This window comes from Medicago sativa, chromosome 5, assembly GCF_051527215.1.
Source record: "Medicago sativa cultivar Bolivia chromosome 5, Bolivia_mono, whole genome shotgun sequence".
Lineage (NCBI taxonomy): Eukaryota > Viridiplantae > Streptophyta > Magnoliopsida > Fabales > Fabaceae > Medicago > Medicago sativa.
The window spans coordinates 28834589-28906677 of record NC_140753.1 but is presented as its reverse complement, the minus strand read 5'-3'; the positions used below and the strand labels follow the sequence as shown (position 1 = coordinate 28906677).

The 72089-nt window shown below is 34.3% G+C and overlaps 5 protein-coding genes and 1 long non-coding RNA gene across 9 annotated transcripts in view; 3 read left to right on the top strand and 3 right to left on the bottom strand.

Annotated features, from left to right (window-relative positions):
* The window catches only part of LOC146921578 (Arabinanase/levansucrase/invertase), a 1759-nt gene extending 1626 nt beyond the window's left edge, over window positions 1-133 (top strand). The window contains exon 1 of the mRNA XM_085714945.1: window positions 1-133. This exon is cut by the window's left edge and continues 1626 nt beyond it. Within this exon, the coding sequence (XP_085571071.1) occupies window positions 1-18 (18 nt within the window). The 3' untranslated portion in view covers window positions 19-133.
* Window positions 134-3033: 2900 nt separating this feature from the next.
* Window positions 3034-5137, top strand: LOC146921577 ((+)-neomenthol dehydrogenase-like). Its single transcript, XM_085711338.1, has 7 exons — window positions 3034-3052; window positions 3165-3421; window positions 4274-4287; window positions 4379-4460; window positions 4556-4645; window positions 4733-4844; window positions 5000-5137. The coding sequence occupies exons 1-6, from the start codon at window positions 3034-3036 to the stop codon at window positions 4838-4840; spliced, it is 570 nt and encodes a 189-aa protein (XP_085567464.1). The 3' UTR covers window positions 4841-4844; window positions 5000-5137.
* A 20512-nt stretch (window positions 5138-25649) lies between these two features.
* Window positions 25650-29259, bottom strand: LOC146921576 (uncharacterized). The gene is made up of 3 exons (XM_085711337.1): window positions 27404-29259; window positions 26112-26451; window positions 25650-25835 (listed from the first exon to the last, which is right to left on the bottom strand). The coding sequence occupies exons 1-3, from the start codon at window positions 29257-29259 to the stop codon at window positions 25650-25652; spliced, it is 2382 nt and encodes a 793-aa protein (XP_085567463.1).
* A 20277-nt stretch (window positions 29260-49536) lies between these two features.
* On the bottom strand, window positions 49537-51441 carry LOC146921575 (transcription factor MYB16-like). The gene is made up of 3 exons (XM_085710780.1): window positions 51314-51441; window positions 51077-51217; window positions 49537-50110 (listed from the first exon to the last, which is right to left on the bottom strand). The coding sequence occupies exons 1-3, from the start codon at window positions 51439-51441 to the stop codon at window positions 49537-49539; spliced, it is 843 nt and encodes a 280-aa protein (XP_085566906.1).
* Window positions 51442-58969: 7528 nt separating this feature from the next.
* LOC146921574 (uncharacterized) lies at window positions 58970-61100 on the top strand. 4 transcript variants are annotated; one of them, XR_015012170.1, is made up of 3 exons: window positions 58970-59252; window positions 60386-60688; window positions 60875-61100. It is a non-coding gene; the product is annotated as an uncharacterized LOC146921574 (long non-coding RNA). The 4 variants fall into 4 exon arrangements; XR_015012171.1 differs by lacking the exon at window positions 58970-59252 and adding an exon at window positions 59368-59380; XR_015012168.1 differs by lacking the exon at window positions 58970-59252 and adding an exon at window positions 59383-59508.
* A 6034-nt stretch (window positions 61101-67134) lies between these two features.
* LOC146921573 (transcription factor MYB16-like) lies at window positions 67135-69255 on the bottom strand. Its single transcript, XM_085710779.1, has 3 exons — window positions 69113-69255; window positions 68859-68988; window positions 67135-67858 (listed from the first exon to the last, which is right to left on the bottom strand). Exons 1-3 carry the CDS (start codon window positions 69228-69230, stop codon window positions 67237-67239), a joined length of 870 nt encoding a protein of 289 aa, XP_085566905.1. The 5' UTR covers window positions 69231-69255; the 3' UTR covers window positions 67135-67236.
* Window positions 69256-72089: the final 2834 nt, after the last annotated feature.

Below are 72089 nucleotides of genomic sequence, written 5' to 3'. Positions count from 1 at the left end.
ACTGGTTTTCATGTATAAAAGATAGGTAAATGTCATATTTTGTTGTCAATTGTTTAAATTTTCATAACAATACATGTTTACATTCTTTATGGATTGATTTTCTTTTTGTTTGTGCTAAGATTGGATTATGTGATTTGTATTTAGCCGTGTTGTCAATTAATATACTTTCTTGTACAATAAGATTTGATGTTTGAACATGGCTGATTTTTTATGAATGGTAGCCTACAAAGCTCTGACACCAACGTAAATACTCACACAGATACTGAATACGACACTGACATGTCAATACTAATAATAATTTTAGAAAAATAAAATAATTGAATGTAACATTTGTTTGTGTCAGACACCTTACATACCTTCAATTTGAAGTGTCTAGTGCTAGATAAATGTTTTCTTGCTCTCTCAACTGCAGAAGGAATCTCTAAGCTATAAAATTTAACATTTATCACCACAAGGCATTGGTGGGAAACAAATATGAAAGAAAGAAAGTCTGATATTTTATTTTTTGATTTATATGTTATGATCTCTGATCAAATTTAAATTGATATTCTGGTTTATGTTTGAAGATTAATTGAACTTCCAGAAAGAAATCAGTAGGTACCATAGGGCTTATGCTTGAGAATGACTTTAGTTAGGCCTAGAAACATACAATTTATCATAACACTACTACAAAATTGGGTAAATATAGCGCCTCATAAATAGCGCTTTTAACACTAAAGCGCTATAAATTAAAACACGGAGGTCTTAGCTAGCGCTTTTTTGAAAAAGCACTATCTATCCTTTTAAGTATATATAGCGCTTTGTATTGAAAGCGTCAGTATAGGTTAAATAAAAATAATAAATATTTAAATGAAAAACATGATTAATCTTATATGGCGCTTTTTATGAAAAGCGCTATATATAAATCAACCTTAAATAGCGCTTATAAGTTAAAAAAAGCGCTACTGTATGCTTGAGAAAGATAGCGCTTATAGGTTAAAAAAAGCGCCATTTTATAAAGAGATTTAATGTACATTAACTAACAGGTCCCCTGTTCGATCCCCTGCATAGCATATTTCAAATATTTTTTTTTTGAATTTTAATGAAAAATGGATTGCAGTAACAAAGCACACCTTTTTTTTTTATATTTTTATCATATATATTTATTATATATATAACAAACTAAATCCAAACTTTTTCAAAAAAAACAAATTCAAACTTTTTCCAAAAAACAAATCCAAACTAAAAAAACAAATCAAATATATAACAAACTAAATCCAAACTTTTCCAAAAAAACAAATCCAAACTTTTTCCAAAAAACAAATCCAAACTAAAAAAACAAATCTAAAAAAACAAATCAAAATTTCCAGATCCCAATAAATCCTACATTGTTGATTTTCTAAAACCTAAAATCAGAAAATTAAAACTAAAGGCTTGTGAAAATCGATAGTTGAGGTTGATGTGTTGTACATAAAGAAATATTTGGTTTAGGGTTGTGTTATACCCTTAAAGTATAGTTTGGTACTGAAAAAGCCAAAAATATCATCACAATCAAAATAATTTATACGGTTTTGGCCTTGGATTAATCTAGAGTTTGTTACTTTTTTTTTTTTAATTCAAGTTTGTTACCTTTTCTGAATAAAGGAGAGTTTGTTACTTGGTAGCATAAAAATAGCATTTAATCTTTATATTTGTTGTTGACACCAGCACTTAATCTTTTGAAGTGATATACTATAAAAGGCAAGTGATGATAATTATACTGTAAAAGGGAAGCCGCACAGCCATAGAGAGAATAGAGACAAAATCGACTTCTTTTGCAAACAACAAAGGAGACTTTGGTGGTATAGTGTGTCCCAAGTTTTGGAGTAAGTATCCGTTAACTTTTAGGGTTTGTATGGTTCTACTTTCATTCTCTTTTAGGGTTTTATTTATGGTTCTACTTTATTTTGATGAAGACTATTACTGTTAATTTAATTTTGTTTATATAGCAACTATGATGTCTTCTAGGGTCTTTCTCGGATCTTGAAGTTGAGATACTTTTACTATGTCATGGATTTAGGCTCTAGTTTCTTATTTTAATTTCTATCTTATTTCAATTAATTTGGTCATATTGATTTTATCGCATGATTAAGATTTATCACCATTTGCAAGTTAATAATCTCACCAAATTTATAGTCTTAAACTATATTATATAATTCACATAATGTCTGCTCCTCCTCCTAATTCGATAACATTCTCAATAATAATAAGCATGATAAAGTTTGTTAATATAAATATGTATGCATTGAAGTGAGACAAATCAATCTTCTCCAAACACACATATAAATAGCATAATGGCGTACTTGCATTTTCATTGACATAATTCATCAATATCCATACTGTGACATATAGACATATATGGAGCCAGAACCTTATTTTCCTTCTCCTGCACTTTGCTCAACCAGGTACCTTATCTTTTCAATCCTACTATACACATTTAATGCCATATATATGTTTGATTAATTTGCTTTTGCTTGTGTTTATTTGTGCTAAATGAATGAAGGTGGTCGTCGAAGGAGACGGTGGCGGTGGTGACCGGAGGCAGGGCCGTCCCTGAGGGGGTGCAAACAGCTCAAACGAGCTGGGCCTCCCTCAAGGATGGGCCTCAATTTTTTTTATACCCAGTAGTAATAGTATCCTCCAATAAAAAAATGAGTATTGCTTTTAGGCCCCCTCCATTCCAGCAACTTCCATTCAAATCATAGATGGCTGGAAAAGGACTTCTAGGCAACGGAACCTCTCAGCCCCAATTATGATAACTTGTCCGTTCATAGTTTTTCTCAATTGAAGAACTTCTCTTTGCAGTCTCAAGCTCTTGTTCATAATCCAAGGCAACAAGAACAGAGGTGGTGAACAAGAAGCATTAGTGTTGCCACATTATCTACTCTAGATAATTATCACCAAATTGACCTCTTAATAATCTTACATGTCTAACCTCACCAAATATACAATACGAAGAGTTGATTGATGAATTTGCTTCAGTAAATACGCGTAGGAAGTCTCGTTTTAGTGCGAATGAAGACTCTTTTTGAAGGTATTCGCCTAAACTCGTTTTATATTATCTATTGCTCTTTTAAAAAAAAAATACGTTTTGATTTTATCACTGGCCTCTTTTCATTCCCTGAGCCGAGCCTCTGAATTCTCAGGAACGGCCCTGACCGGAGGTAACAAGGGCATTGGGTTTACTCTTGTGAAACGTTTTGCTGAGTTGGGACTGAGTGTAGTGTTAACTGCTAGAGACAAGCAAAAAGGAGAGGATGCTGTGGAGAGCATTCGAGCACAATTAGGCCTTGTTGCACCTCATCATGTTCACTTTCTAGTCCTTGATGTCTCAGATGCTGATTCTATTAAAACCTTTGCATCCTCCTTCAAAGACAAATTTGGAGCCACCTTGGATATTCTCGTATGTATTAATTATCTTCTACTTATTCAATTTTATTTCTTACATCATTTTGATTGATTTTATTCTGTCTCTCCACCTCTAGTAACAAATGTGTCATTTTATATATTAATTACCCTCTTAGTTTCACAATGATAAACATGTTTGGTTATTTCACAAATATATAATACGTGAGACTATAAATTTGTATGATTAATTAACCTAATTTTAGCCTTCAACTCTTCTGTGTTTTATGCTTACTTATAGTTTAATATGTGCTTACTTATTTAATCAAAATTATAATGCTCAATTTATTTTGTGCTTAGGGGGTTACTTATAGTATAATTTTGTGCTTACTTATAGTTTAATATGTGCTTACTTATTTAATATGTGTTTTATATTATATATATAGCCTTCAACTCTATAGTTTAATTTTGATTAATTAACCCCTATCATTTAAAAGTATCTAATATTATATTTTCATACTAGGTACTTGTATGAAAAATTTGTGTGCGACACTGATTTCGCAAGGAAATACTCCTTCTTATCCCCCCCATCGAATATCATTGGTGTTAATTGAAGCAGAACAAGAATTGGTCAAAGCATACATGGTTAAGGAATTCTTGAAATATAAAGATGAGCGCAAATTATTTATTCTACCATTTTATATACATAGGTCTATGTAAGATTTTCCTTGAAACTTTGTTTTTGATTATTTTTTCCTAACTTGTTACCATCGTTTATAGAAGATTTTTTAATTAACTTTGACATTTGTGTAGTGGACATTGGGTGTTAGTTGTCATTGATCCCATATCGAAAATCATATATTATTTGGATCCATTACTCAATGACTATATGAATTACCCAAAAATGAAGAATATGTTTGGCACGTAAGTATATATAAATTTATATATTGATGTATATGAAAACAATATATATGATTAGTTGTATGTAATCTAAGTTTACATTTATATTTTGTAGAGTTCTACAGGTATTTCGCTCTGCAAGGGACGCTCAAGTATCAAAGAATAAATTTAACAACATATCATGGGTCCAAGTACAGGTTTAGTAATATAACATAACAACCTTAAAAAATTAGTGTATGAATAATATAAATAATTTGATTGATACAAACTTATTTTATTTTTTGTAGTGTCCTCTCCAAGAAAATGGTATAGATTGAGGTACTTTGTGATGAGGTTTATGAAAGAGATTCTCATTTCAAAACTAAACGAGATTCCAAAGCTGGTATGTTATTTTTATATTAAAGTATAATATTTGTATATAATTAAGTTTATTAAGTAACATGGTTATTTTTTGTTATAATATATGCAGTACATTGATGATTTCAAGTGTGTGACATACTCAAAAGATAAACTAAGAGAAATCCAAGAAGAATGGTGTCATTTCATGCTCAGTAAAAGTTATATGATATTTTTATGATAAGGTGGGTTTCATGTTTCTCAATATATTTGCTAGAAGTGGTAGTTGTTTTAATTTATAATCTTGCTTTAATTTGTACTCATGATCAGTAGTACTTTGAATTTATCTTTAATATAATATAGTATTATTGCTTAATGGTGTTTTCTGGTATATATTCAGGTGGAGGATTCAAGTGGAGGAGAGTGAACGAAATTTGGAAATGAATGATGATTTGCCTGCTTGTTTTGGATAAAAATGTTGAGAAGATCAAGAAGATAGATGAAGACTGCATGATACCATAGAAGATTTTGACGTTTATTTTAACTAATTAGTTGTAACACCTAGAGATATCTATGTTACCATATTATAGGCTATACATTTCTGACTTTTATGCTATATATACATACATTTTTTATGATATGGTTAAGTTTTATTTGATAAATAATAGTCCAAATTATAATGTGCCAAATTATATAAATTTCCCTTAAAATTTCTGACTTTATATATATTTAACTTTAAATTGATAAAAAAACGCTATCTACAAAGGAAAAAAAAATTGACAAAAGTAAATAAATCAATGCTTCTCCTAGCGCTTTTTTTCCTTTATAAAGCGTTATCTAAACATAATGTTACATAGCGCTTTTAAAACAAAAACGCTATCTTTAAACATGTCTTAGATGACGTTTTTTTTTGAAAGCGCTATCTAAGGAGACCCTTTGCTAGCGCTTTTTGACATAAAGCGCTATATAAACCATGCTTTAGCTAGCGCTTTATACATAAAAAAAGCGCTATATTACTTTTACCAGCGCCATTTACAGTAGCACTTCAAAAGCGCTATCTAAAGCAAATAAAAAGCGCTATATAAGCTCATTTTTGTAGTAGTGTAAAAAGTGTGCATTGGGCCATCCCTTTATTGTTGATTTCTGGAAATTCTTGACTGATTTGTGATTGGCACATTATCTACTTTGTTGTGTGTATTTGGTGGTATATACTCTAAGGTTCAATGAAGTGTTTCTTAGGCTACTAAGTAGAAATATGATACTAAGCGACTCTTAGGATTTGCTTATTCGATCGTATCTATTGGCATAACCACTTAAAACACTGTTCGAGAGTGCTTATTAAAACAGCATATGACATGTCCATAGACTGTTCTCAACTTATTTCTATAAACTCTTGAGGATAGCTTACGAAAACAGCTTATTGTTTATATGAATAAAGTTCGACTTTGTTTAGTTTTTGTTATAAAAATGGTTTACATGTAATCACTTCTATAATAAGCGTTTATGCTATAAGTGGTAAATTAAGGTGTTTATACAAGCATAGCCTGTGTTTGAAAATCTTTGAGATCTAGAAAGGTGTTGGGTTTGATTGTCAAGTTTCTTAAATAAAGAATGAGGTTAAAAAAATATTAGCTATTGGAGAAGTCCCACATCGTTTAGTTTGGTGAAGCAAGGGGAAGACCAAGGCTATATAATGAACCTAGGTTCTTTGTTTTAAGATGCACCATTCAGTAGCACTTGAGACTGTGGTTGTACTGAGACGTTGGGGGTGAGACTGAGAGAAGTCTATGTGTTATAAAAAATTTCACATAGTAATAATTCTTTGGTTGTGTTATAAAAAATTTCACATAGTAATAATTCTTTGGTTGTGTTTGTTTATTTTTCTTCTTCAGCCCTGTTATTAGGGCTGGAAATGAGTCGAATCGAACCTGTCTGAGCTCGACTCGATAAGAATTGGTTCAGCTCAAAACTCGACTCGAGTTCGAAATGAACCTTTTTTTTAACTCGAGTTCTGCTCGTTTAAACTTTACAACTCGGTTCGACACGTTAGGTTCACCTCGTTTGCTCAAATTGCATATTTCAAAACTTTTTTTTTTGTCAAAAATATGTCTTTGACATTAAAAAAACAAAACCCTTAAAACAACAAAAATATAATTTAAAAAAACTAATATAGAAAGGTAGTAGCACTTTATATTTATATTTACTACCGTTACTGTAGCGTATACTGCCACTACTGGTTTCATGTTGTATTTGTAATGCACCGCTCATATATATATACTCCTCCTCTCTAATCTTTGCAAAACTCACTGATGTGGGACAATTTTTATGCACAACTTTGTTTAAAGGCCTTGTGAAAGCATTAACTTTTTTCCTCTTTCTAGTATTACAATAATCGTTGAGTTTTATTAAATTAGGGCTTAAATAGGTCTTTCGTCCCTGCAAATATAGGTCATTTGAATTTTCGTCCCTGAAGTTACTAATCCTTCCAATCTGCCACTGCAAATATTAATCATTTGAAAAATGGTCCTAATTACATCTGATTAGTAACTTCAGGGACGAAAATTCAAATGACCTATATTTGCAGGGACGAAAGACCTATTTAAGCCAGCCACCTCGCCCAATCATCACTTGCTGCATGGGCACCACGTCGCTAATGACAGCCCACCTCAGCAAAAAAACCTAATTAGGACCAAAATTCAAATGATTAATATTTGCAGTGGCAGATTGGAAAGATTAGTAACTTCAGGAACGAAAATTCAAATGATCTATATTTGCAGGGACGAAAGACCTATTTAAGCCTTAAATTAGCAATTATTTACAATTTCTATGAAAAAAAGGGCATAATTATTAGAAGAAGTTTGTAATAAATTCTATATTATATAAAAATTGTGTGTATATATATATCTCGAGCTGGTTCATGAACCAAACGAGTCGAACCATACTAAGTTCAAGTTCAACTCATGAATTTAACGAGTTTAATTTTCAACTCAAGTTCGACTCCTTTGGTTCATGAAACAAGTTCAATGAACCAATTATCGAATCGAGTATCAAACTATTTTCGAGTTGGTTCGGTTCATTGCCAGCCCTACCTGTTATTTCCTAACAGTGGTATCAAGAGCTTCGGTTCTGTGAGATATCACAATTCCTAGTATGCTATGTGGTTGCAGCGTTGTCTGATCTTCCACATCAGAAAAAAGAAGTGTGATATTGTAAAGGTGTTGAAGAAGGGTGGTATTGTGCAGCTGCTATGTCTAAGTGCAATGAAGTTTGACATAGAGAATTTTGATGGAAGAATCAACTTTGGCTTGTGGAAAGTACAAGTCAAGGATGTGCTGATACAATAAGGATTACACAAGTGTGGAATGTTTGTGCATTTAAAGAGAAATTGTCCAGGCGAAGCAGTATCTGAAAAAGACTCTGTGGCAAGTGCTAGCAATGTCTCCCTTGTTTTGGGAGATGATGGTGGTCTTCTCTAGAAGATAAAGTGTGTCCTTATGGTATTTCCGCTATACCATGCAAAATGACAAGTTATTGCTAGCGGATTCTGAATAACACACGACCATTGGGTGGCATTGATGCAAGGTGTGTGGTGAGATATGTCGATGGCTGAAGAACTTCCTGAAAGCCAATATGGGAGTTACACCATAATCTTTCAACAAAGTTTCGACGTGAAGAAATTCTTGGAATAGTTCAGTTTCAAGTGAAGTATACTCTTTATGGTGGAGTATGATTGTCGGTATAGACAATGGAAGTGGAAGATGAAACTCTTACAATCAAGGTGGAGATTGTTGGGTTTGATTGTCAAATTTCTTAAATAGAGAAGAAGATTAAAAAAAAATATTAGCTATTGGAGAAGTCCCACATCGCTTAGTTTGGTGAAGCAAGGGGAAGACCAAGGCTATATATTGAACCTAGGTTCTTTATTTTTAAATGCACCAGTCAGTAGCACTTTAAGATTATATCTGACTTAGTTTAAATATTTGTTTGGCCAAATAACTCCCTGGGTCCTTTAAGTTTCACGTTTATTTCAGATAGGTCCTTTAAGTTTTTAAGGTTTCCGATAGGTCCTTTAAGTTTCGAGTTTATTTCGGATAGGTCCTTTCTGTCAATCTCCGTTAAGCCAGAGTTGTTCTGTCCTTTAAGCAAAGTTGATATGTCCGTTAAGTGGGTGAGGTGGTTCTCTCTGACACTTGGCATCAATTTTTTCCCCGATCAGATCAACTTTGGCTTAACGGACAGGTCAATTTTGGCTTAACGGAGGTTGATAGAAATGACCTATCTGAAACAAACTCGAAACTTAAAGGACCTATCTGAAACCTTAGAAACTTAAAGGACCTATCCGAAACAAACTCGAAACTTAAAGGACCTATCTGAAACTTAGAAACTTAAAGGATCTATCTGAAACAAACATGAAACTTAAAGGACATGGGGAGGTATTTGGCCTATTTGTTTTGTAAGAGTGTGGTTGTACTGGGGCATTGGGATGAGAGTGAGAGAAATTTTTTCACATAGTAATAATTCTCTGGTTGTCGGTTTAGACAACGGTTGTGGTTTTTTCCCTGATTTTGGAGTTTCCACGTTATATTCTTGTGTTATGATTGTGTTTGTTTATTTTTGTTCTTCAGCCCTGTTATTTCCTAACAAAAGGTTCATTTCATGCATGCTTAAAGTTTAGTTGTTCCTTTTAATAGCCATAGTCATGTTTGGAGTTTGGACAACGCTTAAATTCCTCTGTATTATTATTGTTTTTGTCAATATCCCCTGCATTCCTTTCTCTCTTACTCTATTCTTCAATTTAGGTTTATCTTAACACATTATCTTAGATTTAATGTCTTCATTCAGTGCTATTTCTGTTGATTTCGGATTATTTTGGAACCATTTTTTTAGTTTCAATAATGAGAGATAAGTTTTCATCAAAAATGGCTTTTTAATCTTTGTTTAATAATTCTTTCATGCTGGTCACTAGGAGCATAAAGAAGTTCATTTTTGAAAAGCATTCTTTTTTGAATCACTCTTATGAATCATGATGCTTGATCTACACTTCTTCAGTACTATAATTTATGCAGGGTATTTGTAATCTATAAATTTTGGTTATGCTTTGCCTTCCCTACCGAATATTTATTTTTGAAATACTTACATCTACTAAACAACAATTTCATTTTTTCGTTTTGCATCTTTTTGAGGTGTGTCGAAACTTCAAAACATGTCAAACACTAAATATAGATGTCTATTTCAGCTGAAATTTAAACCTTATGTAAAAGTCTAATATCTTCGTCAAGACTCAATATCCATAAATAAAGTAAGCCAACATTTTAAGTAAAATATAAAAAAAAAAAAATATGAGCAAAATATAAACCTTTTATGGTCTTTGTTTTATGCAAATCTTTTCTGGCCTTTGTTATTGGATGGGTGATAAGGCCGGTCCAAGGGAACATGAGGCCTAAAGTGAGGTGGGTGCCAAATTGGAAAATTGCTCTTAAACACTTCAAAATTACTCATTTAACTCTAACGACGGTTAACTGTCATTCAGGATAATTTTTAAATAGGATAAGCCAATTTAAAAAATTATTGGACCGGTCTAAAATGGATGGAAGATTATAAAATTAATGGAAACAAATCATGGAATGAACATGATATGTGCAATTTGTGTTAAGTATTAAAATAGATGGTATAACATAAAATATGTGGACTATGTATAGACTTGGAGAATTTATTATCACCCCGTGTTTCTCGCGCGCTCTAGAAATTTTTAATTTTTCATCCGATCGCGTTATACAATCCAAAGCTTGCTTTGGGTTTGTCATATTATAGAAGCCGAAAGCTATCAAACTACATAAGATCGAAACAATTTCTAATAATTTTTAAAAATAAAAATAAAAATTCCAACAAATTACATATATTCTATCTCAACAACAAAAAATCATGTGTTTTATTGATTTGACATATTAATATGAATAAATATGTAACATCAATATATGTTTTTAGGTTACGCAATTCGAATTGTGTCAAACCTCATTGAAATCAACTTTTAACCACACTTGGATTCAATATCAATTTTGGATTCTATAAAACGAAAATGTAAAAATATGTGTTTGACTTATAAAATTTGAATCAAGTCAACACATAGAATAACCTGGCTGTTAATGTCCTGATGGAGCTTGGTTGTTGGACCAAGTCTGCAATTGGGATCCTCGCCTCTTCAGCCACAAACTTTACAAGTGCCTCCTCTTTAGCTGATCTAAGAGGATGTGGCAAGCATGTATATATGTGATATCCTTAAATATCATCTCATGTAACTTAGTATTGTATCCTACCCATTCAACATATGATCTCCTAGGTCCTTTGTCGCCATCATATGAACAAGAAAGTTTGCGTATGCCTCAAACACTTGCTCGGGAATAGTATAAACAAATATGAATCGCCGCAACATGTCCTCAGGAAGATACAAGACCATATACAAGGATGATGTTCTTAGACATATGTTGCATAGCGGTTAGCGGTGTATGTAACACCCTACGACCACGACTTTTATTTATTAATTAAAAAGTATAATTATTCAAATAAGTGCTACGCATACTCATCAATTCACCTTTTAAAAAAAAATTATAATTAAGACAGCGGAATACTCCGTCAAATTCAAAATAAAATATGGTAAGGTCTTAACATCCATGCAAAATAAAGTCATAGTTTCAAATTCAACTCCAAGAAACAAAATCAAACAACAAAACCCCCAACTCTAGTGTTACAGAATCAAAGCAACACAATCGTCTACATAGTTTTTTAGAAATAAATAAAGACAGAAGAAACTTCCAACGCCACCTTCCAAATATCTCGCAGCTAAAGCTCCTCAACCTAAGTATCTATAACCCCACAAGTATAGACACCACAAACACACAACAACAAAACAAATGTGAGAATACATTCAATAGAACGTATTTAGTACATATAAACAACATTGATTAATAGTAAGATTTCATTCATCAACATTTATGTGCATCATTCACAACACTTAGAAATCTTTTTAATCTTCACAAAAAGAAAAATAATGTTTAAAAACACAACCTTTATTTAATGATTCTCGAGATTATTAATGAGTTGTGACATATTATATTTATTAACTATTTTTTTCTTGAAAGGAAAAATAAGCTTATAATTTTTTTTAGTAAGTTATAAAAAATATTTAAAAGTGAAATACTACTCCGTTCACTTTTAAATGTGGTTTTTGTAGTTTTTTACAAGTACCAAAATAACTATTTTTTATACCATTATATATAAAAAAAAATATATATTTCTCTATATCTCTATGTAATGTTGTTTAAGAGTATTATTGACAAATAAAAAATCAATGTTGCATTGAATATTGTAAACATAACACGTAAATATGAACAATTTTTGTTTTCTTCTAATGTGTCACTTAAAAGGAATAGATGGAATAATTAGATAAGGATAATTTTCGTATTTTTTTTTTTTTGAATCAAAAGGAATTTTTTTAATTTTTTTTAATCAAAAGGGAATTTTATTAATTAGGTTGTCTCTTTTTGTCCAATGAATTCTCCTGTGATTATCCCTAAGGTACTTGAATTCTCCTCGCAGACATCCTTTTCAATTTTTTCACATAAATTTTTTGGTAAGAGAAAACAACTCATTATGTAGGTGGGGATAGACCGAGCAACAACCCTAATGAGAACTCCTCTTCCTTCAAAGGATATACTTTTTTCTTTCCAACCTTTTAATTTTTTCCATATTCTATCCATGAGGAATTGAAAATCTTGCTCGTTGGATCCACCAAAATGGGTACACATACCTAAATACCTAAATGGGTAGACATACCTAAATGGGAGATATTCCTGAAATTTTGATTTAGCATCCAAAGATATGTTAGGGATGAAGAGCATTTCTGACTAATCCAAGTTGACCCTTTGACCATAGACCTCTTGATATTGCTTTAAGATAGTCATAATAACCTTTGCCTCACCTGGTTTGGCTCTACAAAACAATACACTATCATCAACATATAATAAATGTGAAATAGCTAGAGCATTTGTAGCAATAGATACCCAATGAATAGTACTATCCTTTTGGCCCTTTTCCAATAGCATAGAGAGTGCCTCAGCACAAATTATGAAAAGATAAGGGGGAAGGGGATCCCCTTGTCTAATACCCCTCTTAGGCTGGAAATGGTCAGAAGGATTACCATTAATTAGGATAGAAAAAGAAACAGAACGAATACATTGCATAACAACATTAATGACTCTATAAGGAAAGTCCATAGTTCTTAAAGAGTTTTCAATAAAATCTCACTCAAGACTATCATAGGCTTTGGCAATATCCAACTTAATACCTACATAACCATTATTTTTCTTCCTAGGTTTTTTTCATGTAGTTGAGAGTGTCAAACACAATAAGAGAGTTATCAGTGATTAATCTACCAGGAAGAAAAGCACTTTGGTATTCCTTGATAATGTTAAGCAGAAAATTCTTAATCCTATTGGCTATAGTCTTAGTGACAATTTTAAAAAGAACATTAAAAAGACTTATAGGTCTGAAATCAGAGGGAGTGGTATGGTTATTCACTTTAGAAATAATACTAATAAAAGTATGATTGATGTGGGTGACACTGCCCTCATTGTTTAAAATACTTAAAACAAAATCTATAATGTAAGAACCTATAATCTCCTATTACTTGTGATAAAAGAGATCAGTGAGGCCATCAGGGCCTGAAGCAGAGTTGCTTTTCAGAGTCTTGATGGCTTCAATTACTTCAGCAATAGTGAAATCAATGTTAAGAAATTCAAAATCCATAGGCTGAACTATGTCTTTTATCGCAGAAAAATATCATGATTCATAGGTGAATGGGAGCTATCAAAAATATTTTGAAAATAAGAATTAAAAATAGAATGAATTTTATTACTGCCCTGCCAAATATTGCCATGATGATCTTTCATGTTATGGATGATATTTTTCCTCTTTATTTAACTGGTTTTGTGATGAAAAAACTTAGCGTTAAGGTCCCCCTCCTTCAGCCAGTGGGCTTTTGCTCTTTGAGCCTGATAGAGGTTTGGCAAGTGTACCAAAAACTATCGAAATAATATAATTAAGTTCGTATCCACGAGGACTATGTTAATCTCAACTTAGCAATAAAGTTAATATCTAGGATGTGTAAATTTTATAAGTGCCCGAGGCAGTAGGTTTGTGTGCATAAAATGTAAATAACAGAAAATAAAGATTGGTTTAAAGAATAAGAGAGAGAGATGAGATCAGGTCTTTCGAATCATTTATGTTCCCCTAATTGGTATACTGCACCTATTCTTATGAATGATTTTCTAGTTCCACGATAGTTAACAAAATAGTCCTAATCAATCCCTTGAGTTAGGACCCTCTTCTCAAACTACAGCCCCTAATTCCTTAGGTGGTCTAATAATCTTTGAAGGTTTAAGAACGTTAACCTAATATCACTAACAAACGATTATCCATTCCTAGACTAACCATGTTTATTAGAACAAATCAATTAGGTATAAGTCGAAAGCTATGATGGTCAGTAGTCATTCGTTCTCACTAAATCATGTTTATATTTGATCAGGATATAAAAAGCATTAAGAACAATTGAATTGAATAAAAACTAGATTGTCATTCACAATAAATAGAGTTTCACAGCAACATGGTTCAATTAGGGTTACAAAGAATCATCTCAGACCTAACCTCTAAGAGATATAGCTACTCATAATTGAGTTTACAAATAGCATAATCAATAATGGAATTAAAACATACATGAACTGATAGAAGGTTGAAGAAATCGCCCTCCTAGCCATCTTTAGGTCTCAAAATCGCACTTTGCTCTCTCCAATTCGTAACCCTTGTTTTCAGAATAGTCTTCAGCTTAAATAGGCAACAACTGCTCCTAAAATCGTGGCACGATTTAAGTAAATCGGACACGTTTCTGCCTTGTGTAACAAACCACCAAAATTAGGGTTTCCATAATCGTGTCACGTTTTTGCCATCGTGACACGTTTTCACCAATGTCGAATGCATATTTCTTGAAAGCTCAAAATCGTTAAACGTTTTTCAGTAATCGTGACACGATGCCCTTTTTCAGTTTCTTCAGTTTTTTTCTTGCTTTTCTTGCTGCTTAATCTTGCTTGTGAACTCAAAAATATCATGAAAATGACACTAAAAATAGCGAATGACTGACTGTCATCACAATCCCAAACTTGAACCATTCCTTGTTCTCAAGGAATCTACTTTCAATATTGACAATCGACAGTAAAATAACAATTACCTGATCAAGCGATAGTACCCAAAATTTCAACTCTCTACTAGCTAAAGATGAGCTAGTTTAACTTGTTTGCATCCACCAATTCACAACTCCACGCAACAAAATGAAAGGGTTCACACACAGTCGACATGCAATCTACATATTACCATAAGCTTGAAAAGTTTCTAAACGTCAATCAAAATCAATGTCAATGCACAATTTGAGGTCTTTAAGGGTTATATCGGAGCTTAGGTGAAGGTGGGATAATATTTGGATTAGTAGGCTACACAAAATATGAGTTAGGCATTCCTACGGAAGTTAAGCACAAAATTCAATCCATCATTCATTCACCTTTGGGAACAACAATTCTTGCAAGGGTACTAGAGATTATTCATAACAGTTGAGACAATCGAGTTTTAAGTTACTCGGATTTTCAATGTTTTGTCCCTTTTTCGTTCTATTCTTTTTTTTTTTGAATACACCATTTTTGACATATTGTTTTCATGAGAATGTTCTTTTTTTTTCCTTTGTTCTCTAGTACCCCCACCCCAAACTTAGTTGGTTGCAAATTCCAATAGCAACCCCAAACTTATTATTTAGGAACATTCTACAATGCCTAACTCAGAAATACAATTTGAGATAAATCCTAAAAGTCTCTAAGCTTGTAATGTAGTTTGTCACCGAACAAAAAGATCTAAACCTACCGGCTCAATTTGGCTAAAGAAAGGATAATTATTCAAATATAAACAGGGTAGGCTTCAAAAAGGCTCACAGGACCAAGCACTTTTGTCTCAGTGTGCTAATGACAAAGATCAATTGACAGTAGAGAAAAATTGCAAGTTCTAGAAATGTAAAAGCATGGAACACTCTATATAAGTAAATTGGAAAAATAAAATTTGGCCATGAACCTTACAGTTTGTTGGAACAAAATGTGTTTAACAATAAACCTTTAGAGTTTTGATGATAACAAGGTATTAAAAATTGACAATTGGAATGGCTAATATTTGTTCAAGTGTACAGGACCATAGACAAAAAATTTATCATACAAAGGTTCTAAATGAGAAAATAAAGAGCAAAGGAATCAAAAGATTGAAGCTTAGAAGCTCCTAAAGGCAAAGTGCTCCTGAAGATTAGAAGCTCATGAAGGCAAAGTGCTCCTGAAGACTAGTTCTCCTGAAGACTAGAGGTCCTGAAGTGGCACGTCATCAGAAACTGCCTCGTCAGAAGATGCCTTATCAGAAGCTATTTTCACCAGAAGCTGAAGATCAACTGAATTTGCAGAATTCAAGGATTCAAGAGTTGTTTCATGGTTTGAAACTCATCTAAAGATGGCAGAAGACTAGTGGGACTTTGCAACTGTCATTTCAAAGATATTTGAAGGCATTTGCTTGCAAAAGAAACAAGAGCGTTGACATTGTACTTTGTACGAACAGTACAACCACCTTCTCCACTACTCTGTGTTGTGTCTCTGCTACAAGACAAGATAACAACTCTGAATATACAACCAAGCCTGCAGAAATGTTCCCTCTCAACTGGAATGGATTTGAAATTGATCCTTCGTAGGATAATAACTAAATCAGGCAAAGGATCATTGGCGAAAGATTAAGCTTCAACAATGACTCTTTTTGATGTGCTGGCAATTTCACAACGTCTCTTTCACACCTCTATATAAAGGAGTGAAGACTTAGAGTTTGGTAATGCTGAACGCAAGACTCAACATTTTACAGTGCCAAAACTCTGCTGAAATTGTTCTGCATTCAAAAGTTCACTTAGAATTTCTGTTTCTCAAGTTCATATCTTAGAAATTCTTAAGTCTTAAGAGTCTTATCTGATTTGTATTGTGAACACCACTGATTGTATATCAAGTGTTCAATCTCAAACATTTTTCATTGTAATTTTGTTTGGTTAGAAGTCTCTTCCAGTTGTGCTTGAGCATAGAAGTCTCTTGATTGTGTTCTTGAGCATAGGAAGTCTCTTGCGTGTGTGCTTGAGCATTTGAAGTCTCTTGCTAGTTTTAGCAGTGACCATTTGTAATCAGATATTACATTATAGTGAACTCTCCTTGGAAGTGTAAGGGGGACAAGACTACTTCCAGTTTGTGGAAGGAACCTGTATAATTGCTTGTGTCTTTCTTCTTTCCTTTCTTTCTGATTTTATTCCGCTGCATACGCTTCTGATCACCCAATTCAGAAGTTGTTCTTCAAGTTTCTGAATTTAAGTGTTATGAGTTTTAGAGAAATCGAAGAAACGTCCAACACAATTCAACCCCCCCTTCTTGTGTTTTTCTCCCCTTCAATTGGTATCTAGAGCCTTGGTCTGTTGTCTTAACACTTAACAGTGTAACAGAAAAAGATCTGAGAAAAACATGTCTGGTGATACTTCTAGTTTTGGATCTGGTCATAATCATACTTCTGTTGCACATGATTATAGTGGACAACAAAAAGTCCAACTCTGGAAAAGTTCCTAAATTCAATGGAGATCCTGAATAATTTTCTTGGTGGAAAACCAACTTCTACAGCTATGTCATGGGTTTAGATGAAGAACTATGGGATATACTTGAAGAAGGAGTTGGTGACTTGGTTCTTGATGAAGAAGGAGCTGTTGTTGATAGAAAGAAACATACTCCTGCTCAGAAGAAGATTTACAAGAAGCATTATATCATCAGAGGAGCACTTGTCACTGCTATTCCTAAAGTAGAGTACATGAAGATGAGTGACAAGTCAACTGCTAAAGCAATGTTTGCTTCTCTTTGTGCTAACTGTGAAGGCAGAAAGAAAGTTAGAGAAGCAAAGGCTCTTATGCTTGTACATCAGTATGAGTTGTTCAAGATGAAGGATGATGAAACTATTGAGGAGATGTACTCAAGGTTTCAAACATTGGTCTCTGGACTGCAAATACTGAAGAAGAGTTATGTTGCTTCTTATCATGTGAGCAAGATACTAAGAAGCTTTCCTACTAGATGGAGACCAAAGGTGACTGCCATTGAGGAAGCTAAAGATTTAAACACTTTAAGTGTTGAAGATCTTGTTGGTTCTCTCAAAGTTCATGAGTTAAGTCTTAATGAACATGAGTCTACTAAGAAGAGTAAATCAATAGCTCTTCCATCCAAAGGCAAGTCATCAAAAGCTCTCAAAGTAGTTGAATCTGAAGAAGAAGAACCATCTGGTTCAGATTCTGAAGAAGATGCTGCTGAGATGGCTATGCTCTCCAACAGACTGCAGTATCTGGCCAAGAAGAATATAAAGTGTCTGACCAGAAGGAGTAACTTCAGAAGCTCAAAGAAAGAAGATCAGAAGGGTTGTTTCAATTGTAAGAAGTCTGAACATTTCATTGCTGATTGCCCTGATCTTCAGAAAGAGAAGTCAAAGGACAAGTCAAAGAATTCAACTTTCAAACCAAGCAAATTCAAGAAGCAGATTAAACAGAGTTTATTGGCCACCTGGGATGATTTGGAAAGTGAATCTGGATCAGATAAGGAAGCTGATGAAGGTGCAAAGATAGTTGTTGGGTTAGTAGCTACAGCAACTTCAGAAGCTGGATCAGAATCAGATTCAGAAGAAGATAGTGAGGCATATTCTAAAATTCCCAAAGAAGAGTTGATTGAGTCTCTTAAAGAACTCCTTACACATTTTGAAGTAAGAACCAATGAGTTGAAGGATTTAAAAGAAAAATATGTTGATTTAATGAAACAACAAGAATCAACTCTATTGGATCTGAAGGCTTCTGAAGAAGGACTTAGAGGCTTTGACTTCATTTCTAAAACTTATGAAGACAAGCTCATGTTCTTGTGTCAGAAGCTACAAGAAAAGTGTAATGGAAACCTTTAAGCAACCATGAGATTGCTCTTGAAAATTTTATCATGTCTGGCATTGACAGAAGCAGAGTTGCTTCTATGATTTATAGCATTTACAAGAACAATGGCAGAGGAATTGGTTTTTCAGAAGTAAAAAGTAATGAAACCAATCTTAAATCCTGTTGTGAATGCATCAAGGAAGGATTGAAAACAGGTTTTTGTACCTGAAGGTGTGAAAGGTAAAGTTGTGGTTCAGTTAGAACCTGAAGCTTATGGCTCTAAAGCTGAGATTGCATCAAAGCCAAAGAACCTTAAGTCTAAGGTTATGACTAATTCTGGATCTAAGACATCAAAGATCAGGATTTTGAAGAAATCAGAATCTGTTCCTCAGAGTCTGTTGAAACCAGAATTCAAGATCCTGAAGTCTGGTATTCAGAAGAACAAAATAGTTTCTGCTTCTAAAGTACCAAAACCAAAAGGTGTTAAACCTAAGGTGATGGTTAGTCAGAAGCAACCTAAATCACATCCTAAAGTACAAGAACTGAAGAGTAGAACTTCAAGTACTAACCTTCCAGGACCCATAGCATAATGGGTACCTAAATCTAAACTTGTGAAAAATGCAGATATGTCTAAGAGCAATGCAAAAGCAGAAATCATGGTGCCTAGACAGCGGTTGCTCAAGACACATGACAGGAGAGAAGTCCATGTTCCTCAACCTAACAATGAAAGAAGGAGGAAATGTGAAGTTTGGAGGCAACCAGTCTGGCAAGATCATTGGTACAGGAACTATAGGTAATTCCTCTACCTCAATTAATAATGTGTGGTTGGTAGATGGGCTTGAACATAACCTTTGGAGCATTAGTCAATTCTATGACAATGGTTATAATGTTTTGTTTGAAAAAGCCAACTACACAATAATCAACAAGGAAGACAAATCCATTGTGTTCAAGGGAAAGAGAGTGGAAAATGTCTATAAAATCAATTTTTCTGAACTGGTTGACCAGAAGGTCATTTGCCTTCTGTCAATGAATGATAAGAAATGGATGTGGCACAGAAGGTTGGGACATGCTAACTGGAGATTAATTTCTAAGCTTAGTAAGTTACAACTTGTCAAAGGCCTTCCTGATATAGATTATCATTCAGATGCACTCTGTGGTGCATGCCAGAAAGGAAAGATGGTGAAATCATCTTTTAAAACTAAAGACATTGTTTCAACCTCCAGACCCTTAGAACTCCTCCATATTGATTTATCTGGACCAGTAAGTATTGCATCCTTATATGGAAGTAAATATGGATTAGTCATTGTTGATGATTATAGCAGATTGACTTGGGTGAAATTCCTGAGAAGTAAAGATCATGCATATGATGTATTCAGTAACTTTTGCAATCAAATACAATCTGAAAAAGAAACATTGATTTTGAAAATCAGAAGTGATCATGGTGGAGAGTTTGAAAATGAGCCATTTGAAGCTTTTTGTGAAAAACATGGAATTGTCCATGAATTCTCTTATCCTAGAACTCCACAACAAAATGGGGTTGTAGAAATAAAGAATAGAAATTTACAGGAAATGGCCAGAACCATGATCCATGAAAACAATCTAAAAAAACATTTTTGGGCAGAAGCAATGAATACAACATTTATGTCCAGAACATGATCTATATGAGACCTATTTTGGAGAAAACAGCATATGAACTCTTTAAAGGAAGAAAACCCAATATCTCTTACTTTCATCAATTTGGATTTACATGTTACATTCTGAATAACAAGCTCTACCTAAAGAAATTTGATGCCAAAGCCCAAAGAGGAATCTTCTTAGGTTACTCTGAAAGGTCAAAGGCATACAGAGTGTATAATTCAAAGACACTCTGTGTTGAAGAATCTATGCACGTTAAATTTGATGACAAAGAGCTTGGGGATAAAACTCCAAAGGAAGATGAAAGTTTTGCAGAGATACAGGTTCCTGAAGACACATCAGAACCTGATCAGACAGTTGATTCTGAAGATAGTCCAGAAGCTGAACCCACATCAGAAGCTCAAGATGAATCTGCTTCTGATGAAGCACAAGATGGCTCTCAGCAAGCAATTCAACCTAGAAACACATTCAAGCACAGATCTTCACATCCTGAGGATCTAATCATTGGAAACAAAGATAGTCCTAGAAGAACAAGATCATACTTCAGACAAGAAGAATCAATGATTGGACTGATCTCAATGATTGAACCTACAACAGTTGATGAAGCACTTTTAGATGATGGATGGATCTTAGCTATGCAAGAAGAGTTGAATCAATTTCAAAGAAATGATGTGTGGGATCTGGTACCCAAACCTCAGCACAAGAACATTATTGGAACAAAATGGGTATTCAGAAACAAGTTCAATGAGCAAGGAGAAGTAACAAGAAACAAAGCAAGACTTGTTGCACAAAGTTATAGTAAACCAGAAGGCATTGATTATACTGAAACATTTGCTCAAGTTGCAAGATTAGAAGCAATCAGGTTACTTCTTTCCTATGCAGTTAATCATGGCATAATATTATATCAAATGGATGTCAAGAGTGTATTTATTAATGGTGTCATAAAAGAAGAAGTGTATGTCAAACAACCTCCTGGTTTTGAGGATCTTAAGCATCCTGATCATGTTTATAAACTGAAGAAATCACTATATGGCTTGAAACAAGCTCCCAGAGCTTGGTATGATAGACTAAGTAATTTCTTAATCAAAAATGATTTTAAAAGAGGGCAGGTTGACACAACACTCTTCAGAAGGACCCTTGGGAAAGATATTCTTGTTGTGCAAATATATGTTGATGATATAATATTTGGTTCTACTAATGCATCTCTTTGCAAGGAATTTTCTAAGTTAATGCAGGATGAATTTGAAATGAGCATGATGGGAGAGCTGAAGTTCTTCCTTGGCATTCAAATTAATCAATGCAAAGATGGAGTTTATGTTCATCAAACAAAGTATACAAAGGAGCTTCTGAAGAAGTTCAAGCTTGAAGATTGTAAAGTGATCAACACTCCAATGCATCCTACATGCACCTTAAGCAAAGAAGACGAAGGAGCAAAAGTAGATCAGAAGCTGTACAGAGGTATGATTGGTTCCCTGTTATACCTCATTGTATCTAGGCAAGATATTTTATTCAATGTATGTTTGTGTGCAAGATTCCAATCAGATCCTAGAGAATCTCATTTAACAGTTGTTAAGAGAATCTTCAGGTATCTAAAAGGAACAACTAATCTTGGACTCCTTTATAGGAAATCCTTAGATTATAAGCTAATTTGATTCAGTGATGCTGACTATGCTGGTGATAGGATTGAAAGAAAGTCAACCAGTGACAATTGTCAATTTCTGGGTGATAATCTTATATCCTGGGCTAGCAAAAGACAAACAACTATTGTTATGTCTACAGCAGAAGCAGAATACATTTCAGCTGCAAGTTGTTGTACACAACTACTTTGGATGAAACATTAGTTGGAAGACTATCAGATTATTGCTAACAGTATTCCCATTTACTGTGATAATACTGCTGCTATTTGTCTATCTAAAAATCCAATTTTGCATTCAAGAGCTAAGCATATTGAAATCAAACACCATTTTATCAGAGATTATGTTCAAAAAGGAATTTTAGATATACAATTCATTGATACTGAGAATCAATGGGCTGATATATTTACTAAGCCTTTATCTGTTGAAAGATTTGATTTTATAAAGAAAAATTTGAACATGCACTTTGTGTCTGATTAAAGGCTTGCTTGCTCCTGAATAGGATTTTAGGTTCTGAAGTCTGTTCAGAAGTTGTGGTCCATCAGAAGCTCTTTATTGAGGTTCTGAGGAAAATGTGCTTCTGATGATGATGTCAGCATCTGAAGTCCAGAAGCTGGGTTTTGTACTTCTGAATAGTAGAGTTAGTGGAAACGCTGGAAGTTACTTTTTGGTAGCAACTGACCCACTAACTTGGCAGTTACTCTGAGAACTTCTGACGTGGCTTATTTGTATTGGTGTATAACTTAAAAGGGCAATGATACGTTTATGCTTTAAAAGTACTATCTCGCGCCCCCAAATGTCATTAATGCTATGTTTGTTTGTCTCTTTGTATGTGAAACGTTTTTACTCAAAACACTTAGTCATTTCACGCACTACTCAATTCACAACAAACACTTTCTCTTTTAACCTTTCTTTGCGAAGTAAGCGCAATCGTTCTCTCAAACCCTAGAACCCTAAAATCTTCAATCTTCTTCAATGGCAACTTCAACAAGTGGTTCATGTAACACCCCGTTTTCCCAACTTAAAAATTTCACAAAAATTATCAGAGTTTATCAACATAACGGAGCATCACATACATCATTTCCAACAATTATAGTAATAGGAATACTATTTATTTAAGCGACATGTCTTTATAAAATTCAATAATCAAATGCAGCGGAATTTAGTTTACATCATCTCATAAAATCCTTGGCATTAAAAGGCCACAACTTAACATCTCAATTAGCCTTCATAAAATACTTCAACATTATTAAAATAAAATACGTAATAAGGAAAAACAAGCATCAGACAATCCCCATCCCGTTACGTATCAGAGCATCCTAGACACGATGTGAGGAGTCTACTCACGAACACAGCTAGTCCTGGTTACCTGCAAGTTACCCATACGAAGGGAAACATTTTCAAGCAGAAGGGGTGAGATTTCACATTCATTAATTAACAAATAATAATTCATAAAAAGATAACCAACAGCATATATCTAACATTAATATCATCATTTTAACATCATTTAATAAAGCTAAGTAGTCAACAACTTCATAGTTACCAAAAGCAACATATTCATTCTTATAACTCATCATTTATATCATTTATTAACGTTAGGACAACAACAACAACGGCAAGACAGCAACATCATCACATCATTCTTCATTTATTATAAGGTATGATGACTCTACAATGCAACAACAACTTAGACAACTTCAACATGCATGTGGTACCACCAGGGCATTAAGCCCCCATCGCTAAGATCATATTTGCACCTGTCGGGCATTAAGCCCCCATCGCTAAGGTCATAAAGAACCTGTCGGGCATTAAGCCCCCATCGCTGACTATGCATCAACTCGACTCTAAATGCAACAACTTCATTTTTTATGTTAAATTCATTAATAATTACTCACAAGGATTTCATCACAACATAGATTAAATACTTATAAACATCTTAATCACACTCATAGTACTCAAGCTTTGAAGTTTGGAGACAATCTATAAGTTTTGGGTTAGTTTTCATAAAATTTCACTAAGATCTCCTTAGAGTGTTTTCATCATATCTCAAAAACTAAGACACATTTTCATGTCAAACCAAAGTCACTAGAAAGCTACCTCAATTATCTACAACTCTCATGTTTATACCAAAAGCCAGTTCAAAACAGAAATGGGTGAAAAAGACGCAAGAACGCGAAAACAAGGGATGATGTCACTATTACATCGTACTACGATGGAATGCATCGTACTACGATGGAAGGTGCTGAAAAAGTCTTGTTTGCTACTGGAAAAATTGTAGTACGATTTCCCAGCATCGTACTACGATGGAACGTGAACAGCTCTACTGGAATAGACCAGTTTTCACTCGAAAAACCCCAATTTCATCAACCCAAACCCCAAATTTGATAGGGAACATTACCTATGATAAATCTAAGACCTGAACATCAGTTTAACACAACTCCAATGAATTTTCTACTCTATTAACAACCCAACACATCTTCAAAATCTAATTTCTCAAACAACCAAAACTATGAACATCAACATAAGATTAACCCTAATCCCAATCCCTTAAACCTACATCAATTGACCACTTCCTATGAATCAAAACTTGTTAATAATGAGAGTTAGTCCCACCCTTACCTTAGATTATCTTCCTGAAATCCAACAGCCGCGTTCTTCGTTCTTAGGGTTCTCTCTGACTTCTCTTCTTTCTCTCCTCTTTTCTCAGTTGTACGCGTTCTAATTTTTCTTTCTCACTTACAGATTTTATTCTTTCCCTAATTGCTCTTCTCACCACAATCCTACTATTTCCCCTATTAATTAATTATTTCTACTAACAATAATATTTCTCCCCCACTTAAGACTAATACTTATATTACCAACTATTAACATATATTCCACCAATATAAATATAATAACAATAATAATAATAATAATAATATTCTAATAAAATGCAATAGTTCACTCAAATAATAATTATGAAAAAGTGGGCGTTACAACTCTCCCCCACTTAAAATATTTACGTCCTCGTAAATGTACCTTGTTCAAACAACTATGGGTAAAATTCTCGCATCTTACTCTCCAATTCCCACGTCAAACTTTCACCAGCTGCTCCTTCCCAAACTACTTTCACAAGAGATATTTCCTTGTCTCTCACGATCTTCTATCCTTACTGGTAAGGTCTCGATGGTAAGGTTGTCCCTTACATGCACATCATCTCTTGGAATCACATGGGATGGATCCGGCACATACTTCCGAAGTTGCGATACATGGAACACATCATGCAAGTTCGAAAGATGTGGTGGCAAACCCACCCTATAAGCAACCGTTCCAATCCTTTCTGAAATCTGATACGGACCAATAAATCTTAGAGTCAACTTCTTTGACTTCAATGTACGTCCAACACCCGTCACCGGAGTGACTCTCAAAAACACATGGTCTCCTTATTGGAACTCAAGATCCTTTCTGCACTTATCATGATAACTTTTCTGCCTATTCTGTGACTCTTTCATCTTTTCTCTAATTAACTTTACCTTCTCGGTAGTCTGTTGGACAATTTTTGGTCCCAATACCACACTCTCACCTGTTTCAAACCAACACAACGGAGTCCTACACCTCCGACCATACAAAGCCTCGAAAGGTGTCATTCCAATACTAGCATGGTGACTGTTGTTGTAAGTGAACTCTATCAGAGGTAGATAACTATCCCAAGTTCCACCTTGCTCAAGCACACAAACCCTCAATAAATCTTCCAGCGACTAAATTGTCCTTTCCGACTGTCCATCTGTCTGCGGGTGGTACGCTGAACTCAAATTCAAATTAGTACCCAAAGCCTCATGCAAAATCTTCCAGAACCTTGACGTAAACCTCGGATCTCTATCCGACACAATGCTCGATGGGACACCATGTAGCTTCACAACATCTCTAATATAAATCTCTGCTAACTGGGACACAGGAAAAGTAATATTAATTGGAATGAAATGAGCCGACTTCGTCAATCTATCTACGATCACCCAAATTGCATCATTCCCTTTGTTGGTATTTGGCAAACTATCCCATTTCCATTCCAGAATCTCTAGCGGTGTCAATAATCCAGCAGGTTTCTGATGCTCGACTTTCGACTTCTGACAAGTCAAACATACATACACAAATTGTGCCACGTCGCGCTTCAAACCAGACCACCAAAACATTTTCTTCAAATCTTGATACATTTTAGCAGCTCCTGGATGAATACTCAAACTGCTTCTATGGCCTTCTTCAAGGATCATCTTCTTCATCTCATCATTATCAGGAATACAAATTCTTCCTCGAAACTTCAACACTCCTTGCTCATCAACCTTAAAGTCACTGTCTACAGCAGGATCGCCTGCAACCATTAAATCTACCAACTTCACATCTACTTTATGCGCCTCTCTGATACTATCCAAAAATTCATTGTTGATCTTCAACATCCCCAATTTCACACTCTTTGGCGACACTTCACAAACCAAACTCATGTCTCTGAACTGTTCAAGCAATTCCATCTCTTTAACCATCATCGCCGACAAGTGTAAAGTCTTCCTACTCAATGCATCTGCAACAACATTAGCTTTTCCAGGATGATAATTCAACCCAAAATTATAGTCTTTTAGTAACTCGAGCCATCTCCTCTGCCTCATGTTCAACTCTTTTTGATCAAATAAATTTTTCAGACTTTTATGATCACTAAACACCTCAAATCTGGAACCGTACAAATAGTGTCTCCAAATTTTCAACACAAAAACCACAGCAGCCAACTCTAAATCATGTGTAGGATAGTTCTTCTCATGTATCCTCAACTGTCTCGAAGCATAAGCCACTACCTTGCCATCTTGCATAAGCACACCGCCTAAGCCCAACTTGGACGCATCACAATACACCACAAAAGGTTCATCAAGTTTTGGCAAAATTAAAACTGGAGCCATCGTCAAACGTTTCTTCAACTCATTAAAACTGTTCTCACACTGAACATCCCACACAAAGGTTTTGCCTTTACACGTCAACTGTGTTAACGGAAGTGCTAACTTAGAAAATCCTTCTATAAATCTTCGGTAATAACCTGCTAGCCCCAAAAAGCTTCTAACTTCAGTAACTGACTTTGGAGTCTCCCATCTTGATACTGCATCAACTTTGGATGGATCTACTGCAATACCACTACTAGATAATATGGCCAAGAAAACTTCCTTCTTTCAACCAGAATTCACATTTAGATAACTTGGCATATAACTTCTTTTCTTTCAATACTTGCAGGACGATCTTCAAATGTTCAGCATGCTCTTCTTCAGACTTCGAATATATCAAAATATCATCTATGAATACAACCACGAAACGATCCAGATAGTCATGAAAAATGTGATTCATGTACTCCATAAACACACCTGGTGCGTTAGATACTCCGAACGGCATTACAGAATATTCATAATGTCCGTAACGCGTCCTAAAGGCCGTCTTCTGAATATCTTCATCCTTCACATTAATCTGATGATAACCTGACCTCAAGTCAATTTTGCTAAATATACGTGCACCCACTAGCTGATCCATCAAATCATCAATTCTAGGGAGGGGGTATCTATTCTTTATCGTTACTTTGTTCAACTGACGATAGTCAATGTACAATCTCATACTTCCATCCTTCTTCTTTACTAGCAACACTGGTGCTCCCCAAGGTGATACACTTGGTCTTATAAACTTCTTGTCTAACAATTCTTCTAACTGCTTCTTTAATTCTGCTAACTCTGAAGCTGACATACGATAAGGCGTCATAGACACAGGCTTCGTTCCTGGAACAAGATCAATAGTAAATTCAACTTCTCTCTCTGGCGGCACGTCAGGAATTTCATCAGGAAATACTTCTGGAAATTCACACACAACTTGCAACTTATCAATATTTGCCTGGTTCTCAATGGACAAGGACGCCGTCAAAGAAAACAATTGACTTCCATCGAGCATCAGCTGCTTCAATTGCTTAGTAGTTATAAATTCGGTCTCCGCTTCCTCTTCTGGAGAAGAAAACCGCACCGTCTTGTTGAAACAATTTATGTGAGCGTAATTATACTCTAACCAATTCATACCAAGAATTACATCCATTCCTTTCAATGGCAAACAAATTAGATCCATAGCAAAATCTCTACCAAACATAGACAAAGGACAACTCAAACATACTCGAGAGGTAGTTACCGAACCATTAGATGGGGTTTCGACAACCATCTCTCCATTCATTGGTGACACATCAAGACTCAACCTCGAAGCACAATCAGTAGCAATAAAACAATGCGTGGCACCAGTATATATGATAGCAATTAAAGGAAAATTATTAATGAAACAAGTACCTCTGATCAAACGGTCCTCACTAGCTGTCTGAGTACCAGCTAAAGCAAACACTTTACCCTTGGTCGGGGCCTTCTTTGGTTCAGTACACTGAGCAGAAATGTGCCCCTTTCCACCACAATTGAAACAAATAATGTCGTCGTGCTTGCATTCTGAAACCGTATGCCCCTTGACGCCACAACGGAAGCACCCTTTTACCTCATTAGCACCACAAGCATTACTCTTGTGACCTTTTTCTCCACATTTGAAACAAACAATCCCAGCAGGAGTCTCATTCTTCTTAGGTCTTCCCTCATCATTCACCCTTTTCTTGCCCTTATCAGCTGGAGCACTATAAGGCTTCCCACGATTCTGTTGCTGCTTACCCCTCCTCTCAGTCATAATCTTATAATGAGCCTTTGAATCATCTTCATAGATTCTACATCTGCTCACCAAAGCAGAAAAGTCACGGATTTGTTGGTAACCAATGGCTCGCTTAATATCAGCACGCAAACCATTCTCAAACTTGATACACTTAGAAAACTCAACATTGTCTCCGGTATAGTGTGGATAGAACTGAGCCAGCTCCAAAAACTTCGCTGCATACTCTGTCACTGACATGTTTCCCTGCTTTAGCTCAAGGAACTCGATCTCTTTCCTTCCGCGAACATCTTCAGGAAAATATCTGATTAGGAACTCTTCCCTGAACACAGCCCAAGTAATAACCGCATCATTCTGCTCTAGGGTAGGTTGAATGCTCACCCACCAGTCATCAGCTTCCTCGGCCAGCATGTGCGTACCAAAACGCACCTTCTGATCTTCAGTACATTGCATAACTCGGAAAATTCTTTCAACCTTTTTGAGCCACGTCTGTGCTCCATCAGGGTCGTACCTTCCTTTGAAAGTAGGAGGATGGTTCCTCAAAAAGGTCTCCAACATTCTCACATCAGCATTCACACCAGCACCAGCATTTGGATGTTGTCCCACAGCTTGGGCTACAGCTTCCAAAGCAGCAGCAATCGCAGCATCATTTCTTCCAGCCATTCTAGTCCTCTTATAACAGATAAGGTTTGCAGCCTCCAGGTCTCTACTCTGCGCGACACACAACAATTAAAATAACATAATAATGGTATTCCAACTGCTAAAAGACACAACTCGACTATGTACTTGGCCGGACGGACCGACCTGCTCTGATACCAATTGTAACACCCCGTTTTCCCAACTTAAAAATTTCACAAAAATTATCAGAGTTTATCAACATAACGGAGCATCACATACATCATTTCCAACAATTATAGTAATAGGAATACTATTTATTTAAGCGACCTGTCTTTATAAAATTCAATAATCAAATGCAGCGGAATTTAGTTTACATCATCTCATAAAATCCTGGGCATTAAAAGGCCACAACTTAACATCTCAATTAGTCTTCATAAAATACTTCAACATTATTAAAATAAAATACGTAACAAGGAAAAACAAGCATCAGACAATCCCCATCCGTTACGTATCAGAGCATCCTAGACACGATGTGAGGAGTCTACTCACGAACACAGTTAGTCCTGGTTACCTGCAAGTTACCCATACGAAGGGCAACATTTTCAAGCAGAAGGGGTGAGATTTCACATTCATTAATTAACAAATAATAATTCATAAAAAGATAACCAACAACATATATCTAACATTAATATCATCATTTTAACATCATTTAACAAAGCTAAGTAGTCAACAACTTCATAGTTACCAAAAGCAACATATTCATTCTTATAACTCATCATTTATATCATTTATTAACGTTAGGATAGCAACAACAACGGCAAGACAGCAACATCATCACATCATTCTTCATTTATTATAAGTTATGATGACTCTACAATGCAACAACAACTCCAACAACAACTTAGACAACTTCAACATGCATGTGGTACCACCAGGGCATTAAGCCCCCATCGCTAAGGTCATATTTGGACATGTCGGGCATTATGCCCCCATCGCTAAGGTCATAAAGAACCTGTTGGGCATTAAGCCCCCATCGCTGACTATGCATCAACTCGACTCTAAATGCAACAACTTCATTTTTCATGTTAAATTCATTAATAATTACTCACAATGATTTCATCACAACATAGATTAAATACTTATAAACATCTTAATCACACTCATAGTACTCAAGCTTTGAAGTTTGGAGACAATCTATAAGTTTTGGGTTAGTTTTCATAAAATTTCACTAAGACCTCCTTAGAGTTTTTTCATCATATCTCAAAAACTAAGACACATTTTCAGGTCAAACCAAAGCCACTAAAAAGCTACCTCAATTATCTACAACTCTCATGTTTACACCAAAAGCCAGTTTAAAGCAGAAATGGGTGAAAAAGACGCAAGAACGCGAAAACAGGGGATGATGTCACTATTACATCGTACTACGATGGAATGCATCGTACTACGATGGAAGGTGCTGAAAAAGTCTTGTTTGCTACTGGAAAAATCGTAGTACGATTTCCCAGCATCGTACTACGATGGAACATGAACAGCTCTACGGGAACAGACCAGTTTTCACTCCAAAAACCCCAATTTCATCAACCCAAACCCCAAATTTGATAGGGAACATTACCTATGATAAATCTAAGACCTGAACATCAATTTAACACAACTCCAATGAATTTTTTACTCTATTAACAACCCAACACATCTTCAAAATCTAATTTCTCAAACAACCAAAACTATGAACATCAACATAAGATTAACCCTAATCCCAATCCCTTAAACCTACAACAATTGACCACTTCCTATGAATCAAAACTTTTTAATAATGAGAGTTAGTCCCACCCTTACCTTAGATTATCTTCCTGAAATCCAACAGCCGCGTTCTTTGTTCTTAGGGTTCTATCTAACTTCTCTTCTTTCTCTCCTCTTTTCTCAGTTGTACGCGTTCTAATTTTTCTTTCTCACTTACAGATTTTATTCTTTCCCTAATTGCTCTTCTCACCACAATCCTACTCTTTCCCCTATTAATTAATTATTTCTACTAACAATAATATTTCTCCCCCACTTAAGAATAATACTTATATTATCAACTATTAACATATATTCCACCAATATAAATATAATAATATTCTAATAAAATGCAATAGTTCACTCAAATAATAATTATGAAAAAGTGGGCGTTACAGTTCAAGCATGCAACTCAACACAGAATCTGGTCACGCAATCAAATCAAAAACCATGTCCATTCCGTTTGAATCCTTGGTTGTTCAAAAATAATCACCAGTGGATTTCGCCTCTCTCAAGAAATACAAAGTGGACATGAAGGCATGGATAAATGCTCAGAAGCTGTCTGGTTACTTTCGTATGTTGAATGGACCAACATATGAAAATCTGGTCAAGGATTTCAGGATAAGGGCTGAAGTCTACGATCTGGAAGCTGCTAAGCTAGAAGAAAGACAAGTTGTATCAAGAGATTCAAGTCTGAAAGGGAAGACTAGAGAACAAATGTGTCTTGAACCGTTCAAAGGTTTATAAATCAGATCCGCAGTGATGGGTATTCCTATAACCATCACAGAAGAAGTGATTGCTAAAGCATGCAGAGTAGATCCTGAAGGAAGATTTCAGTGGAAAGTCAGCAAGAAGGATGTCTTGTTGGAAAGCTTCACCAATTTGCTGCTAAAAGGAAACCCAGATGTCAAGTTTGTGGACATGGAGGATAATCACAGGATACTCCTGAAGTTTATCACTGACTGCTTCTTTCAGAGAGGATGAGGGTCTGACCAATCAAATCTGGACCACAAACTGGTACTGTATTTCTTGGCTGCTTTCCAGAAGATAAATCTTCCAAGATACCTCATGCATCATCTGTGCTGGGCTATCAAAGGTTGCTTTCTGAAATCTTCTATCAAGGGAAATTGTTGGAGATTCTGAGGAGATTCAAGCCTGCTTCTGACAGATGCTTCAAGATTACCACTTCTGAGAAGATTATCAATAGCAGGACTCTAGTTTATATGGGGATAATCACGAAAGTTTCTCTCAATGAGAAGAGCCTGGAAAAATCCATAGCTGAATCAGAACATATAATGGATTTTCCTTCCATCTCAAAGGATAATAATCCTGATGATCTTGAAGGAACCAAGGGAAAAAGGAACAGGGTCAATACTGAGTCTGAAGCTGCTGGTGCTAAGGCCAAGAAACAGAGGGTTGCCAAGTCTGAAGCAACTAACTACGACAGTGCTTCTGTTTCTACTCAGAAGAAAAGAAGAGGTAAAGGAGATACCTCAATCACCAAGGAGAAGGTGAATTTAGCTCTTGAAGAAATGGAGGCAGAAGAGCAAGAAGAGCAAAGGCCTAGGAAAAAGAAGCAAGCTCCTAAGCAAATTGTCAGTCCTATGTTTGTAGTGACTCCTACTATGGCAAGAATGGCCAAAGAACATGCTGACAAGTTGATAGCAGAAAGGAAGGAAAAGGCTGCACAATACACTCATGAGAGGGATGAAAAGCTCAAGGATATTGGGCAAGAAAATTGTGATGAGTTCTATATGAAGAAGATTGCTGAGGTTAAGGCAATTGCTGGTGAAGCTGCAGAAGGTGCTGAGGAGGAAGCTCATATGGATGTGGAGGAGATTCAAGGAACATCAGAAGCTGGTGCTTCAGGATCTGTTCCAAAAGCTGCTGCTCCAGAGTTTGCTTCAGAAGCTGATAACTCAGTCAAGATAACTCAGATTTCAGAACCCTTAATCACCATCTCACCTTCATCCGCATCCACTGATAGTGATGACATGGCCTTAGATACCCTTCTTAAAACTACTCCAAAAGGTCAGTCATCATCATCGCAGCCACAGAAAAAGTATGTTAAACATGTTTCACCTAACGAACCTATTGAGGTTAGAGTAGGTAAAATCTTAGAGCTTAAGTATAGAAAACTACCCCCAAACCATCCTGATCAACCACCAATCATTCAGCCTCTCAACATGATCATTACTGACACTCCAGTTACAACTTCATCACCTATCCCTACTGAAGACACCACAGTATTAGATAATCTAGAAAGTCATTGTAAAGGTGAACCACCTGGTGTAATCTCAGAAAAAGCCTCTGAAGAGGCCTCTATGGAAGTTGCTTCAGAAAGCCCCCATCATCAATCACCAACACCACAAATGCCACAACCTACTCAACAAAAGACCATTCCAGAAACTATTACTAAAAAGTCTGTTCCTGTGACAGAATCTTCTGTGTCTGTCCCAGTTTATGAACCAATTCAACACCCAACTCTTAGTGTTTCTGACCAATAGCCATCCTCATCTGATATTCAGATTCTTGAACAACCACCCTCAGACATTCTGAAATCTGAATACATTGAATCTGAGTTATCAAAGATCAGCACAGAAATGCAAGCCCTTGTGCAACAAAGAAAAGTTCCAACTCTATCCATTGACTATGAGGATCGTTGGACATCTCTGAAGAGCAAAGCTTCTAAACTGCTAGATGTTGTGAGTGAAAGATGTCTTAGAATCCAAGCTGTTACAGTGAGACGCCACTTGGAGAATATGCATTTAGCTGAGCAAGCTAGAGGTCCAATTCTGTAGCTAGCAAATGAACCTTTCTATCTAGAATCAGAGTATGTATCAAGAGAAGAAAAGGTATTCAAGATGCTGAAGCAGAAGATAGTCAAACAGCAGGAAGAATCTAAGGCTAGGGAAGATTCTCTACTTCAAAGGCAGTTAGCTCTTGAAGAAACTGTTAAGCAGCAGAGTGAGCTCCTGAAGAAGCAATCTGAGGACATTACTTGTTTGATGGCGTTGATCCAACAACCTCAACAACCCAATCTGAACACTTTTGTGCTTCTGATTAATATTGTATATCATCTCTTGTTTTATTTTTTTTAAGATATGCTCTGATTATATTTTTTTTACTCTGAAAATGGTTAATATGCTCTGATTATGTGCTTATATTGCTCTGAACCTTTTTACTCTAAGTTTTTCTCTTCTCTTCTTTTTGTTTATTTTCTTTTCGCTAATGACAAAAGGGGGAGTATATGTGATAGTATTTAAAGGCACTGAGCCCCATTATTAATGATATTTGAAAATTATTTTGAAAAACTTCTATCATTCTTACCTGAAAGGTATAAGCTCTGAACGGAAGAAGGAGTATCAAATTTCAAATAAAATTAATTAAACCATTCTTCTCATCTATAATCTACTTTTCATTTGAAATATTATTGCGTGCTAAATGAATTTAATTAACTTGGATAGAACTTAGGGGGAGCTTACAAACCTCACCTTAAAGACTATCAGACTCAGGGGGAGTTAGAGCTTACAAACCTCAGACTCTGAGCTTACACACCTCAGAACTCCAAAGTCAACTTGTTAATTAGATTAACAACAATTGATTAAGTTTTAAATACTATTGCTTGTCATCATCAAAAAGGGGGAGATTGTTGGAACAAATTATGTTTAACAATAAACCTTTAGAGTTTTGATGATAACAAGGTATTAAAAATTGACAATTGGAATTGCTAATATTTGTTCAAGTGTACAGGACCATAGACAAAATTTTTATCATACAAAGGTTCTAAATGAGCAAATAAATAGCAAAGGAATCAAAAGATTGAAGCTTAGAAGCTCCTGAAGGCAAAGTGCTCCTGAAGATTAGAAGCTCCTGAAGGCAAAGTGCTCCTGAAGACTAGAAGCTCCTGAAGACTAGTGCTCTTGAAGACTAGAGGTCCTGAAGTGGCACGTCATCAGAAGCTACCTCATCAGAAGATGCCTTATCAGAAGCTATTTTCACCAGAAGCCGAAGATCAACTGAATTTGTAGAATTCAAGGATTCAAGAGTTGTTTCATGGTTTGAAACTTGTCTAAAGATGGCAGAAGACTAGTGGAACTTTGCAACGGTCATTTCAAAGATATTTGAAGGCATTTGCTTGCAAAAGAAACAAGAGCGTTGACATTGTACTTTGTACGAACTGTACAACCACCTTCTCCACTACTCTGTTTTGTGTCTCTGCTACAAGATAAGATAACAGCTCTGAATATACAACCAAGCCTGCAGAAATGTTCCCTCTCAACTGGAATGGATTTGAAATTGATCCTTCGTAGGACAATAACTAAATCAGGGAAAGGATCATTGGTGAAAGATCAAGCTTCAACAACGACTCTTTTTGATGTGCTGGCAATTTCACAACGTCTCTTTCACGCCTCTATATAAAGGATTGAAGACTTAGAGTTTGGTAATGCTGAACATAAGACTCAAACATTTTACAGTGCCAAAACTCTGCTGAAATTGTTCTGCATTCAAAAGTTCACTTAGAATTTCTATTTCTCAAGTTCATATCTTAGAAATTTTTAAGTCTTAAGAGTCTTATCTAATTTGTATTGTGAAAACCACTGATTGTATATCAAGTGTTCAATCTCAAACATTTTTCATTGTAATTTTGTTTGGTTAGAAGTCTCTTGCAGTTGTGCATGAGCATAGAAGTCTCTTGATTGTGTTCTTGAGCATAGGAAGTCTCTTACGTGTGTGTTTAAGCATTTGAAGTCTCTTTCTAGTTTTAGTTGTGAGCATTTGTAATCAGATGTTACATTATAGTGAACTCTCCTTGGAAGTGCAAGGGGGATAGGACTACTTCCGGTTTGTGGAAGGAACCTGTATAATTGCTTGTGTCTTTCTTGTTTCCTTTCTATCTGTTTTTATTCCGCTGCATACGCTCCTGATCACCCAATTCAGAAGCTGTTCTTCAAGCTTCTAAACTTAAGTGTTCTGAGTTTTAGAGAAATCTAAGAAATGTCCAACACAATTCAACCCCCCTTCTTGTGTTTTTCTCCCCTTCAATTGGTATCTAGAGCCTTGGTCTGTTGTTAGGGTGACGAAAATGATAGAAAGAATATATCACCCTTCTTCTTCCTCTTGTTTGGCAGGAATTCCATGAGCTTGGCATAAATAATCAGATACTCCCATGCATTCACTCTTAATCCTTTGGAATTTGAACTCTCCCACCTTAGAGAGAGGCATGCATCCATCTGCACACGAGTGATTTCCTTAACCCTAGTTGGTTCAGACTTCGGGAAAATATCAACACTCATCACTTTGGGATTTTCTTCCACCACAACCTCGTGACACTCAGTCTCCATCTGAACCAACTTCCTCTGAGACTCATGTGCTTTCACAACAAGATCACCACACTGAACATCAAACTTCTCAAATGAAACTTGATTTGACACCAAGAAATCATCTAAAATATTTTGAAGTTGAGTATTGTAATCGATGTTGATCACCTCTTTCTTCCCTACAAAATCACTATCTGGTTGATTTGCCTCATAACGATCATTTTTCCTATTTAATCTCGAAATTTTATTGTCCAAATAATTTATCTTCAAAGATAGCATATATTTTTCATACTGCAACGACCAAATCTCTTCTGTGTCATAAAGGCATAACCTGTCTATCATAGCTGCAAAACTTGGATAAACTTTTTAGTAGCACAGTACAATGAGAAGAAAACGAAGAGCATAAATTATTTTTTTAATATATATACAAAAATATAACTGACAGAAATCCTAAATAAAAACAAAATTGCCAAATTGAAATGATTTAACAGTCCCCGGCAATGGCGCCAAAAACTTGATAGAGGTTTGGCAAGTGTACCAAAAACTATCAAAGTAATATAATTAAGTTCGTATCCACGAGGACTGTGTTAATCTCAACTTAGAAATAAAGTCAATATCTAGGATGTGTAAATTTTATAAGTGCCCGAGGCAGTAGGTTTGTGTGCATAAAAAGTAAATAACAGAAAATAAAGCTTGGTTTAAAGAATAAGAGAGAGATGAGATCAGGTATTTCGAATCATCTATGTTCCCCTAATTGGTATACTGCACTTATTCTTATGAATGATTTTCTAGTTCCACGATAGTTAACAAAATAGTCCTAATCAATCCCTTGAGTTAGGACCCTCTTCTCAAACTACAGCCCCTAATTCCTTAGGTGGTCTAATAATCTTTGAAGGTTTGAGCACGTTAACCTAATATCACTTACAAACGATTATCCATTCCTAGATTAACCATGTTTATTTGAACAAATCAATTAGGTCTAAGTCGAAAGCTATGGTCAGTAGTCATTCGTTCTCACTAAATCGTGTTTATATTTGATCAGGATATAAAAAGCATTAAGAACGATTGAATTGAATAAAAACTAGATTGTCATTCACAATAAATAGAGTTTCACAACAACACGGTTCAATTAGGGTTACAAAGAATCATCTCGGACCTAACCTCTAAGAGATGTAGCTACTCATAATTGAGTTTACAAATAGCATAATCAATAATGGAATTAAAAGATACATGAATTGATAGAAGGTTGAAGAAATCGCCATCCTAGCCGTCTTTAGGTCTTAAAATCGTACTTTGCTCTCTCCAATTCGTAATCCTCGTTTTCAGAATAGTCTTCAGCTTAAATAGGCAACAACTGCTCCTAAAATCGTGGCAAGATTTAAGTAAATCGTGACACGTTTCTGGCTTGTGTAACAAACCACCCAAATTAGGGTTTCCATAATCGTGTCACATTTTTGCCATCGTGACACGTTTTCACCAATGTCGAATGCATATTTCTTGAAAGCTCCAAATCGTGACACGTTTTACAGTAATCGTAACATGATGCCCTTTTTCAGTTTCTTCAGTTTTTTTCTTGCTTTTCTTGCTGCTTAATCTTGCTTGTGAACTCAAAAATATCATGAAATTGACACTAAAAATAGCGAATGACTGACTGTCATCAGAGCCCATCAAGCTTCTTCATGTTTACGAAGATTCTCTAGAGACTTCTCAGTGTCTTTAATCTTCAGGATACAATTCTGATTTGGAACTTTGTTTTTTAAAGTTACCAACTTATTCTGGATGTCTTTGATTTAGGTTGAAATGTTTCCAAACTTAACTTTTCCCCAAGCTGACATTTGATCCAAAACATGTTTTAGTTTGGAAGGGCTACTGCCCATAATATCCTGCCAGGCTTCTTTGACAATCTGGAAGTTGTCTTGATCTTGAGCCCATATTTGTTCAAACCTTTGGATTTTAGAGCCTTTTTGTTGTAGCTTGTTACCATTAGCTTCATGAAATTACAAAAGTATAGGTGAGTGGTCAGAGGTGTATCTAAAAAGTTTCTTGTTAATATATTTGGGAAAAAAATTAATCCAATTAGAATTAACACAAAACCTGTCTAGTCTTTCTTTAATATTATGTTGATCTACTTGATTATTAGTCCAAGTAAATTTTTTACCATGGTATGCCAGGTTAGTAAGGTCACATGCATTTAAGCTATCATTAAAATTATTGGTATTGGAAAACCACATGGGGAGATTTTGATATCGGAAATCAACCCATGAAATACCATCTTGATTATTACCTATGTACATCCCAGCCCTAATAGGATTATTGACATTAAAGAGAATTTTCACCTTAACAATTTTTGCATTCTTAGGGAACTCATACAACCCAACATCTAGAACTGCTCCCAGCTGTGCTCCCATCTCCTTTCTCATGATAATGGATTTGCAAATAAGGAGGGAGACCTTGGGAATGGATTTCCATCTCCTTTCCCAGATGTGACCCCAAAATTAAATCCATAGGGGCACTTTGGTAAAGTCTATAGAATTAATGTCAAGATTACGCTCCCATCCATGTAGGTTCAGCCAGCAATCCCTAATTATCCATGGATTTCCATTAAGGATTCTTTGAATGTCTTATTCTTTTTCCATCTTGATCTGGTATAGCTTGCCTTCCAATTCACTTATTTTGAAACCTTGGGGATTACACCATATCCCTAACAGAGAATTGTGTTGAATCTGAGAAGAGATAGGTTTTGCAGAAATAATTTTACCAATCACTGATGAATGCTTTCTTCAACATGCGTTTCTTGATAGTAAAAGAATGGATCAGCTGGTATTTCCTCTGATTTGTGCTGTGATTCTTGATTTTGTGCAGGATTGAGATCATCTTGTTGGTGGATATGTTGGTTGTCACTGAAGCTTTCTCCATGTTGATAATGGAAGCTTGTATAATGTCCAGCATATGTTGAGTTTGGAATCTGAAGTTTCTGGATTTTGTACGGGCGAGTTACTGCAACAGGGCTATCAATTTGATCAGCAGGGATAGTGGTGTTGGAGATACTACTTCTGTTCTTAGATTGTGACATGGTGAGGAAAATATAACGGGAGAGATGGAGGGAGGGAATGATGGCGATGAAGATGAGATGTTTTGCAATGAAGGAAATTCTTTGGTTTTTTTGGAACGATTCATGTTGTTTCTTGGAGCGTTATCACGTCTCTGTGTTTTTGGATAATTTTCGTCTTTGTAATAGTTTTTAATATATAATTTTTTGTATTATGGTTTAGTAAGGGACATCATTTTGGATTTTTTCCTAATCCTTTTTTGGTTGGTCTCGTGGTTAATTTTCAAATGGAATATAAGATAGATACTTTTGTTCCCTCAAAAAAACAAAAAGACATTTTTGTCTTCTTCATCTTCAGTACCTCATTTTATTGTAAATCAAATGCAGACTATTTCCTTAAAAAAAAAAAAAAAATCATGTTAACTTGTACCCAAGGATCTAAAAAAAAGAATAAAAACATAAGTTTTGTATTGAAAAAATAAGTTTTTCAATTTTCAAGACATTGAATGCACGATTTCCAAAATTAAGTTTTTACATTTGCCTTCTAAACTTGTGCCTTAAGGGCACAAATTAGCATTTAAAAAAAAAAAAATTACTCTATAAGGATTGAATTAATGTTCAAATTTTAACAGATGTCCCACCTTTACTGTTTAATATACGTTGAATGGAATTATCTTCGATGAATCGAATCATTGAAAAACAAAATAGTAATAATAGAATAGTTAAATATATTCTCTTCCAAAAAAGAAATGGAATAATTAAAATATATATTGTGAATTAAATGGATATATTATTAAAAAAAATCTTATTTTTTTGGTAGAAAGAAACGTGACTTGAGAAGAACATGACATTTATTAGGAGGCTGAGGAAGTACTAACAATACTAACAAATTCAAACAAGATTCAATAAGAGCTCAAAGCTTTGCACAGTGAAATTAATTGTGTCACAAACAAGTAAAAGACATGGTACTATGGTAGTATCAAAAGTGTCACATTTCTCTGTAAGTAGGACCTGCATATTTTAAGATGGTAGTTCTTGTTGGCTGTCAAGTGCAGTCAATAGCTCCAGTTTAAAACAGACATTAAAAACAATTGATAAATACTACGCACTAAAGATAATCTTCAAAGCACACGTGTCGGCATTTCAAAACAAATGAGAATAGAATTTTTCAGTATCGATTCAAAGAAATGAGTTGCACCAACTTCTTCCCCTAAAACACATGTTAATCAACCTAAAAATATAATATTTACTTAAATTTTATGTATTCAATCAATTAAAAGTTAAAAAATTAAATTCAATATACGGATTTCAACAAACAACAAAATTATATTTGATTTATTTATGTCGTAAAAGTACAAATTCACATTTCTCTTAAAAAGAATATAAAGGTAGTAATTTATCTTTTAAAATTTTTTAGTTGATAAATGATAATAACTTCTCAAAAATCTACGGACCAAAGTGTTAAATTTCGGATTTCAACTAGTATCACAATATGAGAGATCTAATAATTTTAACATTTGTCAGCTAAATAGAATTTATAAACCAATTTCTAAAAATTAAATACACAATTATTAATGCAATAGTTCTATATTTTGTTCATTAAATAACATTTTTTCTTTTGACACATGTTTGAATTTGTCTAAAATAAAAAATGCCTAGAGTAAAAATAATATGATAAATTCTTGACGAAAAAAAGATCAATGTTAATGAGTACCCTAAGAAATCTAAGTAATACTTTTATGTCTTACAATGATTGTCAAATATACAAGATAATTATATCCTAAAATAACTTTCATTTTCAATATAATACTAATCACTTTAATCCAATTATATTTTATTTTAAACACTATATTTAATACTCCATTCATCCCTAATTATAAGTCACTTTTTAAGAAAAGAATATAGTTATTAAATATGTGCTCTTATGATAAATAACTATGCACGTTTATTATTTTTTCCAAACATAATACTAATTTTCTTTTTAGATAGACGAGATAACAATAGTCATTGAAAACTCACACACACACACATACTCACCAGTGGGAGCCGGCGGGGTTCAAACCCTGCCACGACGTTCGACCTAGCAATTTGTTTAGACAAAGTTGATCTAGGAATGATGGTCAAAGTTAAAAGAAGTTGCTTTTCAATAAGATGTCTTTGTACCACATAACGAAAGAGTATGCTAATGGCCAGAAAGAATGGGCAGTATGGATAATGTATGACTTTCCAACAAATATAGGGGGAGTCAACTTCAATTTGGACATCATCATAGCCGACACCAGAGAGAAGTATATAATCTTCCAATGATCCTCGGAAGGTCGTTCTTTGCACTTGCTAATCTTATTTTGGATGGCGAACAAGGGAAAACTATCATCTGAACCCAAGATGAATACCAGGTGTTCGCTGTGACTTATCCTGAAGTATATCAGAAAAACCTAAGTCAAACACAAGAATGGCTTTTTCTTAAGGGAATTGTGGATGAAGACTCTGACCAGGAGGATTGGGAGGAAGACATGGAGCCTGAAGGACAGGGGCTCCCAAGCACAAGTTAGACATATCCGTCAGGCTCGAGAAAAATCTAAGTCAAACACCAGAATGGCTTTTTCTTAAGGGAATTGTGGATGAAGACTCTGACCAGGAGGATTGAGAGGAAGACATGGAGCCTGAAGGACAGGAGGCAACCTATTTCGTCAAGCTAATGACCAAAAAGAAGCGCTTAATGGGAAGCAACCCATAATTATATTTTTCCGCATTTTTCCTTTTCCATAAGCTAAGCTGAGATTTCCTTTCTGAACAATTCCTTTCTTTTATTCTTGCTAATCATCATTATTATTTTTAATTTTATTTATTTGCATTACATATATAACTTTTCTATTTACGTTTAATTTTTTTTTAGTCTTAGACAGTTATTTAGAACATTTACAACGGAGGCTAGTTAACCCTTATATTCAAGAGCAAGATAACTTTTGGAGATTGCTACTGAAGGTACTCATATTAATCACCATCTCTTTTCGGTATAGCATAACCGGTGAGATTTTGAACCAAATATTTCCATCTATTCTTCTACTATAATTCTTTATATCATGAGTTTTCCATATGAATGCTATTTTTGCTTAAATTTTCGGTCGTTCTTTACGGACGATCGGTCATGTTATGCTACACACGAGGAAATTTTTTTGGTACCCTGAACCGTTCAAGCCACCCTTTATATTCTTATTATCCTCTGTGAAACCACTTTAAGTATTCAACAATAATTTCTTTTGTTGTTATTGAGTGACGAATCATGTCACTGTTCTGAACCTTAATGTCATCTCATGCACCCCTAGCATGACTGAAAATGGGCCAGAACTGATTTTTGCTACTTTTAGGTTGAAAAGCCCGGTTTTTCATCCCAACTTAAGGTGGAAACTCTCCCTATAAATACCAAGCCTTTCATTCATAATTTCTCATTCAGAATGAAGCGGTTCAAAAGGAAGGCAAGCACTAGGAGCTTCCAAGGGAGAAGTTTCTCTCCTAACTTCGAGTCTATAAGGTATGTTTTATTTCTTTTGTAATTTGTGTTTAGTTACCATGTGTGACTAAATCTTTTTAGACTAGGGTTCTAAGATGAACCTCTATTCTGGTTTTTTGATATTTTATTTAAAGGCTTTATTCAGTTATTTTCCTTATGCTATTTAATTTTAATGTCGTGCGTAAGATTTGTCTCCTTTGAAGCATAACCCTGATATATAGGCACTTAGGGAGGTGACAAATCTAATATTATCACATAATTATCTTAATCAGGAAGTAACTAATTAGTAATTAGGGAAAAAAGAAACATTGAGATAACAATACTTAGGGAGGTGACATACCTAATATTGGTTCATACATGCCCAAATCAGGAAGTAACTAATTAGTAATTAGGGAATTATGTGACATCACGGCTTAAATCATCCCATTAACTTCATTCTCCTTGCACCATCGTAAGGTAGATACTGATTTGGCTGCCCGTTTGTAGAACTACCGAAAAGGAGAGTGTGCTATGTGCTTCTAAGATTCATAGATGATGGAACCTTTAGAATCATTGAAAATTTAGAAACTCTAATTTAAGTATATGTTTCAAAAATTTAAGTATAAATTTTTGCCTATGGTCTTGCACACTGGAACAAATATTAGCATATCTAGTTGATCATTTAATACCTTTTTATCATCAAAACTCTAGAGACATTCTTAAAACTTATTTTGTTCCAACACTCTACATGAACCCAACCCCCAAAACCAATTCTACACACAACAAACTCAATCAAATTAGTTATACCCACAACCATACCAAACTGTAACCCAGGTACCTTTAGACATGCAGTACTATGGGTTCCCATCATAAACACAACCAAGTTAGCCTCAAAATAACTTCATGATGATGTCTAATTTTAATCTTCCAAGTTCATCCGTAAATGCTCAATGGGTCACACTAGATCATAGGAGCAACTGTACAAGATACACCAAAAGAGCCACCATAAGACACTCCCAACAAGCACCAAGGAGCAACCTTAGGAAAGGGGAACCAAGGGCCACACCAGAACCACACCAAAAACAAAGAAAAACAACAAAACACAAAAAACATAAAGAGAAAACTACACTAAGTAAAGGAAACACAAAAGTCAACCTCCACAGCCCGACAAAACACCTGCCGGAACAGAAACATAAAAATAAAGAAAAAAACCCCGAAAATCGACCAGGAGGGAGGAGACAGAAGCCCCCACCCAACCCCCCACACGAACCAAAAAAACCACCACCAAAAACCCTACCAATACCAATATAAGACGGGTTGCACCTCCCACTCGTGATAAGTGCAGGAACTAGCAGGACACTTAGCAAGGAACCACTTCCAAGCTAAGAGATTCACTCGCTTTTTTCCAAAACATTTATTAGGTTATTTTAAAGGGGTGGATCTTCTGCACAACTATCCGTTAAAGAACCTCAGCACAAAGAAGTTGTGCAACCGAAAGAAGTTGCACAACCGAAAATTTGTAGTACTTTTATTTTTTGTAATAATTTTTAACTTGTAAATTTTTATATTTCTATAAATATTATAAATATTATTACTTCAATTTTTATTCAAATTTTAAATATTAGTGCTCTGTAACCAAAAAATAATATAAAAATATTAGTGCTCCGTATCAGATGAAGCACTATTGGGCCCAATCCTTCATAAACAAACTATTTTAAATGGAGCACTCCAATTAGAAGGTCAAACTGGTGTAGTTTGGCAAAATTTTATGAATCTAGATGTAACACCCTAAACTCTAAAAGCGATAAATTACGCTAATGATACGAGCATATCAAGAATCTAGATGTTATTTCGTCAATAAATCACCAAGCATGCATAAATAACAATTTTCTCAAAACTTCGCAGCAGAATAAAAACATCATCACAACTACATTTAGTAAAACATCTCTAAGTAGCCATGTCATCATACAACTCAAATCATCACCAATACATAATCTCAAAAATATCCAACAGACATAAAAAAGATAACAACAAGGACCGACCCCTAATCAGAGCCCTAAGTTAAACAAAAGCATTCAAGGATTTCATGCATATCACATATACATACACAACATTCCTAGAATACTATCATCACATATATATTATCCCCAATTCAACATCTATCATGTTATCATACTTCTATCATAACACATCAAGTATATTCATTCTTTTATTCATTCTTTAATCATCATCAAAAACTCATCATTTAACCTCACATTATTCCTCATTTAGCCTAATCAACTTAACAAGTACAATTCATCATTTCAAAAGTATAAGCAAAGAAATGATCGTCACCAAAAGATCATCAAATCGCATACATATAATTCACACTTCATTATTTTCACCAAAATAAACATCATCGATTAAAATCACCAAGTGTACAAGTATAACAAAACATCATCAAGACCATAATTCATCAAGTCCACCGATGCACATAAATCACCAATCACATATTCAACTAATTCACATAATTCATCAATGCACATAATCAAGTATGACATCTATCAAGTTATGCAATGCGCCTAGACACGGTTCTATATTCATGTGGTACTAAGTCAACACCGAGGTCATCACTTCAAGATATATTTGTATCATAATCGTCGCCAATATGAATGCAAAGCATTCGGTCGTCGCCAATATGGATATAAATATCCGATCGTCACCAATATGAATACAAAATATTCGTCGTCGCCAATATGGATATACATCCGACACCAACATCATGAATGCATGAACATATGACTCAATCAATGCATATGTTCAACAACAAGTCGTCAACAATCAACAACAACATTTTTCAATACATGCACACACCATCAAAGTGGTTGCCAATTGCATGTAAGAATTTGTCGCCAATAACTCACCATTATCAAAATCACCAACATAGTCGTCATCAAACATCAACATAATCATTATCATAATTATCATCAAACAACAACATAATCATCATCAAACATCAACATAATCATTATAATAATCATCATCAACATCAATCAACTTAGAGAACATAAAGTTCAAAATCACATCTTTCACAAAATACGGACAATTGACCACATCACAACATTCATCCAAATAAACATCCAAACATCATAGATTCATTTTTATTCTAGCATATCATTACAAATATAAAGCAAGTGGTAAGTTATCCGACCACAAAGTTTAAATTTGACAAAGTTCATCTACATTGCAACAACTAGCATTTTTCTATCATTTCACCAAAACCAAAGTAAACAAATTCAAACGCCTCAACCGAGTATATACACAAATCACATATTAGTGCAGTAGCATATACATATACATTTCATAGGCTAATTCTGATAAATACCAAAATTCACCTAAGTTCGTATCGTTTTATCATTTTCTAAGTTATTCAACAAAACAAGCCGAACAAGTTCAAATGCCTCAACTAAGTATACACACAAGTCACATATGAGTGCAGAAGCTTATACATATACGTTTCATAGGCCAATTCACATCAATCCCAAAGTTTCACAAGGTTCGTATCGTTTTGCCGTTTTTCAAATAATTCAAGTTTTGAAAGAAAAACCAAGTTAAAGTCCATGATTCCCATCCTAAACATTTTTATAAATCGTAACATGAGTAAACAACCCTAGTCCTACCCTGTTTCCTTGAGAAAACGAGTTTTCGGAAAATCTTATGTTCTTGACTCATTTTCAAAAGTTATGATACGATTCACCAAACCAAGTTTAATCTAACTCAATTGATGTTTCCAAAGGTGTAGAAGGCTCAAATACAATTAATTACATCAAAAGAATCAGTTTGGACGGTTCAGATCGATCCCCCAAATCCCAGAACACCCAAAACATGGGGTGCTGTTACTGGGCAACTCGCCCTAGCGAGTTGCAACCCGCCTGGCTAGTTACACCAGAACAGGTCACCCTCTTCATGGGTTTTCCTCTCGGGAAACCCTCTAATTTCACACCAAAACCCCAATTTTGACCCCCTTGACACCAAAACTTATACACTTGATTACAAACATAAAAAGACATTTAAATTAACAACAAACATCAGATTATAACACCAATTCATCTCAAAAATCATCATTTAGCTCATTTTCACAAAAAAGCACCATTTTCTCATTTGTCATTCAAACTTCATAAACAACCACACCAATTCAAATTCCATCAACATACAAACATAAACAAACATTAATGAAGTGAATTCAAACATGTTCCAACGACAATCACATAGCAATTCATGGTTTACACTCAAATAATCAAAAATCATCAACACAACTCAACAACAACAACAACTATGAAGTTTAAGCTATTAACACAACAATTTCATGACGTTTATCATACCCACAATTTCACATGAAATAGGAGCACACAATTTATCATTCAAAACCATAAAAAGTCACAATTATTACCAAAGCACTTAAACCCATAAGTGAAATTAAGAGATTATAGCTTAATTAGTGAAAATAGACTATCCCCCCTCACCTCTAATTCTTCAAGAATCCAAATCCTAACTTCAATTTAGCTCCTGGCCTCCAATCCCAAGTTTTCTCTCTCTAGCTCTTCTTTTCTTCTTTAGATCCCTTTTCTTTCTCTACCTCTATCTCAATATGTTTTGTAAAAATGAGTGAATGAATATAATGACCTAATTTTCTCACAAGACTAGTGTTTATATAGTCACTAGACAAATGGGCTTAGTCACTAGTTGTCTTAATGGGCTCAATATTCTTACCAACCAATTCACCAAAGTTACTACACACTTAATCCGTCAAAATAATGAATAGTTACCGTCTCTTAAATAATTACCCCAACTCACTAGTACCTTAGTAAAAATAATCATTCCCACTTAAAACACTAAAAATAACTCTTGTAACAAAATGACTAATTTACCCTTGCTCACTAAATGACCAAAATACTTTTGAGTCTAAAATGACTAAAATACCCTTCTTAAGCCAAAATCCACTAATCCCGAATAAAATATACACAGAGACAAATAATCGCACACAAACACATATAAACACACAAAATAAATAATTAAAATAATTCTAACGAAAAACGGGCTATTACACTAGGGTTTAATAGTATATAATTTTCAAATGTAGTAGATTATTTGTGTAAAAATTAAGGTTAAAAAGTGTATTTTTAACCCAATTCCATCAAGTGTACCCTAGTATATAATTTTCAAATGTAGTAGATTATTTGTGTAAAAATTAAGGTTAAAAAGTGTATTTTTAACCCAATTCCATCAAGTGTATTCTTTAACACATACTTAAGGTGTTGAATGCGTATTTGAGAATCATGAGTGTCTAAATAAAAAGGTTTGTTATATTATGTGAATATTTTCACTTATTATAGAAAAATAAATCACATGAGAAATAAAAGTTTATTTATAATGACTCACACATGGAGGTCCTCTTAGAAATGAATAGAAAAAACTTCAAACAAATCAATCGTTTTTTTACTCAGATAGTAGTTGACAAATTTCTATATGATAGATGAGTAATTAGTACATGGTTGTAACGTTTGTACGTAGCAGTGTAACACCCTGTCAAGGAAATTAAGTTTCATGAAATGATTGCAAAGCAAGTGGCAGGAATCACTTATAACTTTGTTTAACTTCCCATCGCAACGTGTCGAATTCGTTCCCTGAGTAACTTTTTTTTGAACGGCAAAATTTAGTGATAACGTAGTCTCTCTTCAAGAAGTACATAGCCGGTAAAATAGAAAGAACAAAGTGAAAGACATCGTATATAAACGGAACATCTAAAAGAGAACCCTCACATCCCATACATCAAAACACCATTAAATACACCATCCATTCAAGGTTTGTACATTGTATTTTTGGTTTTAATGTGAATCAGTGCAAACGGGCTTAAAACTATGCTAACACTCCCATGAATGAATAGTAGGTAGTTTACCCAACCAATAAACATAGTCATATAAACATATTGTTAGTATCCACAAACTACCATAACCCTACTAATAAATTGTTCATTTTCGATGGCTGATATGTAAATTACCACCAGGTAGTCTAGAAAAAACCTATTAGAAATTTACACAATGGTGACATATGATATTATTTATAAAAAAAAATAAAAAATATGACTCTTTCATCTTTACGGTTAATTGACTAATGTTGATTTAATTAGAGTTACAAATTTTTTTTTTGCTGTTTTAATCAAACGGATATCAATTAAGTCATTATTACTATCATAATTACTCTCTCTGTTTCAAAATACACGTCGCAGTTAATCACTTCACACATGACAATGCACAACTTTGACTGTTAATATCTTTAATTATCCCTAGTAAAAAATTATAAAAATTTAGTATTTTGTAAATATTTATTGAAACAAATGGAACAACATCTTGCATGCTAACATTTATATTTATATGTTTATTAAAAAGTATGGTAAAAGTAAGTCAAGTAAATAGTGCATATTACAAAAATGCAACATATATTCGAAACGGAGGGAGTATAAAGAAACGTTAACATCTACTGTCAAATGATTTTTGAGAGAGAGATATGAAAGATCATTAATTATAAGGATGAGTAACGAGTAAGAATACTAAGAATTAACTTCCTTAAATAAAAATAAAAAAGTCTAAGAATTCACTAAAGTGGAGAATATATAAGAGCACGTGCATACGTACAAGAAGACTATTAATTACTCAAAAAATGCCATTTCCATTGAAGTCTATGAAAGTGTCAGTACCATTGAAGGAATCTCCAAATGCATCCAATGCCACCATTAGATCATCATCACCTTGCAATTTAGACACATAAACATCCTCTTGAGCAATAGTTTGCATGATATTAATATTACTAATACTCTCATGTGATCCTAAGCCTTCTCCGAACTTCAACTCATTGGTAAGACAAGGAAGCTCATTATTAGGAGAAAAAGAGTCATCATTATTTGCAAGCATGATAGCACACATGTTATACATTGCATTGTTGTGTTTGGTTAGTGATAACTTTGATGAACTTGGTGAAGATAGTAAAGGTTGAGTTTGAGTTTTTCCTAACATTGATGATCTTGCTTCAGCTTCCAATCTAACATTCTCCCATTGAGCCACGTGTTTGATAGCAGTATTAACATTTTCCTTGTAGTTGTTGGATATTGGTTTGTGAGTGGTGGGATCTATACCCATTCTGATAAGTCTTTTCTTGATGTTAGTGTTCCAATGATTCTTTATTTCATTGTCTGTTCTCCTTGGCAGGAGAGCTGCTATTGTGGACCATCTGTGAAGTGCATATTATTCACATGAATGAACATTACATGCATATATACCTTTATAACTATTATTTATGTACTCATTTTATTATCCTAACAATCCTAACAAATTTCAGTAAGTACTCTTTATCAACTTTCGGTAACTATTATTTATGTATTCATTTGGATCTAATTCATCAACTTTTGTTGACTCAATTTTTTCTTATATTTAAAATCGAAGAAATAACACAGAGACTTCTAATGTGAAGCTAACCTGCGACAAACCAATAGATGCAGTTACATTTAATTAATTATTTAAATTTCTCACATTATTGTCGGTGTCATGCCCAGTGTTCGTATCATTGTATTAATTTCTTAGTAACTTTGTATTTTTGGTTGGAATTCTCTTGTTTTTTCTTCTTAATAACCCATTTATTTTTCTATAAAAAAAATAAAACATTTGATACAATATCTGATGTGACCTTGTCTCATTGGGAGCAGGGTTTCTTTTACCGTGTATGAGAAATATTTAGTTAGACACAACGCTAAATATTACATGTTAGACACACACATGAAATTAAAAACATTAAAAACAAAAGGATTAAAGTGATATTAATTGATGTGACTATTTTATTTATCTTTTAATTTTTTTGATTTATGTGTGTGTCTAAATTTTGTGCCTAATTACTTGTGTCCATGTAAGACTATCTTCCCGTTTGTATTCTCTCAAAGTTTTAGAGTGTTTGGTAAATCACTGTGCTTCAAGATTATCTGTTTCGCTTGTTATAACTTCATAGAAAGAAATAAAACAAGTGTTTGACCTGAGTACTCTTATTTTTATTTGTATTCTGGTAGTAGTTTTTTCCTTGTTATATAATATATATTTGCCATTCAAGAAAAAAATTAAAAAACAAGTGCAGTCTCCATGTAAATAGGTTAATATATAAATATTTCCAAATAGAGAATATGAAGAAAGATCCAAAAGAATAGCTTACTTGTTCCCAAGAAGTGCATGAAGCTGAATAATAGTGTCATCTTCTTCTGAGCTGAAGTTTCCCCGTTTTATATCAGGATTCAGGTAGTTAATCCACCTCAGTCTGCAACTCTTTCCACATCTTTTAAGACCTATATATAAACTCAAGATTACTGGTTAATATATTATATATATAGTATAAGAGCATAGATATTTACTCTGAATGCAAGAAGGATATTTTAAATATAGCAAGCTATACTATAATCTTACTGCTCTGGAGGGCAAAGAATGCCAGTTTCTATGGCCATGTTGAGTAACATATGTTATAAGCTTCTTGTCTTCTTTTGGCGTCCATGGTCCTTTCTTCAACCCTAGAGCCCTACTCATTTTCAAATCACAAAACTTGAATTAAATGTAGACCTTATGCTTGCCCTTATACGATGTGCAGTTACTTATACTATATGTATGTAGATTTATTAACTAATTAAGTCTCTGTACATTAGTAGGTGAATGCTTTTCGGCAGAGCCCGTGAAATTCTGGCACGTTAGCTTTCAGATGTTCTATATGATGTTCCAACACCAAACACAAATTACGAATGTTGAATGTAATGTTTAGAACATCGTGCTAGCAGAATTAAACAAAAGATGCAAACGTAAAAGACAAGAAAGTAAATGACACAGGTGAATTGTTAACCCGGTTCGGTGACAAACACACCTACTCTGAAGGCTACCAAGCCAGGAAGGAAATCCACTAGTGTAGTCCTTATTCTATGTTCTCAGCAAACTCCAAGTTTACAACTCTAGATCTAGGACCTACCCATTTTGACTTCAACCTAGGACTTCTATATCTGAGATCCCATCTCACTTCCCTCAATCAATCACAGCCCCTGTGACTCAGATTACAACTCAATATGGTGAAGTTACCTTCAGAGACAAACTATCTCCGTGCTTCAAAGCTTAGGAGTAGCAACAACTTACAACTCAATAAAACAGTTATATGCTTGCATCAAGGTGATACAAGAAAAGCTCACAATTAACAAACATTAAAACCCAGTACTTATCATGCATCAAAGCGATACAAGAAAAGGCTCACAAAATAACAAAGACTCAAAACCCTAAAAACTCTATTCTTGATATGACGGCTTGAATGATGAATTGTAGTCTTGTATATATACTGAAGTAATACGGGCTAAATAGTCTTGTTGGACTTCAGAACAATGTAGATCCTCCAGCTGATCCACATAACAAATCAATAACAAATATAGCAACTCCTTAAAAGTAGAAACATTTTTAGGAATCACCAAACACACCACCAAAGATTCCTAAAATATTGTCTATACTTTAGGAACAAATCACCCAGTTGATTCTGGACAAAAACATGTTACTTGGCCAACAAGAAACAATGCGTGGTTTCCTTAAAAAGATAAAGCTTGTGTAGACCAAGCCACATAAACAGGGCACACTGAACCATGTCAGGATGTTGGAACATCGTATCCAACATCATACATGAGTATTTATTTTAGCAACAATGAGACCAATACTCAAATACCCAACAACCCGTCTTGAGACTTTGAGTGTCCAAGGTGAAGTAATGAATGATGCCTTTGTAACTTTTTGAGTATTATTCTCTGTGTATTTTTTGTTTCAAGGTTCTTTAGAAAAAAAAATCAATAGAAATCAAAGCAATAGTATTAGTATGTTTTGTGATATAGATCGCAAATAAAATGCTAACGATTTCAATTCAGAAAAATCGAGGAATATTTTTTTGGGTCAAGTAGTTAAGTGACAAGACTTACATACTATAAGTATGTGGAATTTGGGGTTTGAACCTCAGTCCTGCATATATCAATGTCCATGGAGCCAACAACAAAGCTAGCAATTTTTTCACGAGGGGGCCAAATCTAAATAAATGAAATAAAATATATTTTATAAATGTGCTATTTTTTCACGAAGCTTGCAATTTACTTTTAGATTAATATATTTAATATATTTAATTAATAGTATATTATATTAATTATTAGTATATTATATTTAATTAATATTAGAAATATTAGATTGGGAACTATAATTTCGGGTGATATCTACGTTGTTTATTTTTTTTTTGAAGAAATCTACGTTGTTTATGACATGTGATTAAAAAAAAAGATGTTATATCAAACTAGAAAATATTTCTGTTTCATTCATTCACATTGAATCATGCATTATAACTTGTTCTTTTAAAACTGATTGATTCACTAAGAAACTCTATGAATCATTTCTCGCATTCAATCAAATATCTTTTTGAGAACTTTTGTTTGAGGACAAGTGAAGTTCTAAGTTGTGGAGAGTTGATAATTGCCAAATTACTATTATTTTCCATGGCACTTATCGACTTGTTTTGTAAGTAATTCACTTTAAAACCCCCCAATATGATATATATTATTTATATTCGTAAACTGCGCCTTAAAGCTATTACATCTTTTTACCATACATTTTTATAGGTTCTGAGCATGACTACAAAAATACAAAGTAAAATAAAGAAAGCACAAGTTCTAGAAGACAAGCTAGAACATCATAAAGACATATGGTGGAAGGCACAATTCGCTAGGCGAGCTTGGCATGGTGAAACGAGCCAAAACAGAAAGTTCCAGAAGAAAAAGCCAAAGGTGGTTCCGTAAGGGAGATTTGGTCTGCTAAGCAAACTAAGATGGTTCAAGAAAATATATGAAGACAACTAGTTTTTCCATCCTTTGAAGAAATCTCGATTCGCTAGGCGAGCTTGACTTTACCTAGAAAACTTAGGATTTCAAGACCTCTATAAATAGATGTCTAGGCCATTTATGTGAAACTAACCATTATTAACCAAACCAATATTATATATATATATATATATATATATATATATATATATATATATATATATATATATATATATATAGAGAGAGAGAGAGAGAGAGAGAGAGAGGGAGAGAGTAAGTAGAGAGTTGGGGGCACCATTAGAAGACTAGAAGAGCTTTGAAACAAGCTTATTGATGCTTCCTCCACAACTATCAACTATCTTGTGTTAGTTATGCATCTCATGGATGACTAAACACTCTTTTGTCTTGTGATTTGATGTAAATAGCTAAGAATTTATGCAGTACTCTTAATCTGGATGGTTGATATGATTTATGCATTCAATATAATTTTTAGTTGAAATTTGTTCTTAATGCTTTGTCGGTGATGTATGTTCCGCAATTGATCTTTTGATTTAGTCTGAACCTAGTAAGTCTAACTATCTAATGGACCCGATCTAAATTATGTATATGTGTTATCACCCTAGAGATAATAGATAGATCTATATTCATGTATAACTATCTGAGTTTATGAGATAAAAACAATTGGCTATTTTGCCACAGTTGCATAGGAAGTCAGTTGTTTCCATAGATCTTGCGTTGTTAACCTTAGCAGGAGACGGACAGTGAGGGATAAGTGGAGTTATATCTGAAGCTTATAAAATATACAATCGATTAAGAGGTAACATATGAGGAATAATTATTAAAATTCAATCCCAACTTAACTTTTTCTATTCTGTTTCACATCATAATTTAAAGTGTGGTTTCGCCTCCTCCTCCTCCTGCTACTCCTCCTCCTCCTCCTCCTCCTCCTCCTCCTTCTCCTCCTTCCTCCTCCTCCCCCTCCTCCTCCTTCTCCTCCTCCTCCTCCTCCTCCTCATGCTCCTCCTCCTCCTCCTGCTCCTCGTCTTCCTCTTCTTCTTCCTCTTCCTCTTCCTCTTCCTCGTCCTTGTCCTCCTCCTCCTCCTCCTCCTCCTACTCTTCCTCTTCCTCTTCCTCTTCCTCGTCCTCTTCCTCCTCCTCTTCCTCTTCCTCTGTGTTTTTCTCACCTGTAAAAATGCTAAAACCTCACATGCTTAAAGGTGGCTCTAGTATCACATTGTATGATGAAATAAATATATACTATATATCTTCTTTTTTTTAACAAAATATGGTATATATCTATATATATCTTACTAGATATAGAGAATAAGGGATCTTGGGATGGCATTTTCATTATTCTTATTAACTCAACTTTTTTTTCAATTTTAAAAGTAAACTGAAACATAAACCATAATTGTATAAAATCTAAAAACTAACTACCTATTTTAATTGAACTTCTTTCGTTATATATTTTTTCAAATTCAAATTTATAAAGATTTAAATCGAAAAAAAGTTAAATTTAAATAACTGAGATATTAAACAAATCAATTATATTAAAATGTATGATCAAATAAATATACAATGAAGTACAATAGAAAAAGAGCGGACCATGCTCGTCTGTCCTTTAGTTAAAAAAATTGAAAATGTACTTAAAAGGCAAACAACATCCCTTAATTTCTTCTTGTTTTTTCTTCACTTTCTTGCTTTTTTAGGGTTTTGATTTTGCCCAACCCACCCATGCCCCCACACTTTTCTATTAGGGCCATTTTTTTCCTTCATTTTCTTGCTTTTTTTAGGATTTTGGTTTTGCCCCCTTCTTGTATATATTTCTTTTTTCCCATTTTTTAATAATATATTATGAATAAGTAGAAGAAGATGGAGATATCGGACGTTATTTAGACTCATCTACCTCTTGGCTTATTGAAAAAAATCATGGGTTCGAAATAGAAATGATTTTAAAGTTTTTGCAACGGCATAACTATTGTAATTTTGAATCACATCGACCGCAATATATAAATAAGCAATAACCATAATTGCAATTTAAAATCGTAGTTCAAAGATACGATACATACTCAATACTCGTTAGGAGAACCTTCATTATTTATCTATCACTTTATAAAGATGGGGTAGCAGCTGAAATGGTAGGTGTCCATGGGCACTGGAGTTAGACATGGCAATACAACCCGCCCCCATCGGGTCCCACCTGCCCCTTCCCCGATTTTAACGGGGAAAAGCCAAATTAATTGGGTCTGGGTGCGGGTGCGGGGAAAACCCAAAGTTTTATTACGGGGGCGGGGTCGGGGCAAGGGATACTCACACCCACCCCCGCCCCGCCCTGTTGTTTAAATTACTTTTTTACCCTTATTTTTTATAGTCATATTACTCATATACCTTTCTTAATCTTAACATAGAAGCTTTTGTTTTAATTATCTTGCCACTTAACAGATTTTTTTACTGTGATGTTATGGTCTCTAATGATTTTAGAAGCTTTTGTTATTAGTCTTTTTGTTTTTGCGAAAAAAATAATTTTTTTTGTCGTCAATTTTCGCGGGTGGGGCTGGGGTGGGGTCGGGGAAACCCATCCCCGTTGGGGACAGGTCTGGGTGTAAAATTTCTATCCCCAACGGGTTTGAGCACGGGGCTGGGTACAGTGAAATGGGGGCGGGGACGGGTATATTAAAACCCGCCTCCGCCCCGCCCAGTTGCCATGTCTAACTGGAGTTGTAAGTTAAAATTGATTGCGCTGGTGCCTTTCTTTATCTATCACTTTATTAATAGAATTATTACATCGTATAGCTCTCTTCTTATAAAGAGACATTTCTCTTCCAACTTACTATTACATGGTTATTGTGACCGTACATGTCTTAAGCATATACAATTATGCATGCAGCTACTCTACTCCCTTGCACCCCTTTGAATAGTATAATAAATTAAAGTTTTGGCATATGGTGACCTTGTAAATTGATGATATTAAAACACGTATCTTTTTCTACATCTAAGACCGCTCATTAATCACTATAAAAAACATGGTTAATTCAATTCACAATCGAAATTGTTGTTAATTCCATTAAAAGATTTCCTTAAAAAAAATTCCATTAAAAGATTAACCATTACTTCATAATTTTTAATATGATCTAAATTAATAATGGGAAATGCTAACTAGTGCCCTAAGGGCACTAGTTAAGAAGATTAATATAAAAATTATGCATTGAAATTCGGTGAAAAATGAAATTTTTAACTTTATAAAAGTCAAAAAGTTGTTGTTTTTAATGATTTTTTTATTTATTTTTTATATCCTTAACCATTGCCCTTAGGGTACTGGTTAATAAAACCCATTAATAATATATTTATCTGAATTAACCATATTTTTTTTCGTGATATCAAAGTGTTGCATTCTCTAAAATAAAAAAAAATAAAAAACAGGTGTCACATGCGTAGAGAATAGATACTCCCTACGTCTCTTAATATTTGTCTCTTTAACATTTTTTCTTTTTCTCAAAAATAATTGTCACTTTAGAATACCAATGCAACATTTATTTATTTATTTTCATTATTATACCTTTATTTATTGAATTTCATCCAACTTAACTACTCCACTAACTACAATTAATAAGGGTATTTTAATAAATGATATTAATTTTATCATTGAAATCAACACAATTAATCATTTCCTTAATAATTGTGCTCAAACCTTAAACGACTGTAATTTAGAGACGGAGGGAGTAGTTCTTTAGCAAGTTTACCATTTGTCAAATTTTTAGAGTCTTGCTATTTTAAAAGTTACTATTAGTAGAATTATTTCCTTAATTGTATTTTTATTTATTTTTTAATTATTTGATTTGTTGATTAATTAATTATTTAAACTTTAAATTTTTATTCAGAACTTTTAATGTGTAGAAAGGAGGAGATGCATGTGTATTTTGGGTTTCTATGCTAGCAAACAAGTGAAGACACGCAAACCTCATCCAATCTCTCCTTTATGTTGCTTTGCCTATATAAATAGGATCAACTTCATCCGATCTCAACCCACTTCTTCACCATCGTTACTCTCAAAATGGTACTTCTGATTTTTTATTCTGGAAAGTGGATTTTTGCAATGGCTGAAAAACCTAATTTTGTTGCTGGAAAACCTTTATTTACTCATTTTTATAGTTGGCATAATCTCATATTTGTGTGCAGTTTTGCAGATTTGAGCTCTGATTTTTGTTGTTGTCGGAAGAGGTAGTTTTCTATATCCATAACCTTTTACCGAGGCTATTCGAAAGAAAATAATAGATGTCTATCTACTGTGAAGCACGGACACTCTTCAGATTAGGCGTGTTCCAGTGTCGGACACGTGTCGTGTCCTTATAATTACAATGAATTATGTGATTTTTTTTTCAAATTATTAGCTGTGTCGGCGTGTCAGTGTCCGTGTCGTGTCCGGTGTCCTTGTCCGTATCCGTGCTTCATAGTCTATCTATGAACAATCAACATAACCTTTTATTTGTGGTTATAACCTTTAGATTTTTAGTTTTTGTTCTTAATAGACAGATTAAGCTTATGATAGATGAGGCAGGAGAATATTTAAAGGAGCTTATGACTTGATAAATGCATGAGATTCCTATATGTCTATTGTTACAGAGTCACTCTTTAAAATTACTAGGATAAAAAGTAGAAGTGATTGTTCCCTTTGAATTGAGTAATTGAAAGCATGTAGCAAGATTGATGAAAAGTATACTAAAATAGTTTTGTCAATTTTCATATGGCTTTAGAGTGTGGCTAACATGTAGCAAATTATAAGTCGTTTTACACCCTCAATTATTTATTATTTTTTTTCTTATTTTAATCTCTATTTTTTCTCTCCAATAACATTAATGAAGTATAAAATACTTTATTTTTAATTTAGTTTAGAGGAAATTTTCCTACCGCACGCATATACATACCAGTCATGTTTTTATTTTGCCTTAACATTGATGGTGCCTAGTCTGTGGATTAGGGCTGGACAAGGACCCGCGACCCGGCCCAACCCGAAAAAAACCGGGAAAAAAACCCGAGCTGAGTGGGTTAAAGCGGGTTCGCGGGTCAAACGGGTCATAAATGCGGGTTCACAAGGGTATACATGGGCTGAGGCGGGTGATGGACCTTCACCCGCGGGTACCCGAACCCGCCCGTATTAAATTAAATTAGTAAAATGACTTTGTTTTACCTACTCCACTAACCCTACATCTTCACACGCCTCACGTCATTTTACTCATTCATTTCATTTGTTCTAAAAAAAATTCACCCACGCCTCACACTCTTCTCTTCACCTTCCTCTTCAAACCCTAGTGCCGCCGCCGCTTCTAACCACCGCAACCTCACCATCAAATCCTCCTACCAACATGAATCACCACTTTCCAACTTGATTCCCTTTGTTTCACGCCTTTCTCTGTCAAGACACGCAAAAAAAAGTGGAGGCCGATTCTGAATCTCTCTCACTCTCAGTCACTAACACCACCGTAGAACCCTAAATCGCCGTCGTTTACTACGCTCAAATCAAAGGTTAGATTTTGTCTTTTTAATGTTTGTCATTTTTTCTTATTTTTGTTCGATTTATGAGTGTGAGTGACTATTTTTATTTTTTGTTTCATGAATCACGTCTCTGCTCTGCATATGCTTCAGATCTAAAGGTTAGATATTTTGTTTTTAATCTTTGTAATTTTTTATTTTTATTTAGGGTTTATGAGTTTCTGACCACGTGCTTTTGTTTTTGTTTCATGATTCACATCCATGCTCTGCATATGCTTCAAATTTAAAGGTAAGATCTGCTGTTTTTTATGTTTGTATTTTTATGTTTGTATTTTTATAACCTTTGATTTATTGTTTCTGACTATTTGCTTTTGTTTTTGTTTCATGATTCACACCTCTGGTCTGCTCTGCATATGCTTCAAATTTAAAGGTAAGATCTACTGTTTTTACTTTTGTTGTTGTTTCATGATGCATCGGTTCAACTGTGTGCTCAACCATTGGCTTTTAATTGCTGTTTTGGTTAATGTTATAGTAATCATTTTGTAAGGGTGGGGTAGGTAGATGATGCTTCTGTAATATGATTTTGAGAGCTGAATATGAAATGAAATTAACACAACAAAATTTTACAAACACTTTCACGTGATGTGTTGCCTTTTTGATGCCTGAGTCCTCATTTTCATGCCGCTCTCAAAATCATTTTAAAGGACATATTTACACTAAAAAATTTAGTGGTGTTCTTTCAATTATGTTATGTGAAACATAATTTGTTAATCTTTTCCTTGCTATTTATATTAATCTTTTTCTGTAATATTTACTCCATTCCACTTTCTGTTTTTGTCCTTACTAATCTTTTTAGTAATTGGTTTGGTTTGATGCATATTTTGTTGAGTTTATTATTAATTGCTATGGCTTCTAACTTGTTGATGCTTATGTTTGTTGAGTTTATCCATGTTTTTGATGCATATTTTGTTGAGTTTATCCATGTTTTTGATGCATATTTTGTTGAGTTTATCCATGTTTTTGATGCACATAGCTTCTAACTTGTTAATACTTATGTTTGTTGAGTTTATGCATATTTTGTTGATGCTTATACTTCTTCCTTTGAATTCATTGTTTATTTGTTTATTTCTTATCCTAATGGTCTGTTATTTATTTTGTTTTTTTAGACACATGGAAAGTGGTACCACTAGTGTGAATCATTTTCCTCAAATTCCAATTCAAGTTGCTAGAACACAAGAAGTTGAGGTTCCTGAGTTAGTACATAGCCAAGGACCTGAACATGCTGAGTTAGTGCAAAATCTAAAGAAGAAAAAAGATGCTAGACATCCTTCAATGGCTTGGAGACATTTTACAAAGAAAAAAGATGCTGCCTTTTGTAACTTCTGTTTCACTTCTTTTATGTCAAATAGTTCTAGCCATCGAACTAACAACATGCTTAAACATATGATGATATGTCCAAAAAGATAAAGGTAGTTTTTTTTTAACTCTTTTAGAGTAATATTGATTTAGTATTTTTGTTGTAACTTTGTATTTGATTTATTCTATATTTACTCTCTGTTTTGATAGTTGTCTTTTATTTTAGTTTGCTATTCTGTCATATTTTATGGCTTTGATTTGTTAGTTACTAATGTATGTTTTCTTTATTTTTTTAACAGGTTATAAATATTCTTGCTGTGATGCTATGAACCAAATTATATAAAAGAGGACTTATTCCTTTAAAAAAAAAGGACTTGTTATCATCTATCCAGTTCACTATTATTGTTATTATTTTCAAGAGGACTGTATTTAGTTTTTAACTAGGAATATGTAAGTTATTAAAGGACATCATTAGCATTTAACATCCGCATTTAACAAGCTTTTTAAAGGAAAAACTTTAATAAACTTTAATAAGTTTATGACAACATAAGTAAAATAAACATAAAAATGGCTCAATGAGAAAAATTAAACCTGCAAAATTGATTGAGCCATAAATTTCTAAATGGCTCAGTATACAGATGATAAAAAATGGCTCATTTTGAAGTAGTAAAAAAAATTGCAGCAAAATTCGTTTGCCCATACCATTTTGAATGACCCAGTAATTGACCCAACCCGTATTAACCCAAATGTCGAACCCGCAACCCGATTCACCCGAACCCGTCCAACCCGAGTCCAATTTTTGGGTAGAAAAGGGTATGTACTCTACACCCGCGGGTTCATCTGGGTGAGGGGTTTGCACCCGAACCCGCCCAAACCCGCCCGATGCCCACCCCTACTGTGGATGATGATACCCCTAAGAAGTATAGGGAATAAAAATATAACAACTAAAAATAAAATTTAAATATATCCTAGATACTAGCCTAAAATAAAACAGAAAAAATATTTTTGTTATTTTTGAAAAGATAATTTTAATCTAATCTAAAAAGATATGCTTCCTATTCTGGACCGGTCGATCAAACCCTAGGCCCAATCCAATCCAAGCCCAAATACTGCATTTGGTCATATTACTCGCAACACACCCCATCCCCGCGAGGGGGGTGCACGGAGCAAATGAGACCAGTTCAAACGAACTGCAACGTTTCTTCCCACGTTCCCGTGAATCTCTCTCCGGCGGTTACACTTCCCACGATTTCGTAACCACCAGACACACGTGTGCCATTACAACGGCTCTGCAACCACCCACCTCTATATATAGGGGACTCATAACAGTCCCCAAGGTAGAATCTATCCTCTCTCTAAACCACATTCTCTGATCTCTACTGACTTAAGCGTGAGTGTCTGCAGGTACACACCCCCGCGCCGTTCCAAGAAGCATTCTTGAAGCATTCAACCACCATTTAAACCACCGCATTCAAAGCACCGACAGTCACCTTCTGATCAGGTAAGATCACTTCCTAAAATGATAAAACAAACTAAACAAATTTCCAATTATTAATTTCTAAAAATCGCTACCTATAATGCATTAAAAGACAAAATCTGAAAAATTAAAAACAATTAAAAAGAAAAACTTACCTAGAACTAATCCTAATTATTAAAATAAATTTCACCGATTACCTTGTCGAAATATCAATAATCCCGACAAAGGTGCCAAAAACTTAGATGGACGAAATTGGCAAGTACACCAAATCGTAACAAGCAATAAAGTCGTAAGTTTATCGTTCTCCACAGGAATTGTCGGTCAACTTAGTAATTAATAAAACTTATTTTAAAGAGTGAAAGTTAAGTAAATTTGAATAGAATTGCAGGGTTGAATTACCCTGCCAAATGCAAGAGTAGGTTTGTGGTTCAAATAAACAGTTATGAGTGCTACTTATGATTTATTGAAAAAACCGGATAAAACTCTCACGAAGCTTCTCAAAACAACTATGTGTCGGACTAACCTAAGTTATGTATGGCAGTAATCCAAAGAAGAGAGTATTTAAACGGCCGACATTCAAACTTGAACTTACTAACATCTATATAAGAAGTGTTAATTAGAAAAGCCAATGGAACTTATATAATTTCGGGTTATCAGTGCCTACTTTTATCCTACGGATCATTCTTCAAGATTACAATTAAATTAACCAATTGAAAAAAAACATTATGAATAGGCATAATCTAATTTAAATTGAGCACAATAAAAACATAAACTACATGAAAACTTTATTAATAAAATCCAACAAATAAGAAGGGTTCATCATGGAACCTTAATCAAGAGGTTTAGTTGCTCATAGGTTGCTTGTTTTGAATTATACAATTTAAGTAATGAATTGTTGCCATAATGAATAAAAAATTATCCTTAAAAAATTAATTAGCTATGCTTAATAAAATTAACTAGTAGACAATAAATAGCATCATAACAACAATGGAATAGGAATATATTTACAGCAATCCTTAACTAAACCGGCGACTAACTTACAATAGATTATTATTATACAATTAATCCATCACTAAACAATTTTCTAAACGTATAAAAACAAACTACTACCTCCGTCCCTAATTATAGGACCCTTTTGAAAAAATAACGGGAATTAAGATAGTGGATATTTGTATTAAATATGTTTGTAATTACTATTGTTTTTACAATTTTATCCTTTAAGAGAGAGAGTTGGTTTATGTTTTCAACATGTTATTTATTGCTGATTGAAGAAAAAGATGTATAATAAATAGGGGCATGTATGTAAAGAAATAATTAATGTAGTTGGAAATAGCAAAAGGGTCTTATAAAAAGGGACAAAAAAAATTCTCAAAAGGGTCTTATAATTAGGGACGGAGGTAGTATAATCATACAAAGAAAATGAAAAGTGGGATAAGTGTTTTATAAGTTTAGTTAAGAGAGAGTGTGACGCCTTTTTCAAGGATGTATTAAATTGATAAAGTGGAGGGTTGCAAAGTTTCAAGAGTGGTTAGACATTTAATTGATGAGTAGTGATTGGTGTACACCTCCACGTGGCATCCACCCCTACACACCCACACAAAAATGCAACAAGTGGCAAGTGGGACCCACACACATTTCTCCTCTCTTCCTTCACCCTTACTTTATCACCCATTCTTTATTTGGCTTTATGATTTGTACAGATCCAAACAACCAGCGTCGCCGCCCACCACGCTTCTGTTTCCGGCGATGTTTCCGGTGACGACGTCGTTCCCCGCCTCTTCCTATTCCGTTTCCGACGCCGTCTTTTTCCTCTTCCGTTTTTAGTGACGATAACGTCCTATTTCTCTTCTATTTCCAGCGACGACGCCAGCGATGCTTCTTCTTCATTTCATTCTGGCCTCTCTCCTTGTCTCCTCTGTCCTCCCAAAACACAAACAGATAACCAGCAACAAGATTTTCAACATCAAACCCAAAACAAAACAATCTTTTTTTCATTTTTGTTCAACCCTGTCTCAATCAAGAGGGAAGGATTGAATGACTGATCGACCAAGGTTTTAAGTACCGTGTCTTGAGCTTCGCCGCGGATCCAGCCACCCTACCGGAAAATGACCTCCTTAAATGTCAATCGGAACTCCATAACTGTCACTGATGTCAAAAACAAAGACGGCAAAGGAGAGTGTTTTCAAAGCCGATGAAGACAAAAACAAAGACGGCAAAGGTGAACAAACACGAGTGACTGACGTTCGAGTAATTTCATCAACCACAGTGTCTCTTGGTTTTACATTGTGGTTTCACAAATTTCTAAAAAATGGATTAGGAGGAATACAAACCAAAAGATTCTGGAAAGTTAATTGTTCAAGAATTTTACTCTAGTCAAATTGTTCATATTCATTAGCATATAAGATACCAAATCTGCAAAATAGAACCATCATTTTTGAAGATCGAATCCGAAGAAATTAGTGTGTGAGATGGAGTACCTGAATGTGGAAAAGACGTAGGACCTTCAACAACATTTTATTACATGTTTAATGGTGGACGGCGGTCGTTGCGGTGGTTGTCTTCGTTGGAAATTGGGGAAATCTTCGCATATATATATTTTGCCTAAAACGATATTATTTACTCCTGGGAAAGATAACTAGCCAAATATATGGTCTGTATAACCACATTTTTACACATGCGTGACCACTATTTTTTCATAAATTAGAACTTGTCCGTCCTTAGGCGTGATAAACTTGCCGATTGTAAAACAGGTTATTTATGGTTGGAAATGCTTTTAATGCAGTGATCAAGTGAGATTATGCGTTCGATTCGCCTAAAACGAAATTAATTACATCTGGGAAATATAAACTAGCCAAATATATGGTCTGTATGACCACATTTTTACACATGCGTGACCACTATTTTTTCATAAACTAGAACTTGTCCGTCCTGAGGCGTGATAAACTTGCCGATTGTAAAACAGGTTATTTATGGTCGGAAAGGATTTTAGTGCAGTGATCAAATGAGATCATGCGTTCGATTCGCCTAAAACGATATTATTTACACCTGGGAAAGATAAACTAGCCAAATATATGGTCTGTATAACCACATTTTTACAAATGCGTCACCATTATTTTTTCATAGATTAGAACTTGTCCGTCTTTAGGCGTGAATGCGTGATAAACTAGCTGATTGTAAACTCTACAAAAATCATCTATGTTGTCCCTTCAAGTTCCTTGTTTCTTCCCACAAATTGTGTCTTGTTCATCTCAAATTTCAATTTCACAAATCACTACTACAAAGTATCAAAAACAAATATTTTTTCTACAATCTTACGGATTCAAACCAACCACCACAGAAACTGTCTAACACTGGAAAAAATTATCAAAAACAAAAGTGTCAAAATAAGCATCAAATAGCAAATAGTGGTGTTACGTTCATTGATAAAATTTTAATAACAAGAAGAATAAAAATTGAAATGTTATAACATTATTGAATCGATTATTTTTGAGTTTTTGCAATGATTCAAGCTTCTATTGTTGTATCTGGAATTCTCTAAAAAGGGTTTTTTTTTTCCTTTATCTTCGTTCTTTTCCTTGTCGAACAAAATTTCAGATCTGACTTTATTCAAAAATTGATGGCGGCAGAGAAGTGCATCGGCGCCAGTGATGGGAGAATCAGCTGCGTTGGCGATGGGAGAAGCGGCGGTGCCGGCAACGATTACAGGAAGGAGATGTCTCTTGAATGGCGGTTGTTGACGGGACAGTGAGTGTGAGTGTGAGCCGACGGTGACTGTTGTCGGAAGTAGACGCGGCTGTCGAAGGAGATCGAGATGGATGAATTGCGGCGGTTGTTGATGGAGAAAGGGATGAACTCTGTTTTGTGTTATTGGAAAGAGAGAGAGTTCTTTGAGAGAGAGAGAGCATGTGAGAAAGACAGAAAAAAAAATTAATAAAAGTCAAGCCACGTGGAAGGGTGTATAGAGGGGTGTACACAAAAGAGTGGTCTATCTATAATTTTCCTTAATTGAAATAGGGGAGAGTTGTAAGGTTTTAAGAGAGGGAGAAAACTTTTTGTAGAATGTCACATCACGATATTACATGCATAAGAACAATGCAAGCTTAGATTTAAAAGATAAGATATATTGATATAGATATATAGATAGATAGATAGATATGCTACTTCGATGCCCTTCATGGTTTGTACGTTGTTTTTTAGATTTAATGTGAATCGGTGTGGACTAGCTTAAAACTACGCTAACGCCAAGGTTACACATGAAAGAATAGTGGTTAGTTTTTTTTTTCCTGTGAATAGTGGTTAGTTTACCCAACCAATAAACTTTAGTGATATAAATATTTTTAAGTGGTATCCACAAACTACCTAATCCCTATTAATTATTCATTTTTAATGGTTGATAGGTAAATTATCACCCGTTTTAAAGATAGTCTAAAAAAAACCTATTAGAAATTTACACAATGGCCGACATATGATATTATTAATAAAAAAGAAACATGACTCTGTCTAGAAGTCCTAGTTCAACTGACAAAATGCTGAAATTGCAAGGCAGAACGTCGTGGTCTGGGTTCGAACCCGGGACCTCACAGTTGTTTGTGAGTTTAATTTCATTGGATTACCACTTCATCTAAGAAAAAAAAAACATGACTCTTTTTCATCTTTATAGTTAATTAAAAGGGTTAATTGATGGATGTTGATTTAATTAGAGTTACATATTTATTTTTCATTGTTTCAATCAAACGGATATCAATTAAATCATTAATTTCATTGTAATTATAAAGAAACCATAACATCTACTATCAAATGATTTTTGAGAGAGAGATGAAAGATCAATAATTATAACGAGTAAGAATACTAAGAATTAACTTCCTTAAATCACAATAGAAAAAGGGTCTTGTTTTTTTTTTTTTTTGACAAAGAAAAAGGGTTTTGTTAACTGGTGCCTCTGGAGCACTTGTTAAGAAATCCAAAAAAGGAAAATTTGAATTAAAAGTAACATTTTTTTGACTTTTGAGAAATTGATTACACAACTTCTAATACAAAAGCTACTATATATTTACTTCCTTAACCAGTACCCGGGCACTAAGCAGTTCCCGGGCACTGCTTAACAATTTCCATAGAAAAATACTAAGAATTCACTAAAGTGGAGAATACAAAAGAGCACGTGCCTACGTATAGGAAGATTATTAATTACTCAAAAAATGCCAAGCTAGCATCAAAATTGCACATTCCATTTCCATTGAAGTCCATGAAAGTGTCACCATTGAAGGAATCTCCAAATGCATCCAATGCCACCATTAGATCATCACCACCTTGCAATTTTGACACATAAACATCATCTTGAGCAATAGTTTCCATGATATTATTAATACTAACACTCTCATATGATCCTAAGCCTTCTACAAACTTCAATTCATTGGTAAGACAAGGAAGCTCATTAGGAAAGCTCAATGTGGATGTTGAAGAAAAAGAGTCATCATTATTTGCAAGCATGATGGCACACAAGTTATACATTGCATTGTTGTGTTTGGTTAGTGATAACTTTGATGAACTTGATGAAGATAGTAAAGGTTGAGTTTGAGTTTTTCCTAACATTGATGATCTTGCTTCAGCTTCTAATCTAACATTCTCCCATTGAGCCACGTGTTTGATAGCAGTATTGACATTGTCCTTGTTGTTGTTGTTAGATTTTGGTTTGTGAGTGGTGGGATCTATCCCCATTCTGATAAGTCTTTTCTTGATGTTAGTGTTCCAATGATTCTTTATTTCATTATCTGTTCTCCTTGGCAGGAGAGCTGCTATTGTGGACCATCTGTGAAGTGCATATTGTTCATATCCATGAACATTACTCTTTATCAAAAATTAAATCTCAACAAGTACTAGACAAAAATCACTATTCTGTTTTATCTTAGTCAAGTCTTAATATTTTTTGGTGGTGCCGGGGTTGGTTTGAACCCCGGACCTTACATATATTATGCATTGTCCATACCAACTGAGCTGAGCTCACAAGGACAGCCAAGTCTTAATATAAGAATAGTGAATAATAACATAACATGTCATTCAAGTGTTCTAATATATGAATAGTGAATAATAATATTCTTTACTTCTTGTATGTGATTTTATAGATGACATAAAATTAGAAAGAAAAAAATGGAACATATAATGTCAGTATCTGGTTTCTGATTTTCCTTCCCTACTTTAATTTGCTTGTAAGTGCTATCTCTGATCCTAAATATCAAAGAAAGTTGATGCATTTGGATCTAATTCATTAACCTTTTTTGACTCAATTTTATCTTATACTTAAGATCGGAGAAATAGCACAGAGACTTCTTATGTAAAGCTAACTTGCGACACAAACCAATAGATGTTGTTACATTTAATTATTCAACTTTCTCACATTATTATCTGTGTTGTGTCCGGTGTTAGTATCATTGTATCAAGTTCTTCGTAACTTTGTATTTGTGTTGGAATACCTTATTCTTCTTTTTTGACTGATAACTTTGTATTTTGGTCGGAATTCTCTTGTTTTTTCTTCTTAATAACCCATTATTTTGCTTTTTCAAAAAAAAATAAAACATGTGATACAATATCTTATGTGACCTTGTCTCATTGGGAGTAGGGTTTCTTTTATCGTTTGTATTCTCTCAAAGTTTTAGAGTTTTTGGTAAATCACTGTGCTTCAAAATTATATGTCTCTCTTGTTATAACTTCATAGAAACAAAATAAAACAAGTGCAGTTTCCATGTAAATAGGTTAATATACAAAGATTTCCAAATAGAGAATATGAAGAAAGATCCAAAAGAATATCTCACTTGTTCCCGAGAAGTGCATGAAGCTGAATAATAGTGTGATCTTCCTCTGAGCTGAAGTTTCCTCGTTTTATATCAGGATTCAGGTAGTTAATCCACCTCAGTCTGCAACTCTTTCCACATCTTTTAAGACCTATATATAAACTCAAGATTCCTGGTTAATAATATATTATACGTATATATAGTATAGAGTATAGATATTTACTCATAATTGAAGATGGATATTTTATATATAGCAAGCTATGCTGTAATGTTACCTGCTCTGGAGGGCAAAGAATGCCAGTTTCTATGGCCATGTTGAGTAACATATGCTATAAGCTTCTTGTCTTCTTTTGGGGACCATGGTCCTTTCTTCAACCCTAGAGCCCTATTCATTTTCAAATCACAAACTTGAATTAGATGTAGACCTTATCCCTGCCCTTATAAGATGTGCAGTTACATATACTATATGCATGTAGATTTATTAACTAATTAAGTCTCTGCAAATTAGTAGGTGACTGCTTTTGCGGTCCATGGTCCTTTGAGTGTCCATGGCGAAGTAATAAATGAATGCCTTTGTAACTATTTAAGTATCATTCTCTTTGTACTTTTTGTTTCAAAATCATTATTGGTTTTTCATAATCAAAGTTCTTTAAAAAATTATTTTTCAATAGAAATCAAAGCAATAGTATTAGTATGTTTTGTGATATAGTAGATCGTAAATAAAATGCTAACCATTTCAATTCAGAAAAATCTCTTTCAACAGATGCAACAATGATAGGAATATGTTTTCGGTCAAGAAGTCTAATGACAAGAAACCCGGGGTTCGAACTTCAACCCTGCATATATGGCAGATGGAATAGAGTTGAGGTCACCATTGGAGGGCAATTAAAGCTTGGAGACAAGCTTGTGGATGATTCCTCCACATCTATCAACTCTCTTGTGTTATTTATGCATCTTATGAGTAACTAAACACTCTTTTGTGTTGTTATTCGATGTAAATAGTTAGGAATCTATGTAGTACTCTTAATATTGCTGGTTGTATATATTTATGCATTTAATATAATCTTTAGTTTAAATATGTTCTTAATGTTTTGTCAAAATAATACTAAATTTGATAAGAAGTTATATTAAAAATAGTTGTAGTAACAAAAATCACAAATAAAATAATCTAATTTCCATTTGTTGAAAATGAACTAAAGTATCATTGCTAATTGTTCTCAGAACATCTCTTTCTATATAAGTTACAAGAGATGAATCAAGTGCTCTAGCAGGATACCCGTGCATACGGACGGGTGAGCGCGTTGCACTCTTTTTTTTTAAACAAGTCGCAATTGCATAGAAATTTAATAAAAAAAGATATATGTATTGATATATGTACAAATTCTACAAAAAAAAAATTCAGTATTAAATATGAGTAAAAATATATACATGTGTATAAATTAAAAAAAAATTGGTCCACGTTAATAATATATAAATTAAAATATAGACACATATATTAATTAAAATAAAAAGTCATGTTATTAATATATGAGTAAAAATATAGACACATGTATAAATTACAAAAATAAAAATATGTCCCCGTATTAATATGAGTATAAATATAGACACATGTATAAACATAAAAAAAAAATTAAGTGTCTGTTTTAATATATGAGTAAAAATATACAACGAACCGATCAAAAAAAAATTAAAAATAAAAAAATTGGGCCGAGCTGGTGTTGCACTTGCCACACCATATCTTGTTCAGATCCGCCCCTGGCTATCACCCTAGAGATAGTGGGTAGATATATATTCATGTATAACCATCTGAGCTTATGCCATAAAAACTATCGTCTATTTTGCCACAGTTGCACAAGAAGTCGGTTCTTTCTATAGATCTTGCATCGTTAAACTTAGCAGGAGACGTATTGTGAGGGATACATGTAGTTATATATGAAGCATAAAAAAGACACAATTGATTATTGAAATTCAATCCCATCATAACTTTATCTATTTTCTTTCACTTTAATTTGCTTTACGTCACTAAAACACCTTTATAAACATTTGTTCAGAAAATTTGTTTTACAAACTTAAATCGAGTTAACCATGGTCCCTATGGATTCAGTGTTTTACTTTTGGATAAAATTCGACATACTTACCACTGTGTCGAGGAAAGCATAAACCTCTAGTATCATAGGTTCAAGTGTTGGGAAAGAATAAAACTTCTCGAATATCATCAGCACGAGGCGGAAGGTGTTGGTGTAAGTCCGAAAGGCCAACTATTTATGAGAATATGATACTTGTATCGAATATTTATTTATTAAATAAATAAATTTCTTTATTATGTTTATATTTGAAATAATAAAGTCCTTGGAATAGTTAGTTCGTTTAAATGGAATATTAAGTGTGATTTAATCGAGAGACGTCATTAAACACAAGAATATTATTCTTAAAAAATTTGTAATCAAGATTTAGCATGAAGTGGATCATCATTAAACCATAGAGATTATTATGTGAGTAGATTGATGATCATATCTCACGGATCATTGATAAGGAGTTATCAAGTTTTCACATAGATATAAATTATTATGTGCCTGACCAATGGGAAGTCTCTTGGAAGAGTCCTTGAGCAATTATAGTGAAATCCTTTGGAAGTGCAAGGGTACTCTACTCCCTTGTTGTGGGAGAAACCAGTATAAATTGCTTGTGTCCCCTCTCTCTCTCTCTCTCTCTCTCTCTCTCTCTCTCTCTCTCTCTCTCTCTCTCTCTCTCTCTCTCTCTCTCTCTCTCTCTCTCTCTCTCTCTCTCTCTCTCTCTCTATGTGAGTGTGTGTCTTTTATCTGTGTTCTGTCTTCTGCTGCACTCAGACTCTGTATCAGAATATGTACTCAACAAATTTTGATCAAATCACAACACTCAGAAAAAGAAAACTAGAAAATCCAACACAATTCAACCCCCCTTCTTGTGTTTTTCTCACCTTCAGAGCAGACCTCTCCCTGTAAAATGTGGTTCAGGGAAGAACTAAGTGGAAGCTGGTGGACATGTAATTCCTCTGCTTGGTGGGCATGTAACGCTCGAGGTTGATGAGGGCTGGGAGTGGTCCGGCTCCTAGCATCTTCTAGGCAAAAACCGAATCACATCGAAGTGAGAATGATCCTGAAGTTGTGTAGGTATGGGACTGCATGGTTGAAGGAAGGCTTGTAAGAATTGTTTGGTACTACCTATATCAATAAGATGCATCTTTTTTTCGGTTGCCCAAACCATAAGAACTCC

Bases quoted from the DNA above. Each gene is read 5' to 3' on its own strand.
- LOC146921577 (XM_085711338.1), top strand. The intron at 4,461-4,555 runs GTTTAGTAATAT...TTTGTAGTGTCC, and splicing joins TATCATGGGTCCAAGTACAG to TCTCCAAGAAAATGGTATAG. The intron at 4,646-4,732 runs GTATGTTATTTT...TAATATATGCAG, and splicing joins TAAACGAGATTCCAAAGCTG to TACATTGATGATTTCAAGTG.
- LOC146921576 (XM_085711337.1), bottom strand. From the start codon at position 29,259: ATGGCTGGAAGAAATGATGCTGCGATTGCTGCTGCTTTGGAAGCTGTA. The intron at 26,452-27,403 runs GTCAGGTTATCA...TGCATTGAGTAG, and splicing joins TTTAGCAAAATTGACTTGAG to GAAGACTTTACACTTGTCGG. The intron at 25,836-26,111 runs GCTGCTAAAATG...CCTGTGTCCCAG, and splicing joins GTTTGAGTATTCATCCAGGA to TTAGCAGAGATTTATATTAG.
- LOC146921575 (XM_085710780.1), bottom strand. From the start codon at position 51,441: ATGAGTAGGGCTCTAGGGTTGAAGAAAGGACCATGGACGCCAAAAGAA. The intron at 51,218-51,313 runs GTATAGCTTGCT...AGTAATCTTGAG, and splicing joins TCCAGAGCAGTAAGATTATA to TTTATATATAGGTCTTAAAA. The intron at 50,111-51,076 runs GTAAGCTATTCT...TGCACTTCACAG, and splicing joins CATGCACTTCTTGGGAACAA to ATGGTCCACAATAGCAGCTC.
- LOC146921573 (XM_085710779.1), bottom strand. From the start codon at position 69,230: ATGAATAGGGCTCTAGGGTTGAAGAAAGGACCATGGTCCCCAAAAGAA. The intron at 68,989-69,112 runs GTAACATTACAG...GTTTATATATAG, and splicing joins TTCTTTGCCCTCCAGAGCAG to GTCTTAAAAGATGTGGAAAG. The intron at 67,859-68,858 runs GTGAGATATTCT...TGCACTTCACAG, and splicing joins CATGCACTTCTCGGGAACAA to ATGGTCCACAATAGCAGCTC.